This window comes from Tiliqua scincoides, chromosome 3 (assembly GCF_035046505.1).
Source record: "Tiliqua scincoides isolate rTilSci1 chromosome 3, rTilSci1.hap2, whole genome shotgun sequence".
Lineage (NCBI taxonomy): Eukaryota > Metazoa > Chordata > Lepidosauria > Squamata > Scincidae > Tiliqua > Tiliqua scincoides.
In genome coordinates, this window is record NC_089823.1 from 92,201,181 (window position 1) to 92,273,269 (window position 72,089).

Here is a 72,089-nt window from a genome sequence, read left to right on the forward strand (position 1 = left end):
GAAAACATTCTCATGACGAAATGTAAAGCTGATCTTTTTCTTTGTAGTCTTATAGTAGTGTATGGCTGTGGGCGTGTCATGAAGAACTTCTGCAATTCAAACCTGACCATTACACCGCTGTAATGGTGTATGCATGTATCTCTAGCCATATTTCTTTGCACTGTACCGTACTTCAGTGTATATAATATTTTCTTCAGCTGGTATAGAATCTTGTTGATTTCTAGAGACATAGGCAATAGAAGGGCATTGGAAAATGAAATGAGCAGAGCAAAAGCCACATCATTTGAGAAACGGAGATCGCAGCAATATGCAAGTATCAAAGCGCACATAAAGCAGCATACATTAGACCCCCCCCCCAAAGACAGAACCTTTAAGATCCTGAATTTATCAAATGACAACATTCATTTTGCACTATGTAGACGACAACAAGAAAGTCAGCAACTTGGTATGCTGACATTGCAGTAAAACATCATTTTAATTAGCTCACGTAGAGGACACATTGAAGAAAAAGTGACATTTCATTGAGGAATATACTATTAAATACAACCCTCCTTGACCTGCCATTTATCAGGGTGAAGATGGGGAAAAAAAGCACATGACTCGCTGTGTCTTTCTTATTGCCCTTTGAACTTTGAAGCGTAAGGTTCATTTGCAGAAACTCTGAGCGTCGTGCCTTGCAATGCTGCTTTCAGTTAGTTTTCTGTACAGTGACTGTGCATCTCTTCCGTGGCTATGCATTTCCCTCTCATCTGAGCAGATGATACAGAGAATTGCTTTATGTGATACTCTGAGCACTGCAAGGACTTCGGAGCTAGCAGTGTACCGTCTGAAGCTAACTTCCCCCTGTTGCAACACACCTGTTCTACAGCATAGAGTGCCCTAATCCATCTCCTCCTCTGGTACTGGGCCTCCACAGGCCTCAGCTGGGCTCCACAGACCTCTGGAAGCAACCAGAAGTCACTTTCCTGAACCCAGAAGTAAACTGGAAGTGACTTTCTGGCTGCTTCTGGAGACCTGCAGAGGCCTTCTATACCTGCAAGGCCCAGAATGGCCTCCAAGTGAGTCCAGAGGTCTCCAATATGGAGCCAACATGTCACAAGGGCAGGTGGGAGGACCCAACCCAGGACCCACTAGACATTGGGTTGTGACCCACCAAGTGAGCAGCAACCCACAGTTCAAGAAACCCTATTCTACTGTATTTTCACCATTGCACAGTTCACAATGCCCATTCCCATGGCAGAGTGAGAACAGCCCTTTGTGGAGGGCCTACCAATATTGCCCCACCTGAAATAACAAGTGCTCCCTCCAAACTCGCAAAACTAGCTGCATAGTTATATTCTGTCTACACGTCACACAAATTGGAAGGGAATGCAGGGACGATGGTCTTTGCCAGGGAAGGTCAGTGGGAGCTATCACTGGGGAAGGTATGTACTCTAGCGTATAGCCTCCTGAGAACCTTTTACACTTAATGAAGGAGGAAATAGTGGTGCATTAAAGGCAGCTATTGCTCTGAATGGCTTTTTCCTTTCTCATTCCTTCACAAAGCCGAGTTCTGAGGGGCAGCATGCATCAAAAAGTTCTGATCAGGTACAAATACCAGGCTTTCCCCTAAATGGAGAGGTGGAAGACAAAAGAAATTAGGCATGTGCGAGATACAAGTGTCAGCATGAGGCAACGTCTTTTAAATCACTTGTGCATGCATCGCTGTGCCTGGGTAAATACAAATGAAACACTCATAATAGGTGCTTTCTCCAGACTGTGTCCCTACCTGCATTGTCTTCTAAAGCAAACCATCTCAATATTGTAAGCAGCTATCAAATCTTAAATTTGTAATGGGCCACACTGAAGTGGTCATTCCAGGGATTAGTTAATTCATTGGATTAGGCTCTGGAAGAATGGTGTGTGTGTGTGTGTGTGTGTGTGTGTGTGTGTGTGTGTGTGTGAAGCAAGCCTTTCAGCTATGTAACCAGTGTGGACAGGTTGTAGTGAATGTGGCTCCCATGTGAGTGCTCTGGGAAAATGCAGCAGGGGCAGGGAATATGTATGTGTACATGCATCAGGAAGTATTAATTGCCATTCAGTAGGATTGGGTCATTAGTGCATGAACCAGCAGATAAAGCAAACTGATTACTATGAAACGTGTAAAATGTAAAAATGCCACTGGAATTCTACAAATTGCTGCCAGCTATGACTATGTATGACCTGATGGATACTGGTATTTCCCTGCAAAATCATACACATGCAAGGGGCCAAGGACAGTACAGAAAAGTCCCTCAAGACCAGTCCGAAGGTATTCCTAGGTTGAGGATCCATGGCTGAGGGGGAGAAAAACCACATTTCAAGCAGTGCAAGTCTAAGCATGTCTTCTCAGAAGTACATTTTCTTATGTTTGGTGATGCTCACTCATGTGTAAATATGCTTAGTACTGTGGCCAAGGGTGGGTTGCAAGGCAATGTCCTTGACTGCACTGTGTGTAGTGTCACATAATTGTCCCTCAGATCCATGCCGTACTAAAGAACCAAGAGTCTTATAGCCATTTTAGTGCCTTTCCAGTTTGTTTATCTGGAAAGTAAGTAAGGAAGGAAGGAAGGAAGGAAGGAAAGGAAGGAAGGAAGGGAACAAAGTCTTGCCTACTGTGTCCATTTTATCAGGAATAAGACACAAACTTTTTTTCTTTTTAACTTAAGAGATTGCATGCTTGGGTATTGGAACATATATTTAGTAGGTGGTAGAGAACACCTTGTTAATCCTGTTAGCCCTAACCCAAGTCTAGTTTACATAGAATGTAAATAAGCACTTGTTACTCCTTCTGACTTTTTTGTACTTATGCATTGAAAACTAATTTCTAAGGATGCTGACCACATAAGGGCTGGCCCTAAAATAGTGGTACAGAGGTCAGATTCTGGTAGGATTGCACTGAAGCATATATTTTATAACTGGAAATTAATAAAAATATGCAGCTATAATAAAGGGGGAAAAAAGGCTGACCAACACCAAAAAGTTTTCCCTTCATCCTGCAACAATGCACTGGTACACCAAACTAGTCTTTTCCTCTTTTTTCCTTCCTATGCTTGAATCCTAAAGGCTGCACATGGAAATAAGGCAGAATTCTCTGTGCGGTTACTCATGCACATATGAAATAACACAAATGTAGTATGTGCAGTGGTGGAGCTAGAGGGAGGGGCGGAGCTATAAGTCCCGTATGGCTCCGAAACGCGCTGTGTAAGCTGCCCCTCCCCCTCACTCTAGGGGCCATTCCCAGGAGTGAAAGCAACATGGGGGTGTCTCCTCCATGTTGCTTTTGCCCCGGGAGAGGCTCCATGAGCAAGAAGGAGGGGTAGTTTAAGCAGTGTGTTGTGCAAACACAAAGCCAAGTTAGGATTCCATTTCAAGAATCCTGTATTGTCCCTTCTATGTGCACAAGCCCCCCTTTTCAAGACAAAAGATGACTTAGGACCTGACCCTTAGTTTTTTGAATGCTTGCAAAACTGTCTTGCAGTAGAGTATGCCACTCTGGGTATTGTTAAGTGAAACAATGAACCAGTCTGTTTGTCCGAAGAAAGACAAGCCCTTCTTCTATTGCATAGAGATTGCAGAGTTGTTACTCTGGCCTGTGTCCAACTTTGTGTTACAACCAAACTGTGAACCAAAGTAGGATGGTGCAATCTATAATGCATTTATTTAGAGATTTCTATTTCTTCTTTGCTTCTTTAACGATATTCATTAAGATACTTCTATAGCAGTGTGGCTTCTGCTTCATCTCAGGCACAGACTCTTGTTTCCCCCATGGCACAAGTGGAAGACATAGTAGTGATCTATGTGCTGCTTTGGCAGAGCTGAGAATAAGTACTCTGGCAACAGCGTGAAAGTAGAGACATGGAGATGAGTGTTCCTGCACAAGCAATCGTGGTTGCTATAGTATTCAGTTAAGCCAGCAACCTAATCCCTCAGTACTTGGCAGCTAAATACCAGGCTAAATGGGCTTGACTAATTGGTGAAAGGGTACCACATCTTCCAAACTGCAGCAAACCAAGAGACTACACATGCATAGGGTGTCTAGGTGCCCCCTTATAGATTCCCAGCTCTGAATGTTCAATCAATCTACTGAGTTTGTTCAGCCAATGCAAGTGCATTGTCTTCATTTGTCATGAAACAAAAAAGAACAGGTGCAAGAGGCTAGGGACAAGATCTGATTTGCCCCATGCCCCAAAATCACATCCCTGAAGCTTTGATGTGCTCCAGAACTGTGTTTATCTCACTGGGAACCCCAGTAACTAAACACCATTCTACATTCCTTCCTATAACTAAAATCCCCCCATAATATCTCCCATCCTACATTATGAGACTTGCTGAAGAGGCAGCCATTTTCTCTGTCACATCTGCTGCTGTAAGAAATTTAGCACTTTTTAAGCATGAATTAAACATGCTTCCATCCTTTCAGATTCACAAAGGGAGGGTGCAGTCTTTGTCAACTTGTAGGACCCAACTGGTGATGATCTAATCAGTCTGAGGTAGTTGTACAATCCCCATATTTGGGCTGTGGTCATATGAACACAAGCTAATAGTGAATGTTAGGTTCTGTGTTATGGCCAATTCATGAGAGTGTATCATAATCTTTCTTTTTGGATGATCAGACTTTACAGATTGTCTCCATGTGTGGTGACATATGCCCTGAAAAAGTTTACAGGTCATCTCTATCCTGTGAAGAGAAAGATAGGGAGGAAAACAAGAGTGCAGGAGAATGTCTAATGGGGCAGGAGGAACATAGAAAATTCAGAAAGGATGGGTAGAAATGAAAAGCAAAATGATGAGTAATGTCAAGAAAATGGGACTATGTATAATAAAAGGAAGGAGAAACAAAAAAGGGAGATTTTGAGGGAATGGAAAAGGAGAGGAGAAGAAAGATGGATACATTGTAGAATGGTAAAAAGTGAAAATGGTTCATGAATTAAGGGTCAGAAGAGAATGCTATATATTTTTATAGATAATGTTTTCCTTACTATCTATGAATCACTGTTGTCCTTCCTAGTACATTTCAATACCGTGTGAGTACAGAATAAAGAACACTTTTTTACAAAATTTGTTCATAAAACTAAAAATTATCTACAAATATTTTGAAGAAAAAAATGTGACAAAGTGTCCTTAACATTCGCCAATGTCCATAAATTGACATGCCCCAAAACATACCATTGAGATATGATATACTCATCTTTAAAATTCTGTATGGAACAGGGGCTCTCAAATGGAGGGAACGAGATCTTTTCCTGACCCCTTATGAGAGCAGCCTTTTAAATTTGCTTCTCTGTGTAACAGTTGGACTGCACAGAAGCACTGGAGCTTAGCAAAGAAAAAAAAGTCTGTCATTTCAAACAAAAACTGTAATTATCACAGGGGAACAAATTATACAGGAAACCCTGCTGGAATGGTTTCCACATATTTAGAATGCACTAATATCAATAATGTATTACACACTAAGAAGATAATATTTTTGTAGATTTTACTTGTCAGATCAGAAGGGAAGCTGTATCGGATGAACATTCTTGCTAAGAATGTTCAGATTCTTTCATGTAGAAAATACAAGAGTTCATACAAAGACAGAGCAAATGAGCTGTTTTTACTGGTCATGTCCTAGTTTAAATCACATGCAGAAAGTTCCGTAACTCATTTTTTAAAAAAGTATTTTATTTCTTTTTCAGGACAATTCAGAAAATCAACTAATGATCAACAATCACTCTAATAAATACCTGAAAAATATCCTGAATTTGCTATCCGCACACAGAAAGGCAGGATATTTTTTGAGAAATATGTGAACTCTCTGCGGCTTGCCTCAGTTTCCACTAGATATTTGTGGTCTTTCCAGAGGCGTAGCTAGGTCATTTGATACCTGAGGCCCATAAAATTTTGTCACCCCATATGACGTAATTAATTAATTACGTCAGGAGGTACGTCAGGGCAGGAGGTCTGGTCTAGAGGGTAGAGCCTCTGTCTGCCTGAAGATAACATCCACAAGGTTGCCAGTTCGAGGCCACCGGCACCGTGCGACCTTGAAGCAGCTGACAAGCTGAAGCCGAGCAATTCCATCTGCTCTGAGCGTGGGAGGATGGAGGCCAGAATGTGAAACCAGATCAGAATGAAACACCTGAATGTAGTGGTTCTTGAAAGAAAGAACCTTCTTTCAATTGTAAAAATCCCTATTTAATAAGGGATTTAAATAAGCCTGCCTATGTAAACTGCCTTGAATAAAGTCTTGAATAAAGACCAAGAAAGGCGGTATATAAATACCTGTTATTATTATTTTTATATTATTATTAATTAATTCACATTTTTATACCACCCTTCCTCTAAGCAGCTCAGGGTGGTGTACATGGTTCCTCCCCTTATTTTGTCCTCACAACAACCCTGTGAGGTAGGTGAGACAGAGATAATAATAGTCATGACATGAAACGAATAATAATAATAATGGCCAGAAAATAAATGCAGTGAATATTTCGCCACAAGCAATGGATGAAATTCTGCATAAAATGGTATATAATATGATGGTATTATTCCTAAAAGCCACAATTTTCAGAATTTTGAACACTAGGAAGATTGTGGGAAATCCAGGCTTGGAGAGAGATTGTGGGATCCAGGCTTGGAGGAAAGATTGGGGGGATCGAGGCTTGGAGAGGGGAGAGAAAGGGAGATTGTGGGGGATCCAGGTTTGGAGGGGGGGAAGATTGTGGGGGATCCAGACTTGGAGGGGGGAAAGATTATGGGGGATCCGGGCTTGGAGGGGGGAGAGTGGACATAGTGGAAATGGAAAAGGTGAAACTCTTTGAAGGAAGGGCGGTATAAAAATGTATAAAATAAATAAATGGCCTTGCTGATGCTCTGAAGTACTTTGGCTATCTATGTCACCCTGCCAAGGCACAAGGATCACACATCATGAGCATATACTAAATTGGTTGTCTGGAAAAGTTCCAGAGCAAGAAAAGTTTCCTGAACACCAGAGTTCTGAATAGAGATTTTTTTTTTTTAATGTTAAGTTCAACTATTGTATTGAGGCTCAGAACAGCTCTGGGCACGACCAAAGCAAGGCTCCAGTTGTGTTCAGGGAAAAGATGGGCTCCAAAAACTGTGGATTTCATTTTCTGCAGTTTTTGGTATCTACCGGAGGTCCAAGAACGAAACCCCCAACAGATAAAGAGGCTCCGTCTTTATACACACACATACACATACTCACAGAGTTCAATAAAAGAAAATGTTCGCTGTTTGCACTTCTTCTCCGGCCATTATTATATTAATTTCATGTCATGACTCAAATGGCCTGGCTGATGCCCTGAAGTACTTTGGCTGTCATGGAGGTGTTGCCAAAAATTTATGGGCCCCGGCTGACAAATGACCTTGGTACACCACTGATTTTGAGCAACTCTAGTTGAAATTAGATTATCTCTTACATTAATTCTGATCCTACAATTCTGCTGGATAATACAGTCATATTGCCATATTATTACACATTGTGCATGTAACCAGTAATGACCTGGTTGACTGAGACCATACAGAGGACCATCCAGACAGCCAGGGTGTTATGGTGGTTTGGGAAGTGAACTTAGACCTGGAAGATCCAGATTTGAATTCCCCCTCAGCCATGAAGCTTCCTGGGTGACCTTGGGCCAGTCACTTTCTCTCAGCCTCACCTACCTCACAGGATTGTTGTGAGGACAAAAGGAGGCGAGCAGCTGTGCACACCAACCTGAGCTCTTTGAAGGAAGGGCGGTATAAAAATGTATAAAATAAATAAATGGCCTTGCTGATGCTCTGAAGTACTTTGGCTGTCTATGTCACCCTGCCAAGGCACAAGGATCACACATCATGAGCATATACTAAATTGGTTGTCTGGAAAAGTTCCAGAGCAAGAAAAGTTTCCTGAACACCAGAGTTCTGAATAGAGATTTTTTTTTTTTTAATGTTAAGTTCAACATTGATTAAATAAATGATTTCCTCCACCTTGTGAAGGAAGTAAAATTTGTTATTGGAAGGAGGATGCAACACAAGGGAGCTCAGTGTTTGGACTCTGCCCTCTTGGTGCAAGCGTTCTAAACAAAAACGCCACATTTCATGGCTGCAGTCAGATTTAACTAGGTATGTCAGACAAATGAAGCACTTCAGCTGTTTGGTTCCAAGCACTATTGTAAAGCATTTCTGGAATATCTAGCTGTGGAGAATTTGAGAGCAAACAATATACTTTTGCCAATATTTATCTGAGAGCGTCGATAATTTCAGCACAGGGATTTCCCTTAGACTACCTTTCAAGTCAGTGTCTGTCAATAGGAGAAGGAAGGGGCCTTGTTCACCTCAGGGCATAAGACGTTATTGTCACAGTGCGCACTGTGACAGGAATGGAAAGGTGTTGCTGAAAAAAATAAGTCCATTCCCATCACGAGTGCATTCAATTGTCATCCTTTCCATCTTTTTAGCATATGTCGCTCTTTGTCTTTTTGGGGGGCTTGTTGGAAAATGCTGGAGGAAGTTTTGTGGTAGTGCTTACCGCAGATGACAAAGAACAAACAGCTTTTGAGGCACAAATGGCCTGCGGCCACATCACCTTTAGCTGTGATCCTGACAGTTCTTACAAGCTTTGACCTGGATCAGTCTTTCAGTGGAATAACTCCAAAGAACAGCTACCTGAAAGAACATTGGAATTTCACAGCAAAAACAAAACACAGTCCTTTACTGATGTAAACTGACTTTTCTACCAAGGATTCCCTCAACATTTTGTTCAGCTGTATTTTTTTTTTAAGGAGCTTGGACACAGCTGAAGTCCTGGAGTCACTTTACAACTTATAACCCATTGAATCAAATGTAGTGTGCCAATAATGTATTGTGGCCTGCCAGGTCCTTGACAACCCTCGTTTTTGCAATCTCAGCTAGAAAGAGAAAAACAAGATGTCTTCCAAGATCCTGAAGGACCACCACGAATGCCTGGTGAATTGCATTTGGCTTCATGAGTTGCAGATTGCAAAGGATGACCATGAATTTCAATGACCTGAACACTGATATTGTTCTCATACGGACCCAATTACAGAAGTGCAATCAGAATCAGTGCCTTTCCCAGAAGATTCTCAATGTATATTTGGGAAATGTCGTGGGAGAAAAGGCACATGAAGACAAGTATATTTAGGAGCCATAGGTGGCACATGGAGCCAAATATATGACCACAATATGGTCATGAGAGAGAGTTATGACAGAAGAAGGTGTGTGAGGCTTGCAAGGACGGAGCATCTTCAGGTCTGAAACAGAAAAAGAATTGGTGTGGGGATGTTACTGTTATATGTAGAATTCATGTGGCAGGCATCTGCACAGTGGCGTCACTAGGGGTTGTGTCACCCAATGTAGGAGGCCAGCGCATAAACCCATGATGGACGTCCTCCCATGCAGTGGGAGGTGATGCACCATTGCCTCGCCCCACTGGTTTTTTGGCTATAACTTTTGATATAATAGAGACATTTCAATGTGGTTTGTTTCATTGCATTCCACACTAAATTGTGCATCAAATGATATATAACATGATGTATTCAAAAATATTAAAAATTTAAAAATTTTGGCCAATGGTAGTGTCATCCCTCTGTGCATGTCACCTGGGGTAGCCCGCAGCCCTGCAACCCTAGCAACTACACTGTATCTGCAGCACTATCATCAGCATCTTGTTCCTCTGGCCTTCAGCAACCTGTATTCCTCTGCTTGACAAAGCCAGTGTGGGCAGCTACAGAGGAATTGAGCAACTACGCACAAGCTGAAGTCCTACCTGCAGCAATGAGAACAGCATGCCAGGTAAAAACTCAACAACATGACATCTTTGGGTTTCATATGTGTGGGCTTCCAAGCTCAAGCATGCTCACCATGTGCACAACCTGCTGCAGGCTTTCCTTCAAAAAAAGTCTAACTTCACCCACCCATAACAATTTTGATAACCATGCCTGGCTTTTACCCAGTTCCCCTATGCCCCCCCCCCTTTGTCAACTACCTCATCAATCACATAACCCAGCCTGGTTTTTTGTTCTCCTATCAGTTGACAAGCCCCGGTACATAATTTTTTGAAGCTGCAGTTTACATAGTGCTCATGTAACCGACCTATCACCCAGAAATTTATCAAAACTGCTAAATTACATGACAAGGGACTGTGAAAAGCATGAGGACAGAGGCATAGGGAGAGAAGTTGCATGTGATCATGAAGGGACAGAATTACTTGATATAAGTCTTATCAACTGATGTTTGGAGGAAAACTGATGGAATATTGGAAGTAGGCACCAATAGTAAGTGCTAGCTTAGAGCACATTATCATGAATGTGAATATCACAGGCCCCAATTTGATACAAAGCCATGTGCTATTTAAATCCCAAGCAAGACAATTATAACTCGCTGATATTCAGAGAGCCCAATCCTATCTCCCACCCCACCTCACCACCGCGCTGGTGCAGCTGCTCTGAAAAGGTGCATGCTGTATTGGGGGGAGGGCAGATTGTGAGGCTTTGGAAGGGAATGTGGATTTAAATCCCCTTACTCCTTCATAAGCCTCCTGCTCTGCAATGAGTCTCCTCAGTCCTATACCAGGGGTTTTGTCCCCAGCATGTTTGACAAGTGAAAGGAGGCGGGAGGCTGTGAAAAGGAAGATAGGATTCAGTACACACCATCATCACCAGATCCACCCTTCCTGCAGGCTCACTGCTTGTTACCTCCTGCCCCCATTCCATACTCCCCCACCCTGTCTCTCCTACCCTGCTGCCTTTCTTGCCTCCCCACAATACTTCACGCACTGCCGGAAACACTTGTATTGCAGAGGTAAAGCAGGTAGTGCTTTATTTCATCCCAGCTATGAGCCCTTCAGATTCACCTATGAGCTTACTGTGTTTGGATTCTGGCAGTTCATTACTGTTTCCAGAAACAAAGAGTCTGGTTGCCACAGAAGCATCCTTGGGAGGTAGGTCAGAGGTAAACTTGCTGTTAGGATATATTTTTTTTTTATCATGCCCTTCCTCCAAAGTGCTCAAGGAGGTATATCTGGTTCCTTCCTCTTTTTATCCAAACAACAACCCTGTGAGGTTGGGCTGAGAGATAGTGACTAGCCTAAGATCACCCAGGATATTTAATGGCTGGACAGGGATTTGAACCTGGATCTTGCAGGTCTAAGTCCAACTCCTGAACCACTACTCCATCCTGGCTCTCAGAATTGAGAGAAAGAACTGCTGTATCAGACTTTATGAGTAATGTGCAGTCAGTCCTATTTGTATTTTGAGGCATCATAGAGCAATGTCCCTTCAGATTGAAGTAAAGTATTATATGTTGATGTTCAGGATAATGTGATATTTCTGAGGGCAGGCTAGCACAGGAGAGGATTTATTTTCTTTTTTGCATATAATATTTCTGTATTTAACAGAGGAACACGGCTGCTGACTTCAACATTTACATGCTTTAAAAATAAAAAAAATAGAAAAAGGTTCTGATAGTACAGTAGAACTTCAGCCTCTGTATTTGTGGAGAATCTGGACTTCGGGGAAGATTCACACATCACAGGCCTGCATGCCTTCAGCCCACCCAAATGTGATTCGCCAGCTGAATTCCAAATTATTTTTATTCTGTGTCAGCTTGCATTCCTTTTTTCCTACATTGCACCAAGACTTTTACTTCTCTTTGACAAATAACTGGAGTTTGATTCTGTCTCCTCTCTGAACTCATTAATTTGTTTGCGACAAATAAGAATAAAAAGCTTTAAAAATAATAAAAATGGAAATCATTAAAAAAAAATATTTAGCACAAGTAGAAAACCCCAAAGCTAAACTTAATGTTTCTGCTTGATCTTACTGCAGCAAAAGGAATATTAACAATAACACATCAGAACAGATTATCATATTTCATGGGATAATCCATCAGGAGCTCACACAGTTTCTGGTTTTTATACAAAGCATAAAATCTAAGTAGGGAGCTGGGTGCTGAAGAGGGAAGCATGCAAGAGGAAAAGGAAGATCATTTATGCTCATCTCATGTGTTGGCCAAAGAGTGCTTTTCTGCTAACCTTTGTCTGCTGCTAAAGAATTAATGGTACAATCCAATTGTGCCTCTGTGCTGGCTGAATGCATGTGCTTTTACAGCATATGCCGTAAAGTGCATTGTGACAGTGTAGACATTAGTGGCACTGGCAGGAAGACCTGCACCATCCTGCTGGGGCCAGATCCAGATGGACTGTGCACTAGAGCAGGTGTGGGGTGTTCCGAGCAGCACAGGAGCAGGGGAAGGGCAAGGAGGGGCTATAACAGGTGGAGGGCAGCAATGGGAGTGGGGGTTAGGCGGATCAGGCCCAGAAAGGGGGCGCAAGATCAGCTGCAGTGCTGCATGCTGTATCATATCTGCCTTCCTCAGCACCAACATGAGGCAATATAAACTTGCACCAGCTATTTAGCAGACACAGGTCCAAGCTTTCCTATTTTGGCAGCTGGGCCTGCCCCGGGGGGGGGGGGACAAAGCTCCCCTTACCCCAAGGAGACCTCCAGCATTGCAACGTCCCCCATAGGATGCAGCAGAGCCCGCACCGACACCACTGCATCGGCATGGGAGAGTTTGGATAGGATTGGATTGTGAGTCATTCTAAACAATTTTAGATGTATATACATGATATAAGAATGTGCAAACCACTCCTTCCAATAAACTCCTGGATGTTCTCCTGGATGATGACTTACCAGAAAATTTCTCCAATGTTGCACCTGAGAAAAATATAGCTTTGAATTTTGCTTTTGGTGAAATCCAGTGGCAACACTGAGTCCCTCCACAAGAGTAGCCACACTAGTCTGCGGATGCAAAAACAACATAGCCTGGCATTGTCAGAGTCTTGTGGCTACGGATGACAACCTTGAGATCTGTAACTGTTTGAACGTGATGAAAATGTTTGCTTCTTCAAAATTCAGTAGCAGCTGAGACCACAGTTAAATAGAGCAAAGCAGGGTAAAATCATGGACTGAACTAAACTATAGTTTCCTGAGTTTGGACATAACGTGGAATTGTGTTAGCTCAAAAGTGAAAGCTTTCACTCTTTTCCGCTTGTGCATGAAAGGGGGGGAGGGCCGTGTTATGTCTGAACGCTTCAGAGTGATAGCCCTATTGATATATTCTGAGTGTTGAGACGTTTTAGAGAAAATAGGAAAAAGTGCTGAAGTCTGTGCAAAAAGACTTCTTATTTTAAGGCTTATATGCTGTGAGCAGAAGGACTCATTAAGGGAAAATAAAAATGAAACTTCCTCTTCTTTGTATATGTTCTGTTTCTGCCTGTGATATAAGACTGTTTGTTCCTACCATCACTAACAAATGTTAATGGGGGAGGGGAATTGGAGCTCTCAATTAATTGGATTCATGTCTTTAGACTATTCACTGATAGCTTAAACTGTCTTTCGAAGAAGTTCTTCTCATAATGTAGGATTGACACTATAGACCAATCTATTTGATGACTAAGACTTTCCTGCCAGCATAAATCTGTCACTGGCATCTCTTTTTACTTTGTATTGATGGCGCTTTACATGTGTCTTTCAATGCCTTTTGGTTCCTCAGTATAGTTAGGATGAATTAAATTAACTGCACACAGTGTCCTTTCACAAGGGAAGTTATCTGGATGGGAATTGACCAAATCTTAATGTCTTAATATAGGACCAATGTCTTAATATAGGACATTCTAAATAGAGGCACTGTAACCATTTATGAATGCAAACTGCTGGATCCAAACAAAAAGAAGATCCAAAGTGAGCAGAGCATTTCTTTCCTTCGCCCCCCCTGCCCCACCCTGCCACTTAGCACATTGCTCTACTGCAAAGTGGATTATGCATTGTTTGGTAAGATTTCTACTGACCATCGTCCTTGTTGATACAGTCCTTGGAACAGACCCTTTAAAAAGTTCAACATAGTTTAAACACATTGAGAACATACTTAACAACACTGTGGAATATTTTCTTCAGTCGTGCCTTGGCATTCCATTCCCAGAACCCCTGCAAATGCCGAAAACTGCAGATAATTAAATCCATGGGCCTTGGCACTTCAGACCCTCTGAATGCAACCAGAGCTGTCAGAGCTTCAGACTTTCTGAATATGACGAGAGAGCAGCTACAGTGTTCAGAGGGTCTATATCCAGCCAAATCTGTGGGTTCGGAATGCAGCAGTTAGTTAAAACCACAAGTACTAAATCCGTGGATAGGGAAGCATGACCTGTGTTTCTAACAGAACTTTCTCAAAAGTTCCTATTTGTTTTCTGTTTGTCAGGTACTTTTGCTCCTCGTTAATGTTAATCGATTAATAAAAATTAATTACAGTTTAAATTCACTCCTCTGATACCAAATGCCTGATGAAATATAAGTGTCTTTACTTCCAAAATCCAAAACTCCCAGTGTTAGTGTCAGGTCACTGTACCCATCCCAATGGCCACCACTGCCACTGAATATTCAGCAGGATGGATTTAGGGGTCAGCAGGATAGGTATGGGTCCTTGGTCAGTACCCCATCTGGCTGCCCCAATGGCACCCTTGGTGGCCCCACACTATTTAGGATTTCAAAGCTAATAGCTTTTTGAACAGTACCTAAAACCTAATTTGCCACCAGTGCAACTGAGCAATAGTTTCTTTTGTTCTACTTTAGAGCAGGGCTACATTTGCAGGAGAATGAGATGGTCTTGCAGGGAGGTATTCTATATTATTATTCTATATGTGGGGTCACATTCTAAAATGCGACCCCCCCCTTCCAAGTTAAAGTGGAACATTCCATTGCACCACTTTGCCACACGGCCAGCTTATTACCACTCTGTTTTGCTGACAATTAAGACTAGGCTTTTGTCCTGAAACATATTCTGCATCTGCTGCAGCTTCTAACAGCACAATACTATCTTGTGCTGGAACAGGCAGGGCAGGAGGTCTGCACTGTATTCAGTGCAAGATTGGGGCCAGAATCGTCTCAGCCAGAGGCAAAGGGAAACTCTTCCCCTTACTCCTGCATAAGCCACCACAGCCCCCATGGGTCTCTTCGGACCTGTGCCACCTCAGGAAGTGGCACAAGTCTGAGGAGAATTGAGCGACTTCGAGCCACTTCGTGCTGCTCAGGGAATGGGGTTGGAATCCGGCATAATTGCCGGGTCCCAGCCCCACCTCCCATTCCCCACCCACCTGCCCCCTGGAACACCCTCCACCCACCCCGGAACACTTCCCTCCTGCCTCCTCCCCACTTCCTCCCCACCTTCCCCAGACCCCTGCATTGGCTGAGCTAGGCCGACGCAGCCTTCCCTCTCCGCATCGGCGCTGAGGCTGGATGTAGACTCCATGGGCCGGTGCGCATCCCTGCGCCAGCCCAGTCGACCCACAAGGAGATGCAAACATGCTTTATGCGCTTAGGATTGCGCCCTAAACCACTTACGAGGGCAGTAATATGTAAAATACCTTGCTATTAAAGCAGTCAAAATTCATTGCTTATTTTAAAGAGCTGCTGCTCTTTGTTCTGTATGGATCATGAATTGGCCCATATATCCCTGAATTGAAGTGCGCTGTCCCAGTCCAGCCACATAGCGTTAAGGTAACACATGGAGAAATTAAGTGCACGTTCTAAATGACAAATGGCTGGCCAAATCGTGATGCGTTTACTTTCCAGCCACGTGATCAAGCCGAGATGGCAATTAACAGATGATGATACGGCACAACAGTGAAGTTGCTTTGTGTGAAAAAAAGAATTAGTGCAGTTCATAATGTTGCTCCAAGTCTTGTGATGAGTTCTCTGCCACTTTGTTGATGCTCCAGGGTCTTTTCTCTAGTGCCTCTTCCGTATCAGAGCACCATCTGGCGCAGAGATTATGGACACTCCAGACACTCTCTATCTCTGTAGAGCTGAAAATTGCTTGTACAGAACAGTTGCTGAGAACTTGTGCAGGGAGAGGGTGTGACAGTGACTGAAGTGGTTCGGTTAGTTAGCAGGTTAAAATGGATGGGTCTTCAAATTAGTCATTGTTTTTAATGCTGGAGGGCGCATAACACTCCTTGAGTACCAGCAAGACATCCACACCATTCCTAGGCACACACTCATGTGAAGATAATATTTTGTCAGATGCTTTGAGCACTTGGAGATCTGATAAACGGACCTGATAAGCTAAGGGCCCAATCCTATACAACTTTCCAGCACCGATGCAGCTATGCCAACATGGGGTAAGCTGCATCCTGAAGTCATGGAGGCTCCTCAGAACGTTGCATAGGATTGAACCCTAAACGAACAAATTAAATAAATAGTATTCTTCAAGTGGCAGGTAGGCAGATGTTTGCTTGCAAACCAGAGTGGCGTGTGCCCCTCACGCCTCCTGAATCTCCCCAAATTCTGCCACTGTGTGCTCACACCCTGTGGATGAGGCAGGCAGTGCCAGGGTTAACAAGCAGGCATGCCCCCTTTCCCTTTACTTACAAAAAGCATGGCATGCAGCCTCCCTGCTCCACACTGGTTCCGTTTTTAATGAGCAGTTCTCAGCATCCTCTGCTCCTGCATTTCATACAGAAGCCATGTGGAGCAGGTCATATTCATCATATGTAAAGAGAAGACAGGCAGGCTCCAGATCACCTCTTCCTGCCTACTTCGTGCTTTGTAAGCACCAGGGAGGGAGAGGTGGTCTGGAGCTGCAGCAGCATCCCCCTCCCTTCTTGTTCCATCTGCACTGGAAGAAGAAGGGGGGAAGCTGTCAGGGCTCCAAATTGCTTTTCCCTTCATAGGTGGGGAGAAGTTATTTGGAGTCTCAGGAACTTCTCCCTTCTCCCTCCAGTGGCACTGGAGGGAGAACGGGACTGCTCTCAGCAAGTTGCTCTCAGCAAGTTGGAAGAGGATTGGAGCCCCCAGTAGACTGGAGGGAGCAGTGGTCAGATGGGATGGGCCTCATCCGGTCACTGCCCCTCCAAGGGTGCTGCTCAGGTGATCATTTCAAGCATGCATCATGAAAAGACCAGCCCTGACTGAGGATGCCGGGACTCTTCAGATTCACATAGAAAGTATTATGTGAACTAACCCTTACATGCAACTTTTTTTTTTCTTTGAGACAATAGACTGTAGGAACAGGGGTTGAAATCACAGAGAAAGCTGACTGGTCATCCTAATTGATCGTTCTTAGTGGGCTCATTCAATCAATACAATTGCTCCCCTACCAATGATGTGTGTGTAAGAGCACTTTGCTTTCACCCTCACCCAGAATGCCTGCCTAACACTGCCAGTTGTTCATGCAAGTGACTAACCATTATCTGTGTATAGTCTGATTTTCACGCAATGCCCACTTTCACATGCAACACAGAAACTAGCTAGTCGCTCATGGATCTTGGCTGCAGCTATGACCATGGACTCCAATGGTCCAAAAACCCACCATGGGATGATCACAGAGGGTTCTGAAGGGCAAATCGGTGACCCTACAACAAACACCATCATGGATGTGAAGGGTTCTTATGAGTAGAGCCTCCCCAAATATCTCCAAATATATTGTGTGAATGGACTCCTGGAGCTCCTTGTATGTAAACATAAAACACTTCATTTTCCTACACATGCCTATTGTGAAAACTGCTTTGCATCCTGGCTATGTCTGTGAGAGGGGAAAAAAAATGAAGTGAATAAATTCTTTTTCATTTGGTATACACTGGATATCACTATAGCTCAGATTTCAGAGAGCAGCCATCTGCATGCTGTGTAGTAGGTCACACTGGAAATTTTGGTGGTGTTTGTAAACAGATGATAAAGGCTTTGGTTATCTCCATGGTTATCAGGTTGTTCATGTGTGTAATTGCTTCATACAATGCTCTAATCCTCTATGGCCGGTGAAAATTGGGAATAATGTTGCACTGTTATCGGTTAAAAAAAAAAAAAAACCTGGATCCTTGGTCTGACAGTAGTAATCATTTACTTCCTAAATGTTTTCCCTCCCATGATTATGAGGAAACCGAAAGAGAGACAATAGTTGCAGCAAGAAAATTAGGATGGGTGAAGGGGGGGGGGGAGTGAAGCCTCCAGGAAATTAAGTGATACTGCTTCAAAGAGCAGATTCAATGAAACAGGAGCTAAGTAATGTCAAGTATCTTTCCTATGCATTCACCATCCTGGTCGGAAAATGGAGGAGGTCAGGGAAACTCACCCCCTGATGAGGAAAGCCATTAAAAAGTTTTTTTTGTTTTTTTTTTTAAAAAGGAGTCCATTTCATTTGCCATATTAAACAAACAAGACAAAGGTAGTGCCAGACTTAGTGCAGCTCCCTTGCAGCCCAATGAGAAAATGAAGACATTTGTAAAGCAGAGACGCTTCTGTGAAGGGGACTGCTTAGTTCAGGAGGCTCTGTCTGCTCGAAGGGCAGGCGCCATAATAGTATTGATTGACTCCAAGGCCATATTAGAGATGAAGACAGGCCTCCAGAGAGAGGCTGTTGTCACCTTGACCTTGGGTCAAAGCCAGACCACTGACCCCTGACATCCAGAACTTCGGCACCAAGCTCCACGATACCTTTCATGCCGACAGAGTGTGTCAGCGGGGAACATGTGTCGATGTGGCGGTTGCCAAACCAGAATTGACCGGCCTCCAGGAAGCTAGAGAGCAGTGGGAAATGTGGGTTAAAGTATGTCAATAATGTTTCACAAGAACAATTTCTCCCAAGAATTGTAGCTGTTGGAATGTTTTGACATTTATTCGGTAGAGAAAATGTAGCGTGTTTTGTCGAGGCACTTCAAGAGAGCTGCTGCTAACTGCTGTGGCGTATTGATCTCTCTGTTAAATTGCATGGGCACACTTGGGAGATCATTGAGATTCAGGCTACAGGACAGAAAGGATCGGCTGCACCCGATGGTCACTAATGGTAATTGGTTTCGATCCTTGCACTTGACGAAGCCATGATTTACTCGGTTCACAGATGAATTGTAGTCACTAAATATTTTGAAAAGGGAAAAAAAATACGTTGACTTCTTTTTCTTTCCTTGTCATTTTACAAATTATGGCCTCGACTTCTTGGTTCTAGGAAGGGGACTGAGCCATACCACTGGATATTTTAAGAAAAAGAACCACAGGGATGACACTGAATTTTAAGAACTGCTCCCTCCCTTGTGGCATTCTGGTGGCAACACAAATATTATTTGTTAGTGTGAAAATGTAAAGCAGTGAAACAGAAATGACAGGGTGCAGGATGCACAATCTGTTCGCTTCAGGGCTGTACATTACCCCAGAAGCTCATTAGCAGGTCAGTTTATACATTCCTCCAGTTCTTATTGCTTAACAATATAGCCTTTCTTCACCCGGAGCCAACTGCGGGGTATATATCTACAGAAGCCATTTTCTGGGTATGTTTTCCCAGCGTGATCAGGAACCATATGTCCCCCAAAAGGGCTTCGTACACAGGTACCTGTACTCCCTTGATCTAGCTGCTAGGACTGTGTGCACAAAGTCCAAGTAATAAAATCAACAATTACACCAATCAGCTGTTCATCATGGTCCTAAATGTGCTTACTCTGAAATAAGTTGCACTGATTTCAGCCAGACTCACAACACTATGCAAAAGGGATCAAATGTGTACACCTGTGGGCTTGGCAGAAACGGGTTGTTACCCTGCACATGCCTGATCTTGTCTGATCTTGGAAGCTAAGCAGGGTCAGGCCTGGTTAGTACCTGGATGGGAGGCCGCTTGGGAATACCGGGTGCTGTAGGCTTATACCATAGTCTTTCGAGACTGAAGGTTGCCAACCAGCAGCTGGAGTGCAAGTTGAAGCACACTTACTGTGACGTTAAGGCCTATTTAATTCAGTGGGGCTTACTTGTGAGCATAGATCAAACTGCTAAACACTCATCCAATCTATGTAAAGTTACTTGTGAGTCCCTCTGAAGAAACTCAGTGGAACCAACTTCTAAACACACTCCTACTGGATTGCATTACACCAAGTAGCAAAGCTAGAGGGGGCAAAATAGTATGTACTGCAGTTGCCGTGTAAGCAGTCCTTCCCACTCACCAGCAGAGCCACTCCAAGCAGCTACGGCAATACTCATCTCCTGCACATTGTTGTTGCTGCCCGGAATGAGTGAGTGGGAGGGGCCACTTACACGGCATGTTGAGACACCTGCAGTACGTTTTGCCCCCCAGCTGTGCTGCTAGTTACACCTTATATTGAAATAGCATATGTAGAAAATTGGAGTGACTCTGAGTCCCTAACAGATATTTATTCAAGAATAATATGGTTCCCAATATCCATTCTATAGAAAATGTTAGTAATAACATTTGGTGCCATTTTGCAATACTGTATTATGTACAGAATTTATTTTTAATAGACAGATTTGTAGAGTCAATAAGAATCTTTTCTTGTATACAGAAAACTGTGAGTGGGGGAAGCAGCACATTCAAAAACTTACATCCTCTAACTTGGAATAATCTTCTTTCTTAATTTTTTAAAAGCAAGATAAGAGAATGGTGGCAGTTGCCATTTATACATTTGTTGGGGCAAATATGTTCTTGAATCAAATCCATAGGCTTTCCTGACAAACAGCAAAGAATACCATTCATCATAATGTCTCCTAATGCTTATTTGTTTGCCAGATTCAGTTCCGCTGTTCTATTTAGAATGACTGTAAATAGACTGTGATTTCCAATTATAGTAAATCATGCATTATAGGATTTGAATCACTGAGGATGGTAATGGAGAAAATAATGGTGACTAAATACTGTCGCACCCAGGTATAATAGCTGTAGGTGGCTTTTGAAAATGATTACTTGCATGCCAAGTGTCTGAAATATTTACCAATGCTAGAAAACGGCAACCTCTAGAGAAAATCTAGAATACTGGAGGTGTACAGGAGATAGCCCGAGGCAATCAGCGATGAGGTCAGACCTCGACAGGATGTGTGATTTACACGGAAAAGCATTGTGCTAAAAATGTCCATACACGTGGTGCAGGGCTTTGGGATACAGCAGCAGGCAATGACTAAGGGAAGGGAAGGATTTATTTGCCAGGAGTCGGATCCACGAATTCAGTATTGCCGCCAACAAAATGGTTATCATCTGATTGCCCGTGAAATTTACCAAGGCGGTTTGACAACTCTCCTAGCAACAGATCCCCACCCTGAACAATTCAAAGCCATCTCTCCGATTAAAGTTCATGTGATCCCTTTAAAGAACTGCTGTATATTAATCGCTGCAGGCATTGTGTTGCTCCCTCACTTTACAGTATTCATCCGACTACAGAAAATATACATCTTTGGGTGTGTGTGTGTGTGTGTGCTGGGTGAAAAATGTCAGGTAGGATATAAGAGTGAGAGAAATTCAAGAGACCAAAGAAGTGACAATTTTGTATTCAGCGTTGATCTGTACTGGGAGTAGTTGAAAACTCTTGTCATGCATCTAAAGAATAAGGAGCTGATCCAGTTGTCCTCTGCCTCTTCCCCACACTATCCAGGGCACACACAGCTCCAACTTTTCTGCTGCCGGTGCCTTCTCCCTGCGTCTCACCAGCAGTGAGTGCCCAGTGGTGCGTGTAAGGAACTACATTGACTGGATTGGCTCAAGCCCTTACAATGCTTAGTTTAAAAAAAATAAAAATGATTGAATACATTTCCAAACACCCTTGTGGGCTTCCTAGAAACATTTGCTTAGCCACTGTGGGGAACAAGACGCTGGACTAGCTGAACTCCTGATCTGCTCCAACAGGGCTTTTCTCATGTTCTAAAATAATAGTTAGAATGAATTTATGAGGGGGAAAAAAATCTAAAATTCCCTAATGCTAATTCCCTAAAATTCCCTGCTTCCCATTAAATTTTTTATTGCAACTCTCTCCATGTTTCCATTTACTAATTTGGTTGGATTTAGCAAGACATTTTAATTATTTGTTTAAAAGATTTCTATACCGCATTTCCCATGTTCAAGGTGGCATACCAAAAATTAAAAAGCCCATAAAAACATATAAATAAAACTTTTAATTTAGAGCCCAATCTTATGACCTCTAGTGCCAATGGTACACCTGTACTACCAGCTCTGGGTGTCACAAACGTACTGTAAGTCATGTTTGTGGCACCCATCGAGTAAGTGGCACTGGTGGGGAGGCAAGAGCTGCCCTGCCAGTTGCATGGAGGAGGCTCTGGCTGCTGGCACAGCAAAAGTAAGTGCCAGGAGGCACAGGGGTGTGGGGAGGATGGTGAGAGGGCAAGGGAGGTATTTTTGGGGGTGGGAAAGGCAAAATGGGGGACAGACCAGCCCGGGAGGGGTGTGGGTCTAGTGAAATCCTTCTCCATTGGATTTGATCCTAATAACGATGCTGGGGAAGGATCAAGAGGGCAAGCAGCAGGTCTGGGTCAAACCCTTTCCAAACCAACCTTTCCTCCCCATTTTTCCTGGAGATGCCATCAGGGGTGTTGTTTCAAGTCTACTACCCTGGCAAGTCCAAATGGGAAAGGGGAAAGGATTGGCCTTCTGGGCACCAGAAGTGGGCCTAGTTCTTCTGAATACAAAACACAAATGAGAAAAGAGAAAAGGGGTAATCTGGTGAGAATAGATTTTTTTCCCCTCTGTATCTTCTCTCTGCCTGCCTTTTCCACATCCGACTGCAGAAGACTGAGGGCCCAATTCTGTCAAACTTTCCAGTGCTGATGCAGCTGCAGTGCAGCCCCAAGGAAAGGGAACAATTGAGGAGGCTCCTGGGATTGTCCCCCATTGCAGGATGCAGTGCATGCCCCATTGGCATGGCTGCATCAGCAGAGGAAGTTTGGATAGGATTGGGGCCTTACAGCCCAATCCTGAGCTGCCCAGAGTGTGGGGCTGCCGCTGCGCCAAAAATGGCTGCTGCAGCATACAATACACAACTGGGCAGCTGCTGATAGCTCCTCGGGTGAAGGGGACATTCATTCCCTTTCCCTGGATAAGGAAAGTAGCCCCAAGGTGGGGCTACGCGATTCTGTGACAACTGTTGAACTGGTGCAAAATCAAAGAGCTCTATGCTGGGCTGTGCAGCCTGACATGGAGCTCAGGATCTGGTAGAGCTGAGCTCCACCAGTCCTGCCCTCCATCCACCCCACTCCCTCCCTCCGCCACGCTTCCCCCCACCCTCCACCTGCCCTCTGCCCGCCTCCCCCTACCCCGGAACACCTCCTCCCTGTCTCCCCCCATGCCCCCACCTACATCTCCGCTGCCCAGCGGTTCTGATGACTGCCGAGTGGCGGACCACCGGCTATCCCCTGGCACTAGCCCAATGCCTACTGGTGCTGGGCTAACTCTGGTGTTTGGCCAGTGCTAAGCCCTGCAAACGTGCCTTATGGCACATTTGCAACAATGCACGCCGGAAGTGAGCTGGCACACACTGCATAAGAACATAAGAACAGTCCTGCTGGATCAGACCATAGGCCCATCTAGTCCAGCTTCCTGTATCTCACAGCGGTCCACCAAATGCCCCAGGGAACACACCAGATAACAAGAGACCTCATCCTGGTCCCCTCCCTTACATCTGGCATTCTGACAATGCCAGGATTGAACCCTAAGAAAGTTGCCAAGAAATATCAGGTAAAATCTTTAGTTCAATGAAGGTTTAACTCCATTTATTTTTTCATTAGCATTTTAAAGACATTTTTAAGACAGATTTTTATTTTTATTTTTTGGATAGTGAGAAGGACCTTGTAGGCTAAATACTCTGACCAGTGCTCTGTTAAGTTGCACTGATTTTTAGATTAAGTTCTCACCACAGACCCCCCCTAGTCTGAACCACTCCAGTCTTTTGAAGCTAAAAAGGTTCTGACTGTATATCTATCACACCATCTAACCTCACAGCACCACCTGTTTCAGCCTTCAAGAGCAATATGGAATAACAGTCTTTACTGGCAGAGATGCACCAGGAGGATACTAATGGCACTGGAAAATATCTTTTTTTAAAGAGGAACTGAGAGAAAAAATTGAGCTTGAAAGAGAATGCAGTTCAAAGGGGAGGACATGTTTGCTTTGATGTTTCCCTCAGGTGCACATCCATTCATAATGGTAGGCCTTCCTGAAGAGATTTTTTTTATAGTAATATTTAGACGGCAGCTATCACTCTTTTTCAGCAGAAACTGTTCCAAGTTCAAATCAGAGCCTGATACTACTTTTAAAACAGTGGGAATCTACAAACGGGCTTAGCCAAGTCATTTCCTTTATAACACCCTCTGGGTGAAATCCAGAGAGGACGTGTCAAAATGGTTCAAGGGAAACAGATGAAAAGCCTTCTCCATGCCAACTCACATGACAGAGTTTCTAGATGGGGTTGATTCCCTGGGTGATTCACATGACTGGGTAAGCATGAAAATGGGTTTTATGAGTGAGTCATACCAGCCGTTTGATCTTCTCAGATGATACTAGCCATGGAAGCTCAATGGCATGCACAGAATGTGATACATAGCAAGCTTGTAGGTAATCACAAGAAGTATAGGTAGGAAACAGATTTGAGAAGTCAGCTGTTGTCCTGTACTGTCCTGGAACGAAGGAGAACTGAGCACACTTCTTGCTTGTGCACCTGATTAGTAGACTCAGGTGCTAAAGCTTTTTCAGAAATGGACAAGGTCAGGAAGCAGGTTTGGCAGGTGCTGAGTTGGAGAGGGGGGAGTAGTGACCATGAATTAAAAATGTCTCTCTGCACATAGAATATGAACAAGCCAGAGAGCAGGGCTCATCCTAGGCTTCACTTAGCTCAATGATTTTCAACCATTGTGCTGTGGCACACTGCTGTGCCACAGATGGTCCACAGGTGTGCTGTGGGAATTTGGGGAGGGTCATTTATTAGTAGGACAATTGGGGAATTTGAGCCCCCTACCAGCATGGTGTGCCTTGCCAATGGTCAAAAAAACAGCTGAAGTGCTTTGACAATTTTAGTGCATTGTCAAGTGTGCCATGAGATGAAAAAGACTGAAAATTAATGACTTGGCTATTTTGCTAGCTAAGGTGAGCACGACACTTTTCTCTACACAGGGAGTTTTTTAATTGGGGCTTTTTTCCCTTAAAAGGAAGGGCAATAAAACATGCAACCCTGTTCTGCAGTCTTAAGTAGTACAGTCCAAGGAAAGCTAGACTGTACCACTTATGACTGAATTCTAACCTAAGGAAGCATCAGCGGAACGCTTGTTTTGCTGGTTCTGGTTGCTGAAAAAATGCCATCAAACACTTTACAGCAGTGTAGGGAACCAGCATGCTGACAGAAAGGCTAGAGCTTTTCTGTGAGCGCCTGCAGAGCAATGGAGGCCTGCCAGAGCAGGTAAGTCAGGTGCATGTGGCAGAGCAGGGAGGGGATTAAATGGTTCAGGGGGAGGGCAGAACAGGGAGGAGATGAGAGTAGGGGGTATTATGTAGGATTGGGCTGCCAATCCCCACCCAGTGACGCATCTGTGGGTGATTTTTGGCTTCTGGAGTGATAAGGGGACATTTGTCCTCTTGTCCTGGGTTAAGCCCCAGCAGCTGCAACAGGTCATCTCCTCGTGATCCCCCCGGCAGTGCTGGGCAGCATATCTGCATGGGTCTCGGCCTTGCAGGGGGAGATGCTGCCTTCGACAGGTGCTCCCCACGCGGGGGGCACTGCCCCACCTTAGAAGCGCGCTTGCACCTCTCAGACTGATATCCTGCAAGCGATTCTGGATAAGCTGACAGCCTTGGGGAGCAGCGATGCCATTGACAGGCTCAACTTTGGCACAGGAACCTCCAGAGGCTTCTTCGGACAACACCATGGCAGAGGCTCCGGTGGCATATGTTGACACACCAGAGCTCCCTGTAGGAGCCCGGGCGACCACGGGTGAGTACGGAAGGGGTGGCTTGGCTGGAGTGGCTGAGGTTTGGGGCAGTAATGGCATCCCGCTCACCCAGCAGGGACAGGGCAGGGATCCTTGAGCTTGGCGCATGGGGACAGGCAGGATCATTGCAACCCTTGCCTGGTGAAGTAGACGGGGAGATTCAACAGGCCCCTGGGCAGTCAGTTTCCCCATGGCTGCCCCCCCCGGTAGGGGGCAGTTCTTTGCCCAGCCAGTGGTCATGCAGGTTGATGGTGGCCACGCGGCCTCCCCACAGGGATGGGCCGCCCAGCATGCCTTACAGATGGCCACTTTACAGGGCAAGACTACGTCTCAGCAAGGGGGCATGACACAGGTGGCTCATCCCCCACAGGCGGCCGCAGCGCTGCATTCGGGCCCCTCTGGCTGGAGTGCAGACAGGCACGCAGCAGGCGAGCGTGAAGCTTGCTGCGGGCGTGACGAGGCTCGGAGAGCTCCCTGCTGCATAGAGGGATGGTTACTCAGCATCGCAGCAAACCGCTGCAGCCCCCGCCTGGCATGCGGGATTGCCCGCACAGGTTGAGCCTGGACCGGTGGCGGGCGCATGGCCCCTGTCATCACTGGCTTCCCAGGCAGTAGTGCAGGGGGCTCCCCCACTTTCCCCTATGCTGTATGGAGAAGAAGCTGTCCCACTTGGGGATCACCTAGCCCCTGCGGTTAAGGAAAAGATATGGAAAGGTGAGTATGTGGATCTCTTCAGCCTTCTCCACAGGGAGCCAGAGCCTGAGAGCAGGGCCAGGGAGTGCACTCGGGAACAGCAGACGGTGCGTAAGCCCAAGAATAATCGCAATTGGACCAATTGGTTGACAGGGTTTACCATCTACATGGGGGTGGTTCTACAAAAGGATTTGTCCAGAGACCCTATGCTAGCAAAGTATGAGGATTTGATCCACAGGGCTTTTAGAGGGTACTCAGGTTCAGGTTGGTTGGCCTATGATGAACAGTTCCGCATGCATGTGGAAACTAACCCGCACCTCTCCTGGGAAAGGAAAAACTCAGAGCTGTGGATTCAGCTTGTGATGCCCGGCGGTGCAACTGGGGGTGAGCGCTCTGACAGCGGGCATTTGATTGCCAGAAGCACAGGCTCTCACTCTGCAGGGCCGGCTCAGATGGGGGCACCGGGCCGGCTGGTTCAATCTCCGCAAGTTTGCTATGAGTATGTCTCCTCTGGGCATTGTTCCAGAGCGAGCTGTACGTTCCAGCACACTTGCGACCTGTGCGGCATGAGCCACCTGCTCACCTCTTGCCCGAGGGGTAAAGGGGGCAGGAGATGGAGGGGCCAAGGCTCAGGTCAAAGGAAGGGAGGAGGTGCAAGCGACGCCAATATTTCCAAAGGGACCAAGTCTGATTAAGGTAGCAGAGTTGGCCGGGCTGCTGAGCAAGTACCCTGATTGATCTGCGGCGGCATTCCTTTGGGAGGGATTCATGCAGGGTTTTCGCATTCACTCACCACACCCCAAGGGCCTGATTTTAGCTTGGAACCTGAGGTCAGTCACGGGCATGGAAGACATTGTTAAAAGGAAGATTGCCAAGGAAGTGGGGTTGGGGCGCATTTTGGGCCCCTTCCCTACTCTCCCTCTGCCCAACCTCAAGGTTTCCCTGCTGGGGGTAGTGCCCAAAAAGGCCCCAGGGGAATACTGCCTCATTCACCATTTGTCCTACCCTGCAGGGACATCGGTGAACAATGGCATTCCCGTCCAACTCTGCACGGTCCAGTACAACTCTTTTGACAAGGCAGTCCACATTTTGAGACACTGTGGGCCGGGAGCTCTTATGGCGAAATGCGACATTGAGTTCGCTTTCCGGTTGCTCTTGGTACACCCAAAGGATTTCTGCCTGTTGGGCTTTACCTTTGGAGGCCAGTTCTATTTGGACTGATTGCTACCGATGGGGTGTTCTCTGAGTTGTGCCACTTTTGAGCGTTTTAGTACGCTGCTAGAATGGGTGCTAAGGAGGCGGTGTGGGGTGCGCACTACAGCTCATTATCTTGATGATTTTCATTTTATGGGCCCAGCTGGCATGGGGCATTGCCAGAAGCTGCTAGACACTTTTGAGTCCTTGGCAAGCGATTTAGGGGTCCCGCTGGCTAAGGACAAGACTGAGGGCCCCTCCCCCCACATGACCTTCCTGGGCATCGAACTTGAGTCGGTGTCAGCCACAAGTAGGCTCCCAGCGAACAAGCTGTCGGCTCTGACAGCCTGCCTACAAGCAGTTATTTGTGCGCGGAAGGTCACGCTGCGTGAGTTGCAGGCTTTGGTGGGTCACCTGAACTTTGCCTGTAGGGTGGTCACGCCAGGGAGGGCTTTCCTGCTTTGGCTGTGCGCCACCATGGCTGAGTTGCACTCACCGCACCACAGGGTGCGGGTGACGATGGCCATGCGGGCGGATATGGCCATCTGGCTCAGATTCCTGGAAGAGTCCAACGGGATTTCATTTTGGCATTCAGAGCAGCTCCTGAGGTCGGACCTACAGGTGCATTTGGATGCAGCTGTGGGTCAGGGGTTTGGCATCTTTCGGGGTTGAAGCTGGGTGCGGGGCAGCATCATGGCTGACCTTACTTTCTTGGAGCTGTTCCTAATAGTGGTAGCTGTGCATATCTGGGCACGGGAGTTCCAGAATGCCATGGTGAGCTTTTGGTGTGACAACCAGGCGGTTGTGGCAGTAGTGAACTCCATGTCTTCCAGATCCCCCAGGGTCATGACACTTGTACGGCAGTTTGTCCAGTAGTGCCTACGCATCAACGCTTTGTTCGTAGCTCAGCACGTTCCTGGGGTTGAGAATTGCATCGCAGATGCCTTGTCTAGTTCTCAGGAGGAACGCTATTAGGAACTCGCTCATGGGGTGGCACCATCCCTGGACAGCATGCCTCCCCAGCTCTGGGACCTTGGCTTGCAGAAATAAACACCTCACTGCACCTCATATGCACCTCACTGGTGCCCAGCATGCAGCGGGGCTACTCCCGTAAGGTAACAGAGTTTGTAGAGTTTAAACAGGCGGCTGCCTTACCCAACCTCTGGCCAGCGCCAGCTGAGCACCTGCTGCTCTTCTTGCTCCACCTGCAGAGGTCTGGGAGGGCTGTTAGCTCCCTGCCGGGCTTCATTTCTGCTATAGCCTTTGTTTCCAAAGCAGCAGGATACCCCGACTCCACGCAGGATTTCCAGGTACGGAAGATGTTGGAGGGCTTCTCCAGAAGAACACCCCCTGTCCGGGACTGCAGGCGTTCTATTACCCCTGAGTTGCGCAAGGGTATTGCAAGGACCTTCATGGCCCTCTGTTCGTCACCGTGCGAGGTTCAGCTTTTCAGGGCGGCCCTGTTTACGGCCTTCTTTGGCGCTTTTCGACCCAGTGAGTTCTTAGCAAAAAGCAAGGCCGATAGATCTGCCCGGGCCCTGCAGAGATCGGACCTAGCTTGGGTGCCCGGAGGCGTTTCATTTACCCTCAGGAGGTCTAAGACTGATCAAAGGGGCCTAGGTTTTGCTGTAATCCTTAAGGAAGTAGTGGGGATGCCAATTCAGATTGGCCTGTTTGTGTCCCGTGCAGGCAGCTGGGTTGTATTGCATCCTGCAATAGGCTATTCGCTACCTTCCCTGTACAGGGGCAATGGTGTTCACTTGTCAGAGGAGGGAGCAGACATCTTTCTGAGGGACCTGCGGAACGGCCTTAAGATGCTTCTCCCCCTAGTTGAGAGCAGGGAGGTCAAGCGCTAGGCTGACCCCTCCTGGTGGCAGGTGGTGCAGGTTAGGAGGTGTGAAATGGACTTCAGGCATGCACCTTCAGGCGGCATAGGCAGGGCAGAACCCAATTACAGTCCTCAGAAGCTCAGTGGCTCGAGGTGGTAAAGCCCGTGGTCCGACCACCTTCCCCTTAAGGGACAGACCTGGATGAGCTGCGCCGCCTAACAACGGGGTGTGGCTTGGAGTCGGGTGCATGCCCGCCTGGGGGCAGATGTGTTTTGGTACCGCCCAGAGGTCCCGCCTCTGCACCACTGCAGGTCTTCGCTACCTCAGGTCTCAGAGGCTGCAGGTCTCAGCCTCTTCTTCTGTTGTAACCGCTAAATAAAGTGGCCCTTTCTCCCATATCTGTTGTCTCGAGTGTTCATTGGACGGTGCGAAAACAATCTGTAAATGGTGGAATTGCCACCTATTTCTCGTTATCTTTGACTCTGTTCTTGTTATCTGTGAAAGCTGAAAGTTGTCTGGATTGAGTCAGTTTTTCACATCAAATGGGCATTGGCATTGGCCCAATGGAGGATTGTCAGACACATTCGTGTCCACTTCCAGTTTTGCCCCACCAACCAGCAACCAGATTTGCACCATCTTGGGGACTCCAGCTGAATCTTCACAACTCTGGCAATGAGATGAGAGGCTACCCTGGCAATGCTGAAACTCTCTGGAAGGCTACCTGAGGGCTGCTCTGGGGCCGGAGCAAGCCCAGGGAAGGAGTCAAGAGACTGGTGAAGGAGGAGGATGGGTAGAGCAACCTCCTCCCCACTGCTTAACTCTGAGGCCTTGTTGGGCCAGCAACCCTCAATTAAGGTGACCAGAAGTCCTCTTTTTTAGCCTCATGTCCTGGAAAAAGAACTTAAATGTCCTCTTTTTCCCTGTGAGCGGGCCCCTACAGGCAGTGCATAGCCTTTTTTGTAATTATTAAATGCAATAAATTATATGTAATATAGTTTAAAATTTAATATTACGTAATACAGTGTTTAAATTAACCACATGAAATGTGCTTCATGAGTGTTTTTAACTTTGATTTTGTCTTGACCAACATTTTTCTTGGATATCCTACATTTTGGGGTGCCTTGTCCTCTTTTGTGGCTATGACATCTGGTCGCCCTACCCTCAATTTGTTGAGGGATAGCCAGGATGGAGAAATCGCCACCACCACAACCTTCAATGCATCAAAGGATATCTGGCATGGAGGAAGAAGCATCAGATGTTGGAGATGCTGATGAATCCTTGCTATCACCCAGCCCCATAGACTTCAAGTTAAGATTGAGGTTCATAGAGGGTATGGTGAAGAGGGTCCCCTGGAACCCCATTTTCCCCATAGGCTCAATGATTCAGTATCCACTAATTTGGTATCCACTAGGTTTTCTAGGAACCTAGCCCTAGCGGATAATGAGAACCGACTGTACAGTGCTAATGAAGAATGCCTCTGAGCAGAGTTTCAACTGGATAACAGAAACCCAGACTATGGACATTAGCAGAACAATGTTTGAAACATATTTTAGCTGGTACTGAGTCTCGTAGCCTCCTCAAAAACCCTATTGTTTTGCTTAAGCAAGAACCTGCAAATTCACCTCCAATTTACTTCAGGCAAAATTCCATGACAATTTTCCTTCTGAGTTCTTATCGTACCGCAATCAATCTGCTAAACCAGTTTAATTCAAGTTTGAAAGCTTAAGCAGCTTCTGCACTGCAGCCTGAGCTGGTGATTTTTAATGGCACAACTACTATGGAACATTACTCTAGCTGACATATGATCTATGGCTTAAACACTTACCCGAAATATTAATTTACCTGTACTGAAGTGAGGTTGCGGATGTCCAGGAATGGGGCTAGTACAAAACATGGCAATTAAAAAATGAATATTCTGTCATTGCTCTTGTATTCTTCTTTGTTCAGATTAACAGTAGAATTGGACTTCAGAGACTTACTCTAAATAACTGGATGTCTGATGTACTTCACCTTGTATAACATCAACAAAGATTTCATTAGCTAAAATGTAACACAATATTAGAGGATCTTTTTCTGCTATGCTCTTAGACAGTAAATGTGGCAAAAATATTTTAGCCAGTTAAAATCGGTATATAGAGCAGGAGACGGTATTGCAATCTCATTTTGGCTGTATAAAGTACATTCCAACTCTTTCATCAAACCATGTGAAGCACATTAGGCCAGTAGTGAACCTCCCCAGTCCCGTGCCCAGGGCAAAGGTCCGTGATGGTGCCCCCCATGGGCTGTCGCCTCCCCCCTCCCGCTCCGTGGGGTCCTAGCAGCTGGCACCTGGGGCTTCTGCCCCGTCTCAGTCTATGGTAGGTCTGCTGCTGAGTTAGGCAAACACAGGCCTGTATAACTTGTGACCCACCAAGCTAAACACTGACCTATGCAGGCTTTGACAAAACTCTTTTGCATCTTGCCTGGCACCAAAACAACAGGGTAGTGTCAAGCATTTGGCAGGCCACCATAGAGGACTGGTGGGTTGTGTTCACCTTCATGGGTCACAAGCATGCAGATTTGAGTTAAGACGGTGGTTCTCAAACTTTTTAGTACTGGGACCCACTTTTTAAAATGACACTCTTTTGGGACCCACCTAGCTTTATGAGACTAAAAAAAATGTTTCACCTTACCAGCTGCTCAGGCTTCTATTTTTATCCTTTTTACTATGATGGGGGGAGGGGACGACCACCACTTGTTGAGCTCCATGTTCATTGAATTGGGACCATTCTGGTGGCCTTGTATTCCCCTTCACCTGGCCTTTGATAACAGCTGAGGCATATTTGCTTACATGAGTATATGTGGCTCAGTTTCACTTCCCATAGGGATCAATATATTTTCTTTGGGGAGGGGGGACATCCTTCTTGAGTGTTTTTTTGGGCCTGCATTGATTGGTTTAGGTGGCATCGTGTTCTTCTCAGCCTGCCCTTCAAAGTAGACTAAGGCAGGTTTGCCTACTCATGGGTAAACACACACCTGCAGCTCACTTCCACTTTCCAATACATTTTCCTTACAGCTCTCAGCCTGTCAGTTTCACAACCCACCAACACTCAGGTTGTAACCCACAGTTTGATAAAGGCTAGGCTAAGATACAGTCACTTGCCCAAGGACTTGCTGAGTTTCATGACTCAACCATGCTTGACATGCTGGCCTTTCAAACCCCATAAAGATGGCACAGCATGTTTGTTTTGTGCCAATGGGACTTTAGCTCATTCTCCTCTGATCGCTGTCATGTATACACAGACCCATCATTAACACTAAAAAGCATCTGTGAGCTTTGCACAAGTTTCATTAAGTTAGCTATTTGGTTGCTGGAACTGGTAGATGCAGTGAAGTGATTGAAGGTCTGGGATGACCTACTTCTAGTTGTAAGATTCCTTGTTAGCGCTGAATGCAGGATGTCGTTGCTTGGTCCAGGTGAACGGAAAAACCGAGACGTTCTGCTGGATTTCGTCTCATTTCAAGGTCATTTTCAATTATTTCTCAAATACTTCTGCTGTTTATACTTTTGTCCCCCTTACGGTCAGTTTGATGAAAGGTTAAATTATTATTTTCAAGTACGGGGATGGAAGTTAGATGAACCTTGACGTAGTGCTTTGGGTATAATTCCGCTGCAAATTCATATCAGCCAAATTTAGAAACTAAACAGTTAACCTAATCATCTCTTTTTTATTGTTAATTTAGAAAAGCTTTCTTTCCCCTCCTAAGTACACTCGCACTTTGCTGAATTCGCTGCATGTGACCTCCACCTTTTGTCCACTACACCATTACCAACAGCTAATCCCTCTTATTTATTGATAATTGGACCAAACTGAACAACATGCCAACTCCTGAAAACCGAACACCACTAAGGGGTTCTATTCAGGTTTCTCCTTTTAAAAAAACCCACAAAAAACCACATTGGTTTCCAAGTTTTGTTCCATTGTGAAATATCAATGGAGGAAAGAGTTTGTGATTGTCTCATTGCTTAGGAATTCCATTAAATCCAGCCTGCTCATTGCATAACGTTTTGGAAACTGGGCGTGCAATGTATAGGGTCCCAGAATGCACTCTGGGCTTTAAAATGTAATTGCAATTTGGCATTTTCAAAGTAAGTGTTAAATGGGGGTGTGCGTGTGTTAGATTTGCCTTTCAAAAGACCACGTTTGTTTTAACGTTCTTTGCAAGGCGAATGCCACTGGAGTTGGTGGGGGGGCTGCAGAATTTGTATTCCAAGCTTTATCTGTATAGTTTTAATCAAATCACAGTTGTAGTTCAGAAGATGCATTGCTGGCATCGTACTCACTCGGTGAAATTAAATATCATGTCACATATGGTTATGCAGAACTGTTAATCACACCTAACTACGGATTACTGACGTAGATTACGATTAGAAGGAGTTTGTTCACCCAGGGTGCAACTACATTTCTCACTGAACCAGGGGTACTGCCAGAAATGACAATCCTGTGTTATCCTGCCTCACTCCATGGTATCTCCTTTCACTTGCTCCATGACCTTACGCTGTGATGAGGTGTCCTTCCCTGCCCCTCTCAGGGCAGTCAATTGTGTAATGTGAGGGTGGAGAAATGTACACAGTTGGCATCCTTCAGTCTCGGAAGACTATGGTATCGTGCTCTGAATGGTGGTTCTGGAACAGTGTCCTCTCCAGTGCAAGAAGCCTGGGTAAGGTAGATATGGAGGATAGACTGTTACCCATGCAGCAAATCCCCCCCTCCACGTTGCTGAAATGGTCCAATGGAAAGGCAGAGGCCAATATGGTTGGTTCCAGCGGCGTCGCAGGAGTCGCCAGAACGTGACTGTGTTCAGCCATGAACTGCCTCAGGGACTCCGGCTCCGGATTTTGCCTTGAGGTTGACTCCTGAAGCCTTTTCCATAACTGGATGTAGCTACAAGGCAGTGGAGGTTTGGGATCAGAGTTTTCCTTCTCTCAGATGAGCTGCCTTCCCAGGCTGACGAGTCTCATCTACCTGGTGGCTGTTTACTCGCCTCTTATGACAAGTACAGCCAAACTGAGGGCCTTTTCTTATCCCCAGCCCCCAGGGGAAAGAGAAATGTACATCATAATGAAATCCAGGAATGTCCTGGAGAGGTAGAGGTAGGCTTTCTGGAGAGGTAGAAGGAACTTGACACAGGGTTGCCAGGAGATGGATATGTGACTATGGGCCCAATCCTATCCAACTTTCCAGCACTGATGCAGCCAGTCCACGTTCCATTGGCACAGCTGCATTGATGCTGCAAAGTTGGATAGGATTGGGTCCTCAGTGACTCTAGTGATTCACTTGCTCCTCTTAGAATATTTTGATACCATATCCTGCTGCACATCAGGAATCTGGGGGAAGAGCTTCCGGTCACAGGATACACATTCTGGGTGGGATTGAGCCATCACACTGAACTTTTTACAAATTAAAAGGCTGCAATTATTGGCTGAACAGTGAACAACGGAGAAATTGAGTAATTGTGAATACCTTGGCCAACGGTTAGGGATCTTTTCTGCACTGATTTCTCCTTTGCTTTACAACTGCCTACTTGTGTGTGATTTGACACGCGTTTGGCACACCCTTGTGTGCTGTATCCAAGAGATAATCAGTGAATCTAAAATATGAAGCATATTAAAACACTATAATAAGTCAAGTTATTCGCCTTTTGATTTACGAGGCAAATCTTTCCATCACACAGTTCTTTGGACCCTAGAATGGAAAGGTAGGAAACCCTGAACAATATTCTCTTTGCCCAAGGCTTCATGTAGTTTTCTAGGAAATGTGAAAATATTCTAAAATGGCCCAGTATTTCTTTTTTTTTTTTTTTTTCAGTTTGGCTGTACAGGAAATAAGAGGCAGGAAAAAGCCCTCACTGTGAGTAAGTGAATGTATCTTTGAAATAAACTAAAAGGAGAAAAGAGAGCAGTCTCTGGAAATTTCAAGTGATTGTGGGACCAAGTTTAGTGGCATAGAAAGTTCTACAGCTTTCTGTGCTTTCAGGAAGACACACAACACACACATCAACAGAAAATTATGCAAGTTTCATGCAGACTGTTTCTGAGAGCAGAAGGGAAGTTACAAAAACAAGGGGTCTCATCACAAATTGCACCCTGGTGTTCAGTTCCCTTCATTTTCCCTACAGTGTGGAATTCTTTTGTTGTATATTACCCTGTCCCCGCTCCATAACATTGGCTGCTGCTAGATAGAAGAAAAAGTGCATATGAGGAAGAGCTAGGATGGTGTAAAGGTTCGTGAGTTAAGTTCAGGACTTTGACCTAGAAGATCCAGGTTCAAATTCTCACTCATCCACCAAGCTTCCTTGGTGATCTTGGGCCAGTCACTATCTTTCAGCCTCAACCAAACTCACAGGGCTGTTGTGAGGACAAAAGTAGGGAAGGAATCATGTACACCACCCTTAGCTCCTTGGAGGAAGGGCAGTATAAAAACGCAATAAATAAATATGATGTCACATCATATGTCTCGTTCCTTCACATTATAAAGAAGAGGAGGAAAGAGACACAGGGCTGCTCTTTTCAGCGATGGGCCTGCGTTTGGGTAACAGCAAATTCTGACCACACATTCATGTTGAACTCAAGCAGCACAGCCGCTCAGTCTTCCCAGGGGCAAAAGATGAAGCTTTCTACAAGAGGTGGGTGAAACCACATATTGTTTCTTACAAGGGACTGAAAGAGTTAAAGAAGTAAAACTGTTTAAACAGGGTTGCAGAACTCCTATTAAAATGGCAGTACTATAAATGTTCTAGTATTGTCAGGAATGTTCTGTTGGATGACACTAGACTGTGATTTGTACACACAGCAGACCAGAGCTGATGGGTGAATGAAATGATCCATAACCCTCACTGACACATTTAGAGCAGTTCAGCTGCACACAGAGAACAGTCCATCATTTGCACCCTTCTGTGAAAGCTGGCTTTACCAAGTGTTTCAATGAAATATGTGCAACTTCCCATTTAAATTAGTACCATATGAACCATGAAGAGCACCACAGGTATCTGTTGTAGTACCAGCCTAATGCAAAAGTGGCCTGTCTTGTAATGCTCTAACAGGAAAGACATACAACCATTCATCTGTAACATATTAAAACCAGAAGAAATAAATTACTCTATAGATGAAGAATTATGGCTCGTGGAGAGAAATGTGCAAAGGTAGTTCAAAAAGCAGCTTTTACTAAAAAATTATTGCAACAGCATTTGAATTCCTAATGCATATTAAACCTCATTTGCATAACCATAAATCATCATTTTAAAAAAATTATGAAAATGTGGCTCAAACTTTTTTAGAGGGTTGGCTGACTTTTGGAAACCAAGTTAGTACCAGTACTGAGGCAGAGACCAGTATCAATGAACTGAGGGGTGAAATACAGACGGTTTGGCAAGGAAACCACAAAGGACCATGTTGTTCAAACTCATCAGGCCAGTTGGGAGAAAAAAAAACCTCTTTTTCCCCCTGCTCTGATTATCTAGCAGAATAAAAGAATGGGAGGTTTTGCTGGCTGTTTTGGGTTCTCGTTCCCATAAAGGATTTAATTATTAATGATGCTAGCTAGAATATTCTCTGAATCAGCCGACTTCCAAACCAGGCATAGCAGCAACTATGGAGGAATTGCCACTCTTTTCATGTTTCAACTAGTAGATTCGAACAAGACTCTAATACCTTTCATTGCCTGATTAAAAATTTTTCTTCAGGTCAGCATGTGCTTCTTCCTGCTTTTCCTTCTTCTCCTTTTAAAATTTGCATTATAATCGTTGTCTTTCTCTTGCTCTTCTACCAATTTCCCTTCTATTTTCTCTTGAACTAGCTTCCCTTTCTGAGAAAAAAAAAAAAACTTTAGAAAGTTAAATTCGTTAGCATTATAAACAACCATCCATGACACTGCAGCATACCTCAGTATACAATAATACTATATTTCAGCAGAAGTTGATCATCTTTACAGTTCTGAGTGTCTTCTAACATTAGTATTAGGCATGATCCAGCCCAATGTTAACAAATTTAATATGCTGCTGTAGAACCTGCCACCTTCCCACGCCCAATCTGACCTCCTCCCTACCCCATCACTTCCCTCTTCCGCACACCCCACTCCATTCCACCCCTCCTGACCCCTGTGCGATCTTACCAGTAGCGATGGGAGTCCACTGCCCATCATCACGTGGACCTGGCTGCTCCCCACTTGCAGCAATGGCCAGGCCCTGCTTGCTAGCGCTGGTCATATTTGTGACAGCCATAAAGCTGTTTGCAACACTGGAGTGCTTGTTCCAGTGACATAAATGGACGCCAGTCTCAGTTACTTTCTCTAGGAGTAAGTGACGGGCAACCCAATTCTAACCTGCCCTGGACCAGACAGGCTGGCTTGCCTGTGCTGTATCTGGCGCAGGGTTGGAGGTGGATGGAGCACTAAGTAAGGGAACTTATGTCCCCTTATGCCACCATAATGGGGCTACTTGGATCTTCACTAGCGAAACCACTGGTGCAGATCCGAGCAGCCTGGTGTAAGGCTGAGATGTTCAGTAAGGGGGGTTAGGATTTGGCCTAAGTGCTGGGTCCTCCTGGACCCAATCCTCGATGCCTATACCCAACTACAGTACAGTCCCACAATGGCAGTGCCCTGACAGTGGGGTGGTGAGATCATAACTTTCCATATCCTGGAAATATGACTCATTCAGTTCTTTATTGAAGACACGCTTAGGATGTTTCTTCTGTGTGTTTTTTCTTCTTTTTTTAAATATGCAGAGTGGTACGTACACCATGTGAAATGTGCTGCCACTTGGAAGCAGATCTCATGATCAGGCATAAGGTTTGCCTTGGGTTTGCCATGTGAGCTCAGTTCTCTCAGACAGGAAATCTCCACACCAGCGACGTATGTTCCTGACAGCTTCTGGCATTATCTTCAGAGCAAGCAATGCTTTCTTTGTTTTTCCATCTCTTTGCTTTCTTGAATTTTTCAAACTTATTTTTAAAAAAATCCATATTGAGGGTGCATGTAGAAGTGCCAGAGACACCCCAGTGCCTGAATCGGAGCTCTTCTTTAGCTCTGTGACCAACACCGAAGTAATTGCAATAGCAGAAAATGACCCATTTCTTCCATGAACCTTGTTTCCAGCACCTGCAAAATTAATGCTTCTGTACATTAAAAAAATGAAAATCCCCTTGGATTTCTGTCTTTTCAAGCATCACATTATTTTAAATGATAACAAATGTTTGTATTGCTCCCTTTGGCCTGTGACCTCTGAGATCTTTTTGTTACTCAGTCATATTCACATTTTTATTTGAGCTTAAATTAGACGCAGAAAATTTTGTGCAGGCCAGATTCCAAGGTAAAACGTATTTTGCAATCACTGCTAAATGCTACTGGAGAAACAGGAATTAGATTTGAGAAAATTATTTAAGTGTATTCGTGCCTCTTTAAAAAGATTGTGGTGCAATATTTTAGGGGGGAAAAGAGAGGTGTTATTAATAATCTGTGTTTAATGTGTCATGGTGCTTAATAAAAATAAAGTTCTCTTTCCTAGTGCAAACAATGGCATTAGCCAACATTTTCCGCTGCCAACTAAATCCAGTTAATATTGCTAAGCAGTTAGGGCCGAGCTTCTTTTCTTAAACCTGCAGCTAATTTGTACGTTGTGCAGATTAACAGCCCAATCCTATTGGGAAGCCCTGCTGGTCGAACCAGTGTTCTGCCAGCGCTGGCTGCTGTAAGAATGCCAGCTATTTGGCTGGCACAAGTCCAAGGAGAGAAAAGGAGTGGGGCTGCCTGGGAAAGAGGGAATAGGGTCTGGTGAAAGTTACTGCTGCTAGATCCACCCTCCCTTCCCTGATATGGCCCTGGTTCCTCCCCAACATGCATTCAGTTCCTCCTCTCCCTACTGCCCCCTCCCCACACATGCACCCTTCCCCCAGTGTCAGTTTACCTGCTCTAGCAGGCCTCTAATGCCCCCAACACGTCATGGTGCTTGCTCAGAAATGACTGCGGATGGTGAGCACAGCTATTTACAATGGCGGGACTCCGTCCCTCCAGAATTAGACAGTCCATAGGATAGGGCTGCTAGCTTCTAAAACGGTGGTTCCTAAATTGTTATGAACCTATGAAGGTAACCTGAAGCAGGGCATTTCTCCTTAAGGGAAGTGGGATGGCAGTGACAACATTTTTCATGACCAAGGGGCTTTTTCACTTACTTCGGGGGCAGCACTGGCCTTTGGTTGGGTGCAGGGGAGCTCACAGCTCCCTCTGTGGGCATTCCTACTGCTCTCAACATCGCTTAGCTCCAATCAAAACCCACTCTGGGTTTTCAATCAAAAATAAGCGCACTGTTCAGAGATAAGCACATTGTTTAGAGTAGCGGGGAGGTCCACAGAGGGGGCTGTGAGGTCTCCGCATCCTGATGAAGGCCAATTCTATCCCCCAGTTAAGTGAAAAAGACTCTTGGTCATGCAGCACCATGATCACTGTGGAGCAATCACTGGCCCCTGCCCACCCTTGCAAAGACTTATCTGGTTCCCAGCTCCCCTGTAGGAGTTTGGGAACCGCTATTCTAAAATGTTCAGGATAGGATCCAAAGAACCATGCTACTTTACCTGCCTAGTCAAAGGCAGCTTGTAGCAGGACTTCCTCCTCCTGCCACAAACTCATTTTGAAGCAGAGGGCATGTGTGACAATGCATGTGGACCTGCTTTTCCAAAGGAAACAATGCAAACAGTTCCACTTGCCATGCTCAAGTCTTTGGAATACCTAATGTAACTCTTTGGATTCTGGCCAAAGACATGGTGGCAGGGCTGATTTTAATTTGTCTATAAGGATTGTTTATCTAGATTTTCAGGTCCATGGTCCTTGATAAGTACAGGAAATCAAAAAGTGGCATAGCAAATAAACTGCTTCTGCTTTAGGCCATCTAGTAAAATTCCCTATAGAATTGGCAGTGACATTTCAAAAAAGTAAAATCTGCAGTGAATTTCACGAGTTCTTTCAAGACAAAAGGAATGAGTTTCTAGTAGAAATTTGAAATTACTTGGGGGCAGGGGCTCCTTACAGTTGGTACTGAAATTTTACACCACATGGAATTCAAAGGGAATTATAGGGTTGCATCCAAGGTGAAACACTGGAGAATTTTCAAAAGAAGGCAAATGAATTTTTATAAGTGCAATACCATTTCTCAGGGGTTTTTACACATCCTGGGGAGTTTTGAAAATATGTTAGTTGCCACCAAATTCCAACCAAAATAAAATGTAGAGTGAATATGAAGGGGACTGCTCTGGCCCAATATCTGTGAGAGTTTCAACAGATGCCCAAAGAAATAAATGATTAGATTAGTAAAATTATTCCGTGGGTTTTGCACGCCTCTTGATCCAATGATACTGCTTGTATTCCCTATTGCTTTTCAGCTCACATAGTCTCATTATAATAACCAGCATCCTGTTATTTTTTTGTTCATTTTTACTCAGAAGAGCCGAACCTATTGAATATGCATTGACTTGGGGTATGAGACCCATCTCATTACATTATCCAAGGACCTTTATAGAAATCTCTCTGGCATCATTGTTAGAAAAGGATTAAGCATTTTTCTCTTGGCCAGATCAGAGCGCATTGTCATACCAATGAAATCTGCTTGGGAGGCATGTTGCCATAAAGATAATTTGCCACAAACAAAACAAACACGATGTGAGATTGGAGATCAAATATTGGCAGCAAAGTGGCAAGTTTGCTGAAGACAAGTGAGCTTTCCCAGGGCTCTTCAGAGCATATGCATGCCAAAACAAACAGCAATATGCCCACTTGATACATAAGCAGGCTTGGGACAGGGCATCTATTTTCACAGTAAGGTTAAAATAAGGTGAGCATAAAGACGGGATAATAAATAAGATCAGTGTGTTCAGAGTGTTAAGTACGTTCATGTAGATAAAATCATTGACTGATTGGCACACAGCTGAATTTTTATGCATATTTTGGGCATGTTTTACCTGCCCTTTGTTTTGAAAAAGCTCCAATACACATGTAGAACAACATTCCCTTCAATGGAGATCACAGATAATAGTGATATTTAGTGCTTCCTGAATATGCTAAGTGCTTCACATATATTCTCTTGATCTTTGCCTTTCAAACAACTGTTAAGTTAGGTCAGCATCCTTATTCCCCTATTGCTGCAGTTCCCAAACTCCCTGCCACAATTTACCCTGGTTCCCAAACTCCTTGGGAGGAGGAGGGCTCTCCAAGCTTCTGTATGTCTAAAAAAAGTGATTGGAAACCATTTCTGTTTTTCTATCATGACCCAGGAGTGGTTTCTGATCACTCTTTTTAGACATGCAGAGGCTTGGGGAGCCCTGCGGAGGCCTCACCTCCTGGACCCTAGTGCTAGCTCCCCAGCAGCCCCAGCAGCAAGATCCAGAGGGGTTGCATTGTGTCTTCCCCCTTCCCCTACTCCTTAAGGGACCAGAGGCAGGGCTTCTCAGGCTGGGGCATCGCAACATCCCAGTTTGAGAACTTCAGCCCTATTGCAGTTGAGGAGAGATGGAGAAGTTTGCCTAAAGCCACCTAATGAGCTCATAGCAAAGGCACAGTATGAACTGGGGAAATTCTTATTTGTAGATCAGTCTTTTACAGCCCAATTCTAACTAGTGCTTGCCAGCAACATGCAGCAACAGGTTCTACTGCATCCTGCGGGAGGGCAGGGGCCATGTTGAGGCAGAGAGGTAAATAACATTTCACTTCTATCTTACTCCACCATACCATGGTCCCCTGTGGGTCTGTGTGGATCTGTGCAGTTCTTTGGCTGTTGCAAATCTGAGTAGAGCTAAGGGGATGTGTTGAGGCCAGGCAGGAGCAGAGGTTTTCAGCAGAGCTGTTGCCACCAATATCTGTCCTCTGGCTGCACTGCCACTCTCCTCAGAGGCCCTGATCTCAGCCCTTTTCCTCCCAGTTCTGCTGCTGGCTTATCTTCAGTGGCAGAGGTAGCTGGTTCTGGCAGCAAGCCTCCAGCACTATCACCATTTGTAGTGGCATTTCAAATATGGCCCATGGTGGCACACAGAGCGCCCTGCCTTATGGGCATTTATGACAGTAGAACTGTGTTCCTGGTGAGGATCGGGCTGCTAGCCACAATGCTACAAGTAAATGGAGTACCTGCTTTAGCAGTAGCTCTCTGTGCATGTCATAGTGCCTGAAGGCTGCAGATGGGGCTTATCACCTCCCAGGTACCAAAAGGTAGCATGGTACAATCTAGTTTCATCTCCTTTGTTCTAAGAATAGCAAGCCTAATGTAATTCTAGACATAAGTGATATATTTTGTTTCTGATATGACTACCCATGCCTTCTGAAAAGTATGCAAGTATCATCCACTGTTGGCTCCTCCTCCCCCCCTCTCCAGGGGCTCCTGAGAGACAGTCTGTTTCCCCCCCCCCCCCAAAAAAAAAAACAAAACTGAGGTCATCAATCTGCAGGAAACCTAATCATCAGGACAGTATTGGGGGAGGTGCAGTGTCTGCAGTTAAGCTGCTGGCTCTGTGCTAAGATACCATATGGAAGAAAAAGCATGAAGCATAAAGTTCAAGTTGGCAATTTAAGATAAGAATATTGTCCCCGGCTTTGATTGACTGATTTGGCTAAAAGCCTTGGATACACTGAAGGCGTTAATGAGAAACTCTTTAAGGATGTTGAAAGTGCTCTTTATCTTTGTAGTGGAATAAATCGGTTGTGGATTATAACTATAAATGTAATTTGGTGTGTGGACTAAAATTCAGAATTACTTGGGGACATAATTTTCATTAGACTTGAAAGAGTTTTGTCTTCTTGAGATGGTTTCTTTCGTTTTGTTTTTCTCCATTAACCACACTGTTATCTGTAAGAAAAATTTGAAGAATGCCTGACTGAAAAAAAATATATATATTTCGTGGAAGTAAGGAGAATAATACGCTGTGGACATCTTGTGGATGAGAGAGAAATTGCAAGATGGAGCCTGTGCCAGATATTTGGACTCAAATGATCCTCAAAAATTTGGAAAAATTGCACACAATGAGAAGACAGCAGTTGAGTTGGTCCTGGCAGATTCAGGTCAGTTTAAAGACTCTCTCTCAACAGATAGATGTGTGCAAGGAGCAATTGGAAGATGTGAAGAAGCAAGCAGAAGATAAACAGAAGAAGAAAGCAGAAAAGATGATGGTAAGGGATGAAATCATCATCAGAAGAGTGAATACAGAAATTAGAAGAGTGGAAAATCAACAGGATCTAGAGGGAATGCTGATGGAGATTGAAATAGAGAAGATGGACAGAATAACATGGGTGCACAAAATACAAAATTTGTTGGAACAAGAAGAAGAAAACATATTCCAGTTAATTGGAAGAATAAACATACCTTATACAAGAAAGTGTGGGCTTATTGAATTCTGTTATGGAGATAAATTATTAAAAGATATTACAGGAGAAAAAATGGAAAGAAAGAAAGAAAGAAAGAAAGAAAGAAAGAAAGAAAGAAAGAAAGAAAGAAAGAAAGAAAGAAAGAAAAAGAGACCTGAGGGTTAACTTGAAGGTTAAAGAAAATTGGAGGATTTATTTAGTTTAAACTGGTTTAAATTTACTTAACAAACAAATATATACGAAACTGATATATATGAATTAGAATGAATTAGAAAAAATAGCTGGAAATGTTAACGTGTGGATGAATTGTTTGATAGGTGGTTATTATGTTAAAGAAAAAAAATGTAATCAGATTGGAGAATTAGATTGGAGAATGGTAAAGAACATATTATAAGAGATCATTAGTTTTATTATAATTTGGAAATTAGACTATTATTATTTGATATTAATGAGTAATTGAACTAGTTGAGATGATAAAAAGTGAATATTTAGAAAATATATTATAGGGAATTAGGAAAATCTATTATATTTGATATAAGAAATATATAAATGAGTAGAAGAGTTAGAAGTAGAAGGAAGAATTGTTTTATATGTTGTTATATTTTGGTAATTAGATTATCTTGTTTTAATATTAATGAGTAATTGAAGTAAGTTATATTTGACAGAAAGTGAAAATTTAGAAAATATAGTACAGGGTATTAGGGAAAATATATAGTATATATTATATAAATAAATGGATAAGCTAATAAGAGGCAGAAGTAGATGAGTAGTAGATTAAGAGATATAGTATGATTAATGAGTAATGGTATGTGGTATTTAGCACTCCTAAATGTATGTTATATGTTTGTATGTCTGTCTGTGTTAATTAAAAATAAATAAATAAAAATGAAAAAATGAAAAGTATCCCAGTATGAAAGCTTGCAACACTAAATGCAAATATTTTGTCCATTCACCTCACATTTTGTGAGGTATACAGAGCTACTAACCATAAGATCCAGTGAGTAAACTGTATGAATGTGCTTTCACAATATTCAGTACAGTGACCACTATCAGTCCTTGGGCAATTGGACCATTTATATAATTTGTGTACTACAACAATTGCTTGGGGTGATTGAATTCAGCAAAATCTTTGCCCCAAAATATCAATATTAGGCACAAGACTAAGATAATCTATCCATAGCTTAAGGGGGAAAACCAGTCCCGATGTGATCAAGAACAGATAATGCTGATGTTAAGACTAATGGAAGTGATTGAGGAAACAGGAATGACCCAATATATAGTCAGCTTGCTGGTAGTGGAACAGGAAAAGAGGAAAAAGTAGTTTGAAAAAAACAACAACTAATAATTCTTGTCAGGCACTGAAGACCTATTGACTTTCAATGGGAACTAAATGAGCAAATCCCTCAGGTGCTTTTAAAAAATCCCCACCAGATCCATTCAGTAAAGAGAAGTGCAGAAAAGCTCTGAAGGTTGTTGAGAATTTAAATAAAAGATGAGGATGAAAGGAGACTAGTAGTCCTTGTAAGAAATGTTTGAAGATATATGGGATGGAATTACTGGTTCAAAGAGGCCTGGAGGTATAGGAACATCTAGAAAATGAAATGCATAAGGAAGCCGGGTGGAAAAAAGAAACACTGAAAGATACTGAACCCCATAACCAGGTTAGGAACGGACCTTTTCTCCATTCTCTTGGTATCTTTAACTGGCTAACACACTGTGATGATTCAAGAAAGCAGTGTTGGAATGAACATATGAAGCTGCCTTATGTTGACTCGAACCTTTGGTCGATTTCATTCAGCACTGTGTTCTCTGACTGGCTCTTCAAGCTTTCAGGTAGGGGTTATTCCCAAATTTACCAGGAGATGTCAGGAATTCACTTAGGACCTTGGGCATGCAAAGCTGGTGCTCTACTACTGAGCTGAGGTCCTTCCCCTAAGGGCATAGAGTAAAGAACCATGGAGAATATGGTAGGCTCCAAAATAATGAAAATGGAATGTACTATAGACATGAAACTGAGAGGGAAACAAAGGTCTCAATTCAAATCATATTAGCCATGGCCTCATTCGGTGCCTTTTGGTAAATCACTATCACCCAGTCTCAGTAATGTTGTAAAAATGTGTAATTAACTAGCTTGGAATATGAATTTGCGCAGCTCATAATGTTTGACTGTATCTTATTGCAGGGGTGTCAAACATAAGGCCTGCGGGCTGAATGTGGCCCCCAGAAGCAATTTCTCTGGCCCCCATTATGATTGGGCTCTTCCAACTTAATAATTGGGCTCCCTCATATCTTGAAAATATAAACAAAAGTTTCTCTTCTGTCATTTGCAGCGAATGAATGCTTATTTCTGCTTAATGATGTCACTTCTGGCCCTCAGCAGGCACCATGAATGCTAACTTTGGCCCTCTGTATGAAGTGGGTTTGACATCCCTGTCTTATTGAGTAACACTTCCTTCAAAAGATGTTTTCTAGCTCAGGATCTGCACATGTGCAGGCAGCAGACAAGGTGCTCAAAGTCAGCTGTTTTATAGGCACATGTGCAGAATTTCTTTGTTCTTAAATCCTTTAGAGTTAAATCCTTTTCTTTCATCAAAATTCTCATTGATTGCTTCAAAACAACATGATTTGCAGAACCAGAAGCTTTCTTAGATGTAAAGTATGTGCAAGGCAACAGTTCAATGTTAAACCTTTACTCTGGCTGAAACTATTGCTGATTGCTGTGAGCAGACATCCCTCCCCAAACAAGAAGCCTTTAATTTACTGAGCATGTGGTCTACTGGGATCTAATTGCTTGATGGAGAGCCGAATCCCAACCCATACTGGAACCAGCAGCTGGCCTTCCCTGTATCCAGTGCGGGGTTGGAGCTTGCTGCTGCACAACTCAGAGTAAGGGGAATTCATTCCCCTTACCCCATGTCATGGGGCAACCGCCCCCATGGGGCTACTCGGATCTGCACCACCTAAAGAGGTGGTGCAGATCCAAGTGGCCCGATGTAAGGTTGGGCTGTCTGGGAGGGGGCTTTGGGTCTGGCCTAAGTGCCAGATACTGGCACCAACCCCTCCTAGGCATAACCCACCCACTGTCATGCCTGTCGCCCACCCTCCCCCCATGTTAAACCACCCCAGATCCACCCTCCCACGTGCTCCACAGAACCCCACACCAGGGCCCGCCATCAGCATGAACTCACCTGTCCTGGGGCTTACTCCAACATGGGGAGGCCAGTGTGTCTCCTTGCACTGACCTCCTCGACCCTGGAGTCATTGTAGATGTGTTTTACGGCACATTTGCAACACCCCTGGACCAGCGCAAAAGACTTGTTGTGGCCAAAGTGTGACCCAGGATTGCGCCCTTATTTTTGCAAATATTTTACAAGGTTGTTGTGTTTCTCTCTACCTCCCACTGCATTTGGATCTAAAGCGTTCTCTTGTTCCTAGGTATGTTTGATATTTTTTTTTTATTTTGCAGGGACACAAGGAAGTTGAGCAACTGTCCTTCAGAGCTGGTGCTGGGAATTACAATTTCCTAAGGACAATCATGTGATAAGGCGCATACGTGTGGCACCGTCATCATGCAAATGCCAACATTTGCACACACACACACACACACACACACACACACGGCACTTGCGTGCAAAATGTTGTATGCATCTAAGGGCCCAATTCTAACTAAATCCCCCCCCCCCCACTGATGCACATGCACCAAGGAAATGGGAACTTTATTTCATGGTGGGGGGAAGCCTTGAAGATTTCCTCAAGGTAAGGGAACAAAAGTAGGGAAAGCTTCTGTTCCCCCATAGGTCACTTTGATTCTACATCAGCTATTTTGCTGGTGATGAACCAAGGAGGATAACGGTGGTGGAAAGAGACAGGGATAGAATTCAGTACATTTGAGTGCTCTAATCCCACCCCACCCCCTCCCCACCTGGAAACTCCCCCACCTTTCCTTTGTGCTGCCTGCACTGCTGCCTTGCCTGTTGCCAGTGGACAGTGTCTCCACTAGCGGCAAGCGTGCACAGCCAACAGTGACTGCACTGGTGGCCTCGTTGCGCTTGCTGGCAGCATTGATGAGCATGACAACGTCACATACCAGGTTCCAAGCACCTCTGCCTGGTTCCTGCTGACCTGCTGGTGGAATGCACACTCTTTCAATAGGATTGGGCTGCCCATTAACATCCATGTGGGGAATAGTGCAAAATATTCTCCACCTTGGACAAGGTCAGCTCCTGACAATGAAAACAAGACCTGTTTTTGTGCCTTGATAGTGTTTCTAATTTTTCTGTCTCATTCAGTATTTGACTTCCAGTTGTGATCATCTTTAATGTCTAAGGGCCCAATCCTATGGGCCTTACCACCTGTGGTACAGGCCGACCAGACTGCTCTAGGTGTCGCAGATATGCTGTAAAGCAAGTTCACGACACCCAGAGAACAGGGCTCTCAGCAAGCTGGGCCTCAGTGCCAGGAGGACATTGGCATGGAGCAACCAGTGGTAAATATTGCCGCCGGCCAGCAGAGTGGCTTTTCAGGGCAGGGGAGAAAGTGGGGGGGAAGACAGAACTGGGTGGGGGTAGGGGAGCCTCAGGCCCAGGAGATAGGTAGCCTCTGCCGCCATATCCTGTGCTCCCTCCCTGCCTGGAATGCCTGAGGTGGGCCTCTTCAATTCTGCACTCACTCAATAGCAGGCACAGATCCAAGGAGACCCAAGGAGCTGCCTGTGTTCCACCTAGAGCAAGGGATTAAATGCTCACTTACCCTGAGGAGACTCCAGCGGCTACCTCAGCACCCATAGGTTACAGCAGAAGCCATTTTGGTGCCACTGTTCATCTGGGCACTGGGAAGGAGAAGATTGGGCTTCCCTAGGCTGTAAGAAATGATTAAGCGTTTTAGGAATTTCAAAAAATATGGCAGACATAGTTAGAGACCCATAGTTATGTGCAGTTACAATGGCAGGAGTAAGATGTGTGAGGGAACCCTGTCATCTCACACAACTGCAGTTCTCTAAGTTCCTTGCTAGGACGTCATTACATTTTCCAAGGATTGAAACTGGGGTGCACTTTTTCTTACTATTTATGCGCACTCTGTTCCCACATAGCAGGACAGCTTTAGAGCTTGACTCTAGAACATCTATGATTCAAGCATAATTTTTTCTTCTCCCCACTTTTAATTGATTATTCTGTTCTTTTTGTACTAAAGGAAAATAAACATTAAATAATGTTTGTAGAGAATATTCACATGAAATTACACCATAACAAGCAAAGCACAGGAGCTGTGAAATAGCTCATGGTAATAAATCTATTTCACATTTGTTATGAATTTCTAAAAGTGTACCATGTCTTCATTGATACATGGAAGCAGCTGGAAGATTATTATTTATTACTATTTTTGAAAGGGTTTTTTTCCTTATGTAAATCTTATGCAAATGCTGAGCTTCTTTCAAAATATTAACTAGCTGGAAAATAATTCATATACATTTTGTGATGTTTAATAAATATAAAACAAAACACATCAAGCCATTTTATGTCTTCTTCAAAGCCTCTTCTAATTCAATAATGAAAGCAACATTATAGCAATATTCATTAAACACTTACAGGTTATTGACCTCCATAGTTGAACAGAGCTGAGGCAGACAGCCTTAAAGGACAAATATATCTTAATTTTTGTCATGGTTGGATTAATGGCTTGCCTTTATATGATAACATTTTCTATTCAGCTGTACTGGAGATGTACAAAGCAGAGCACAAGAAAAGGGATTTGAAAATAAAGCCGTAACAGGACTGGACACAACATCTATTTCTATTCGGTTTTCCAGAACGTATTGTCTATCTCACACTCCTTTCAATATTGTTACTTGGTGATGCTGAAGAGTCAGAGTAGCACATGCATTGGCAACATTATGAATCCCAGGCAGTGTGGATATTTCTCCAAAATGTGAACTGAATTAGAAACCTCAGTTTAATATAAACAACCTATGGAATATGATCTGGATGGTGTCAGATGTTGGTGAGTATCTGTCGAATAGCAGAGAAGGAGCGAAACCACTGTCAGTTTTCCATGAACATATTTGGCAGTGCTGAAAAGCCCTTTCTTTTCATGATTTCCTTGGAAAACATTTACTTTCATTTTTCCCTCTGTGATACAATCACATAATCAGATCTGATCAGTCATACCATTACCCCAGTGTTTCTCAAACTGTGGGTCGGGAACCACTAGGTGGGTTGCGAGCCAATTTCAGGTGGCTCCCCATTCATTTCAATATTCCTTATGGATTCTCATTCTAAAATGTGGGACCAGATGTGAAATGTGTGAGAAGCACTGATTTACCCCATTCACTAGGGGGATTGGAGTCATGTTCACTTGTAATCTCTGGCCTTACACCCACTCCATATGTGCATTCAGATGAATGTGTGAAAGAGCTTACACGGTTGCAAACTGTACACAGTACACAAGTGTTGCCTCTGCACAATTGAGACAGTTCCTGACTGGCAGCACAATCCTCCACCAACGTAACTGCTGCTGCGACAGCCTACAGTGTTTCAAACATCCCATAAAGCACATCTGCAACAACTCTACAGTAAGCAGTGCCCTGGCAGCAGTAGGCTGCATCTGAGCCCCTGGTCACAGGTGGAGACAAGAAAAGCTCTGAGCAGTGCAGGAACTTGGGGAGGGCAGTACAGAGGCAGGGAGGGGTGGTTTGGGGTGGAGGTGCGTGGGGAGGGGATGTTTCAGGCCCAGGTGGGGGCAGTATTGGTGGCCTTTTGTACCCTTTCTCCCAGGCCTGAATGCCCTACACAGGGCTGCTTGGACTTTGAGCCAGTGAATTAGCTGGCACAGTTCTGAGTAATCCCATTAGGCAGGCTGAAGTAATACTCAGATTAAGGGGGGAAATGATCACCTTACTCAAGGAGACCTCCAGCCTGCTCCTTACCTACACTGGATACACTGTGACCCACTCAAATCAGCTGCGCCAGTATGGGTTAGGATTGGGCTGCCCGTGGCTGAAGCCTATATGTGTACAACATGGATACGCAGAGGCTCCTTCATGCCTCCCAACAAAATCGCGTACAGTAAAGGGCAAGCAGTGAAGCCAGTGTCTTCAAAAGGGCATGCTCTTGCTCCTGTATGCACATTTAGGGCACGGTCCTGTCCAACTTTCCAGCACTAATGTAGTCGTCATGCAGTCCTGAGGTAAGGGAACAAAAATTTCCTTAACTCTGTGACTGCCCCCCACTTGCAGGACGCAGTTCACAACCTATTGGCATGGCTGCATTGGCGCTGGAAAGTTGTATAGAATTGGGCCCTCGATGTAATATATGAATGGGCAACCCATGACTAATTCAGGAAGGAGGAAGAACTAGCATCTACGGAGGGGTGTGGCACCAAAGCAACAACCACCAGGCGAAGTAACAGTGATAAACAGAATTTTTAAAAAAAGTTAACTTCACACAATCTAAATACTTTGTGCTAAAATTTCTTGCCCTCCAAAATGACTCACTTTCTACTGAAAATCAAAACTGAGGAATATTTGACATAGCTGTAGTATTTAGCGCACTGATTAGACCACAGAGACATGGATCCAAATCCCCACTCGGCCGTGAAGCTCACTGGGTGGTCTTGGGCCTATGTGCTCTCTCTCTCTCAGCTTAATTGACCTCACAGGGCTTTCGTGAGCTTCTTCTGTCACAGGATGCGATGATGCTCATCAGCTTAAGTGTTTTTAAGTGGGGCAATTGGAGCAATTAATGAAATAAGAGGTCTGTCAACAGGTATATGAAACCTCCTGGTTCAGGAGAAATATGTTGGGACTTTTGCCTTTGTGCTTTGATTGTGGGTTTCCCAGAAGCATCTGATGGGTCCCTTTGAAAAATGGGTTGCTGGATTAAAGATGGGACTGATGTGGAAGGTGGGTGGGTGGGTGGGAATAGAATCTTCCATGTAACCTCAGCTCCTTGGATAAAAAGCAGGATATAAATATTTGTCATTTTTAATATTCTTAAATATTAAATATTCTTAAATATTTTTAATTCTTATTAAATTAATATTTAATATTGCCTCCTTGTCAGAGTAATTCTTTGATTGGGGATCCAAAAGCACTTGGTACCAGATATGTTTGGATTTTGGAATTTTCAATATTTCAGAATACTTGTATATACATAATGAGACATCTTGGGATGGGGTCCAAGTCTAAATACAAAATTCATTTATGTTTCGTATATCCCTTATACACATAGCCTGAAAATCATTTTATATGATATTTTAAATCATTTTTGTGCATGAAACAAGGTTTCTGCATGAAACACAGTTTGTAATGTTCTTTAGGTAAAAAATTAAAAAAGGGGAAAAAAAGTAATGTTGGCACTCAAAAAAGTTCTGTATTTAGAAATATTCTGTAATTTGGAATTCCTGCTAGTACTCAACTTGTACAGTCCTATTTGCTGATGTCCACAGGAGTCTGTCTGTGAATTGATGGTGGCACCACATGAGTGAAACTCAGGTTCAGTAGACAACTGGGGAAAAATATATATACACTTCATTGATAAGAGATGTGGGTTGCGTGCTGTATTTTAATACTTTTAAAACAGGCATTTTGAACACCCTGTTCTAGAAGTGTGACTGTGTCCCTGTCCACATAGTCTTCTCTGGCATGAGTCCTACAGCAGTGCCATTATGATGTTCTGATGCATGCTTTAAATCACAATGGAATGCTTTGACATTTTGCCTGAAATAATGCTGGTTGAACAAATTTGAATGTCCTTGATTTGAAATGCAAGGTCGAACTCTTAAATTTACTTCAGCCTAGTTCCCTGTGTATGAAATTTCCTTCCCTGGACCTGACCTGTGCAAGTTCACCCAAAATTGCTTATATTTTTTACTTGATGATAGACATTTATGGCTCCTTTGGTGCATGAGCTTTTAAATATATACAGTATTTAGGCATTTTGAAAATGAACCAAGATAGGAACTGTCAATTTTTTATGCACCTGTGTATTTAGGAGCACTTTCCAAAGGAGCTCTTTGACTTGATACAACTTAATAGCTCTGTTGGAGGCTGGGAAGATGATAAAAACTCTTGGAGCTTTTAGGGCCTGCAAAGTCAGTGAAAGCCATACATAGAGGAGGGACTCTCTGAAAGGATTATTACTATGATAACCTTTAATAGCCTTGAAGGTTTTACTGCTAGGGAAAAAGTTCGGTCCTGATTCCGCACCCATTAAAATTAATGGAAAGAATCCCATTTCATTTGATTGGAGTTGAATAGGACCCTCCCTTAATACACATGAAGTATAAAATGTTTTTCAGAAGAAAAAAAAATAAAATATGAGGTTTGGATTTCAGTTTTAACTAGCTTGTTTGTTGGAAAGAAAAATGTGGTCCCACCGTCTTTGCTACTCTTGCTCAGTTTTTTATATTTCTGGATTTGAAATGCATGTAACATGTCATGACCAGAAGTGGCATCATCAGGCAGGAAACTTTTTAACAATTTTTAACAGTCCCATTTAGGCTATACACCTACCCACACTTACCCAGGAGTAAGTTCCATTTACTATCATTGTTAAAAGCATATACGTTATTGCCTTTTAGTACAGATCTGTAACATTTCCCCAAAAGCAGTCACATACCATGGTAGCATCAAGTCTATTATTTGAAAATGAAATGAATGGGGACCCAACTAAAATTGGCTCGTGACCCATCTAGTGGGTCCTGACCCATAGTTTGAGAAATACTGTTATACACATTTTTTAAAGCCACTTTGGATGTTTGACATGGCACAGGAAAGGTGGTGTAAAAAATTTGTAAATTAAAATAAAATAACATCTAATTAGGCCCTGAGAGTGACTTCCTACCTTAGTTTTAAGACACAGTAGCCTGAACATGCATGTATATCATCATACGCATTGACCTCTGCTTATATAGCAATAAAAACTGTACAAGAGGGATAGTGATGCAAACCTTAATGTAACTGCACAAGTCATTGTAACTAATCTTGAATTATAGGAGCACTAAAAGCATCTAACTGAATTGGCATTTTTCTTTTCATTTTCTGTTGTCTTTTATTTCCCTTGCTTTTATAAACAGATGGACTATTATCTGCAAATATGCAGAGGTGAATTTACGAACCCTTGAAAGCAATATTTTGTAATAGCCAGCTGTTTTATCTGGCCAACCGATTGCCCATGCCAATCAATAGCTCTTGAAATACATGGAATTAAAATGTTATTGCACAGAGTTTCTGATACAAAGGTCATTTATAACCAATGTCAGTGAAGGGAGAAGTTAGCAGTCAGTAGTCTTCTATTAGTGCAAATCAGATTGCAGAGTTTCTTAATGCGGATGAACCCTGTCCTTGGTTTGGAGCAATCAATAAACACTGCCCCTGTCTGCAACGCTTCACGCTCCCTTTGTACTTTCTAGGAAAGGAAATAACAATTATAATGTTTACATGCTTAACGTTTATATGGAAACCAGTTTTTTCCCCCACTTGTTTTCAGGCGTGCATGCTGATTATAAGGGCCAAACAAACTGTCTTGTTGCTCTTAACAAAATAAATTGAATCACATGATGCAGAAATCATTACAAATAAGGTGTGCACAAATAAGGCAGTCTGCAATCACTGAGTTTATTTTTCTAAAATGAAATTAGTCTCGCTAAAAGTAATAATGTGGCTAAATCTTTGATTCAACATCTTCTACAACTAATATAGTCCTTTCCCTTAAATCAATAGAAGTGTCCTGATATCATTTAGTCAAGTCAAAGACCAGCATTTGTATATTTCGCATTAAGATTGTCCTGGTCCCTGTTTTCCTGTTACGGAACTTGTTTTTTGCTACATATTTCTGATGCAGTGGTATGTTCATTTATGCATTCTGGAATCTTCTTAGGCTAGCTTGTTCCAAAGGCTCCAGGCAGGTGAATGTACTGCAGAGGTGGACTTCTACAAACACTTGAATATGTGCTAAAGATAGAGTGCAGTGCCAGTGATCGGCCCACATAAGACATTAAGCAGGTAGTGGCAGGTTTACAGTCACATCTCCCTCCACTCCATAGCACGCAGCTGCACCAACAGAAGGCATGCTGAAAGTTATTGGGGGGGGGGGGGTAACAAAGAGACAGTTCGCAAAAGGTAAGTAAAATCTTTACTTGTGTACCTCCCAGTAGGCAGCTGATCCCCTATTGGTTCCCTCAGACCCACACCAACTGTTTGCTTGAGTAAGCCTGAAGGGGGTAGGGTGAATTGGAAAATAGGGAATAGGATCCAACATGTGCCTTTGCCACCAAGATCCACCACCTCCAACCTGCTCCCCCCTCCTGCCCTCACCTGAACCGCTTGCAAACTGCCCCCTTTGCCACCTTATCTGTACTGGCAGAGCATCCGGGTGATTCTGGCACACACCAGATTTCCACCAGTGACTCCATCTCGTGGATTAGTGGTGCAATATTTGCACCATCACATCCATAGATCCATAGCGGTAAATGGCCCATAGGACTGGGCCATTAGTGTTGTAGAAGAACAGCATGGAATCTTGTCCTTTTCTGCCATCTGGAAGGCTGTATATCTGGCTAACCAATTCCCTAAAGAGAGAAAGATTGTGCATATGGCAACCACATATATAGACCTTCATGCAGAGTGCCAGTGGCATACACACTGGCGTAGCTAGAGGGGGGGCAACACACTAAGCTTTGCAGGGGGCCTCCTTGCAGCGTGCAAGCAGCTCCTCCCCTCCCCTTTGGAGCCATGTGGGCAGGGGGGATGGAAATGGAGGCGAATGGCTCCCAAGGGGAGGGGGAAGAGCTGCTTGCACGCTGCAAGGAGGCCCCCTGCAAAACTTAGTGTGCCGCTCCCCCTCTAGCTACGCCAGTGGGCATTCAATACAGTAGATGTGTGATGGAGGGGACAAGCCGAACAAGGAGTGACAATCCATCAGGGAGCGAAGTCATGGAGGTCTTCTTCAAGGAAAGGAAAACGTGTTCCCTTACCCAGGTTACCCCAATAGATCAACTTGGATCTATGCCAGTTACTTTGCTGGCACACTCTGAGGTGAGTAAGGGGAAAGAAATGGGAGAAAAATGGGATAAGGACACTAGCACAAGTTGCTGCTGCCAATATCTGGCCCGCCATTCCACCCCTCCCCTCCTGGATACTCCCCCATTCCTCCTCCTCCTTGCACTCCTCCCCGCCCTCAGGAAGCTGGCTGTGGCAGCACCCCCAAAATTGTTGTCAGTGGGACACAAACCCCACCACTGGAATCCATTTTATGACAGCGGAATAGTGTCTGCTATTGTAAAGGACTGTGTAGCCCTAGTTAGGATCAAACTGTTTGTATATAACTCTAAGCATGACTTCACAGTTCTAACTTAACAAGACATCAAATGAATAAAATGCACATTTAGCATAACTTAATGGCCCAGAATGTAAGGAGAACAGGAACCTGAATACATTTTAAAGAGTTTTAATTGGTATTAAGGGCTAACTTATGAAATTATTTCTAATGGCTACTCACATTGCTGCAACCTACTATCTGTCAGTAATCCTTATTTCTAAATGACCAAAACTGATGGTCATTTCTGATGGTCATAGTCTAATTTCTTAGGGTCAAACCAAATGTGACACCTAAGGAGTCATTTGGCCTTGCATTCTTAACAAAAATAGCAACTTGGAGGGGAGGGGAGGGAACAGGACCAGTACTGTATCACAGTACAGAGGGGGTAATTATCCCTTAACATTTTCAGTGGCGGGCTGTGATGTGATGGCCAAGATTTTAATGCCCCCCCGCAACATATCTAAGGGCCCTCCGTGACTACTACTTTGTAGACCTTTCGTTTCTGTGTTGAAAGTTTCCTCACTCTAATAGCACTGAAAACAACAAAGAAGTCTTTTATTGAAAAGCTAGTGTATCTTTCATCATGGTAATGAGCACAAAACATAATTTAAATGCTCCTTGAAAGCAAATTAAAGCATTAATATTGCAACAATTATCATATGTATTTTAAGCTCATCTTTTATGTTCTTTCTGTTCTTACAGGGCATTCATAAGGTCTATTTGCATATGTGTAAAGTGTCCCCCAACCTGTTTTTGCTCCCAAAAGTATTACCATGCCCCTTGTGAAGGCTGTATACCAGGGGTGTCCAAAGTTTTTGGCAGGAGGGCCACATCATCTCTCTGACACTGTGTCGGGGGCCGGGAAAAAAGAATTAATTTACATTTCTAATTTGAATAAATTTACATATGCTTACATAAATGAATATATTAAAGATGAACTTATATGAATGCATGAAGGTCTTGCAATAGCTCAAGGCCTATAAAAGGCCTTGCACAAAGCAAAGCTGGCCTTTCCTTTGCTGCCGCTACTGCATCACAGATGTGAAACAACAAGCAGTGGAGGCAGCCCTCATCCCACAGCTCACGCGAGAGATCAAACAGTTGCCCTCACACTGAGAGCAGTTGCATCAGGCCAGTGTGGGCTCCAACAAATCACCAGAGGGCCAGAGGCTCATTGGAGACTGGGAGCTCCCTGAGGGCTGCATTGAGAGGCCTTGAGGGCCGCAAGTGGCCCCAGGGCCAGGGTTTGGGCACCCCTGCTCTATACCAATCACTTAGAAACAGGTTGAGGAATCTGCTTGGGGTGTAGAGGGGAAGGAAAGAGAGGATTTGTTGAACATATGAAGTTGCCTTCATCCAGGGCTTTTCTAACTGGGGCGTCGCAACGCCTCGGCCTGTGAGTCCTGGCCACTTTCCCCTTAAGGGCAGGGGCCAAGGGGAGGCAGCAACGCGATCCCCAGGATTGTGTTGCTAAGGGGGCTGCAGGGACTAGGATACACTCACCAGTCCCTGCAGCAGCCTGCCAGGAGTGCAGGGAACCCTGCACAAGTGTCTGCAGGGCTTCCCACAGCTTAAAAAAGTGAAAGCAGCACGATTGCGCTCTGCTTCTGGTTTTGCAGAAGTGGAGCGCAATCACTCCACTTTCACTTTTGAAGCCCCGGGGAGCCCTGCAGAAGGTCGTGCAAGGCTCCCTGCACCCTGACAGGCTGCTGCAGGGACTGGTGAGTGCATCTCAGTCCCTGCAGCCTCCTTAGCAATGCAATCCTGGAGATCGCATCACTGCCTTCCCCCGACCCTGCAAGAACTTACTGCAGCTCAAACTCTCCTTGTGAGTTTGAAAACCGCTACCTTAATCTGTCTGACCATTGGCCTATTTAGCTCAGTATTGTCTAGACTCTAGAGAGCCATACAGTGGCTGTATGGTGGTACAGTGGTGTACAGTGGTGCTATGGATACCACCAGTGGTACTTGTGGTGGTATTTGGTGGTACTTGCTGGACCCCGGTCACACCTGCCGCTTGGCAGTGAGACCAGGAACATGACACTACAAATGGTGGTAAGAGGCTTGGCTCAGCAGACAGAGCTCCAAAGCATGCTCTTCCATATTCGGAAAAGCCCTCCTGTCCAACCCTAGCCTAATACTGGTGTTGGTCACATTGCATCTGGTCTTCCAACTCAGAGGTAACTGTTGATGATGTCATCGCCAATTACTTCCTTTGGTACTTTGAATAGGTGGACCATGTAAAGTGGTCCAGCAGAGGACAAATGTTGAGAAACACTGGTCTAGAGCAGGGGTGTCAAACTCATTTCAGACGGAGGGCCGCATAGCATTCATGATGCCTGCTGAGGGCCAGAAGTGATGTCATTAGGCTAGAAGTGATGTCATTAAACAGGTCATAACCAAAAATAAACACATTTTTCTCACTTAGGAATCATTAGCTGCAAATAACAAAAGAGAAGCTATACGAATCTTGATCATTTCGCAATATGGGAGAGCCCAATTTTCATGTGGGCTCCCCTTTCAGCAGTGACACCTCAGCACTACTCAGCAGCTGAAAGCCTGAGGGCCGTATGAAAAGCTTCCGCAGGCCACATCCGGCCCCCAGGCCTTATGTTTGACACCCCTGGTAGAGTTTTAAGGCAGGGATCTTTCCTGAACTGCACCCCAAGCTTTGCAATGCAAGTCAAAGAGATTACCAGTCAACTTCCCTTACTAGACATCATCTAGAGATTGATACTAGTCTCTTCTCTGTCCCCGCTTACCTCAGGGTGCACACCAAAATCCCTATTCTGAGTCTCTGGCCAGATGTGATCAACCTGGCTAAGGAAAGAACCTAACCCAAGAAACAGTCTGGGGTAGGCAAAAGAACAGCCCAGAAGAGCCAAGGCAGAAGGCAGCAAAATATTCCTACTCAGTTCCAAAAGGCAACCAGTTAGTTTCAGGCTGTGGGTTGGTGGGGGCAAAATACCTGAGGCACACTGTGAGGATGAGTGGCAAACAACAATCAAGCCATGCTCCCTCCCCTGCTTTTGAACACGAATGCTAGTACTAACCTGTTCTTGCCTCATGTAATGGTGGGGCAGGGCAGAGCAAGACAAGACTGTCCCCACCCACAATGGGCAGTGGTTTGTGGCAAAATGTGTGGGGCTAGCTGGTATGATCAGCTACTGTCCCTCAGTGTTTCGACTGAATATGGGTATGTGTGTAGGGAAAACAAGTGAAGAGGGTTCCTGATATCATCCCCAAAGTCTTGGCAACAGGCCCAATAGGAAACAATTTTTCACGATCTTTATAGTCCTTGTAGATTGTCATCCTGCCCTCTGTACCCAGTTCTCTGGCCCATTTGTATGCTAATAAAGCGAAAGAACTCACCCCTTCTCACAGCAAAATGGCATGCAGTACTCGGGCTTTGCATTTAGTTTATAGACTGTGTGATCACTGCTCCCTTTACTCTCTTGCAACGCCATTCTACACTACATTGCCTGCTACATTGCTTGTCACACTATCCCTAATCCATGCCTGTCTCTGACTAGAAATGAATGATGGCGCTCATAGGCCACCAGTACTCCACAAAATAGCTGCCACTGACATATACTCCTTTTGTCAGGTAGTGCTTCTTTCTTTTGTCTGTCTTAAATATCTCAGCATTAGAGGCCACTCAGTGATTAAATGCTAAACAAACGAGCTGGGAATAGCTGATAATGATGATCGCTACTGAAGTGTCAGAGGAACTAATGGATTGGTGAAAAGGAGGCGGAAGTGATGCTGCATGAAGCAAAGTAAGCCAAATAAATTTGGAAACAAGTATTCGGACCCAATGTTTTGCCACTTCCAAGAATGGCTCTCATAAAGATGCACATGTGAAAATTGATTGTTCAGAATCTACATAAATTTTGTTCATCTGTTGTCAAGCCCTTTATCAGAGGCATCGCTAGGGGGTGCAGACCACATGGGGTGTGTGAGTGACACCACTACTGGCCAAAAATTTAAAAAAAATCTTGTTTTTTTTTAATAATACCATCATGTTATATATCAAGCGATGTGTGATTTCATGCGGAATGCAATGAAAAAACCATGTGGCAACACCAAAAGTTATAGCAAAAAATCCAGTGGGGGCTTCACAATGGTGCATCACCACGCTCAGTACCTCCCCACTGCATGGGAGGAGGTCCATCATGGGGGCGACACCCTGGCTTCCCAGACTGGGGGATAGTGATGGTGGATAGTGATTCCCTAGTGATGCCACTGTCCTTTATTGCCCTCTTTCCCCAACATTGTTTGCATTATCCCATGAATCCTGATGGTATAAATAGGATCACCATGTGCCCAGATGGACAATATGCCTATCAATACTTAAGTGAGATAAGTGGTTCCTTGTGTGAACAGCATGTTTTCAGGAATCCATGCTCATATAGGGAGGGGATAATCATGCTTGATTTTATTTATTACATTTCTATTCTGCTCTGGGTGTCCACTCTGGGTTTTCAAAGTATATCCACCCAGACAGACTCCCAGTCCTTGAGATTCCACAGCAGAAATGACACCATGGCTTTCTCTTTGTCTTTTTGCCCCAATACAAAAAGAATCATCCAAGCTAAGAGGGATGGTGATTATTCTGTGAATGCCACAGACTGAAGTACTGTGCATAAGCTGCAGATAATTTATTATTCAAAAAAAGTCTAACGACTTTTGGCAGGCTCAACCAGCGCTAAAAACCCAAGTTCTCTTTCAGTTTCAGTTTCTTATTGCATTTGACTTGTCTTCCTTGATCCAATTTTGAATCACATTTCACTACAGTGATGATCAGTGGGAAGTCTGTGCACTGTTGGCCCCTGTCCACATCATTCAGGCTTCCAAATATTGTCACATTGGTGTGGATTGGGAAAAAAAATTTCCCATGGGAAATAAACTCTGCCACTGTAGTACCACATGAAAGCTCCATCTCCCAGACAAATATATAGTTATGGGGAAGGGCCTAAAAACTGGAGTCGAGGCAGATGTAAATGCATACTTCCAAACAGTTCCATGTAGAATTAGGATCAGATATTTCTGGATCCCAAATGAATTCATTTTGGCTTGCTCTCCTCACCGCCAGGGTTTACTTGGCCACATCCAGCTTTCCCCCCAAATTTCCCTCAGTGACTGGGAAGTAAAAAAAAACACTCCCAAGAAAGTAAGGTTGCAGGATTTAGAACCTGAAAGTTGCCATGAGCATCAGTGGTGGCATTCAGGACTACCCAGAAATATGGGGATGCTGCCATGCATACTTTTTGACAGCTATTTAGAACAAATGAAGGCGCCTTCTGGGTACTCCAGCCAGTGCTATGATCAAGTAACAGCCCAATCCTATTCCCCACTATCTTACACTGTGTAGCTACGCTGATAGAACATGTGCTGCATGCTATGGTGGAAGGGTGGTGGTGGTTGACCAGAAGGCCTGGTCTGGTTCAGACCTCTGTGAAGGCCACCTGGGTCTTCTTGGACCTGTGTCAACTACTTTGCTGGTGTAAGTCTGAGGAGAGGCAGGGGGTGTGTCAGGCTGGGACAACGGGGATAGGATCCTGGCATGCACTGCTGCTGCTGAGATTCCCTTCCTGCCTTGACCTTCCCTTCCTGCCCTGATCCTCCCCTTCCTGACTCCTGACCTTCCCTTCCTTCCCTGATCCTCCTACTGCTGGCACATTACCTGCTCTAATATGTTCTGGGTTAGTCTCCAGTAAGTGCATGGAGCTTCCAGCCATTTGCACCAGTGAAAGTGGTGTGAAATTTATGGCACCGTAAGAGGACTTATGGCATCAGATTGAGAGATCCACTCCTGTAGACCCTCTGTAGGATTGGGCCATAAGTAAGAGTTAAAAAAAGGATGGAGAGGGTGTGCATGTGCTGAAACAGGGAAAAAAAACCTACACCAAAAACACAGGGGAAAAAAAACCTACACCAAAAAGATCTACACCAAAAAAAGCAGCAACTCTTATCCTGCACATGCCCAATCTCATCTGATCTCGGAAGCTAAGCAGGGTCAGGCCTGGTTAGTACTCGGATGGGAGACTGCCTGGGAATACTGGGTGCTGTAGGCTTATACCATAGTCTTTCGAGACTGAAGGTTGCCAACCAAAACCAGTTAGTTCTTCAGATGTTCACAATACAGTGTGGGTTTCCCCAAACAATTTCTAATGCAAACTGGATGTGGGAGTGTGCATGCATGCATGCATCACCCATCGCTATACATGTTAGGGAGCTGAAATCTATAAAGAGATTATTCTGGCCAAGAAACCCAGAGGTGAACTTTGTGAAGGGGTCAAGAAAAGATGGTAAGCTAGTGAAGTAAGGCAAATTAATTTACATGTTAATTTTATCTGAAGAGATGCACCTGGGGTATTGTTTCTGCAAATAAATGTCACGGGGGAGTGCTAAATAAAATTGTGTTGGGTCAAAATCTCTCTGTAAAGAGACAACTGGAACATCGGAGTACAAGCAACAAAAATACTGGCACGATCCTTTACAATCCAAGGATAAAAGAATCCATACAATATTTTTCCTTTCCTGGCCACAGTCACACAGTCTGAGTGGAGCTGCCAAAGGTTAATAACCTTCTCCTATGACAGCCGCTATTCCTGTTTTCACACGGATTCCGGGAGCTGCTCTTACAATTCACATTACATAGAGGGCTGTGCGTTGCTCTTTCCCCTGTATGCCACTCCTGGCTCTGGAAACTCTGCCAACAGGAAAACGCTCTGCCAACTTCAGTCACTCTTCATCTGGGCAACACACTAACCAGTTAGAAGAGAAATCCTCAGGCATTCATGGAAAGCTGCATCCTGTCTAAAACAGAGTGACTGAAAAGTAGGATTGCTTCAATACCATTGCTCATATTAAGAATAATAATTAAAGGAATACTGCTGCTGCTGCTGCTGCTGCTAATAGAATTTCACTCATTGTTCTAAATCTCTATCATAGTCTCCACTTCGCAACATTCTGTTTGTCATTCTTTCATCTGTTACACTGGGGGCCAAACCGGATATGACGGTACACTCACTCACAGGCCTGTCCCATTCACATATGAAGCAGGGGTGGATGTCCAGAGTTGCAGGGGGAAAGACAGTGAAATTTAAGCCATCACCCCCACTTTATGTCACAGCACTCCATACTTTGTACTTGTCTTTTGGAGTGTGAACACTAGAAGGTCTTGTGCTCATTCCCACGCACAGTGCAGGCTGTAAGTTCTCTTCTCTGTTCTGTGGTGTGTACCTGCTGAAAAATGTCCAAGAGACCTGCAGGCACCCATATGGATGTTAGTGGAAAGAGCAAGAGAAAGCATTTCTCATTATATTTATGCAATTATTCCCAAATCCAAACAAATCCAAAATCCAGAACACCTTCTTGTCCCAAGCACTTTGGATAAAGGATACTCAACCTGAAATGGAGACCAGCAATGTAAGACGGGGGAAAAAGCAGTGGGTTTTATTCCCTCCCCACCATGATTTTGTCACCTTTGTTTTATATGTGAACAGGCTGGGTGCATGGATAAAATACATGCAACTGCACCATTACACATAGTCTTGCCTTCAAAGAAGGCGGCAGCAATTTGAGTGGGTAAAGGAAATGTAGGAACAATTTCCTCCCACCTGTAACAAGGGATTTAAGGGCAGGGCATGCAGGGGGAATGATGCATGCTGGATCCTTCAGTATCCCTAGGAACTGCTCTTCCTTTCCAGAGCTACTTCCTGAGTTGGGGTAGGGGGATGAAGCTCTAGAAATATATAGCTACTCCCAAATTTAGGAACTGGCCTTAAGATAGATAGAGATAATGGTACAAAGTTTTCATTTCATAGTAATATATTTTACCTGAATTACAATTTAGAGCATATGGGGTACATAAATTACAGGTCCAGCCTTGTTATACACTGATTTTTTGTAGATGGATTTGACTCAACACGAATGGCCCCCTGCAAATGAGAAGGAATGTGCTGATCCCTGGAGAAGAGAAAAAATGCACCCCTTTAAAATCACAGTTTAAAAAACTGCTTTTTACTGTTGCAGAGAGACAGTCAGTCATACAAGTGATTACAAGTATAACCTAAGTATCCACAGATTTTTCTATCTCAAAGCTGATGAGAAGGGCCCTTTAAATTAAAGGAAAACAGTCATTTTATATTATTATAATGCCAGAGAAGGCAGCCTGCTGACAATCCATTAATCATTCTCTCTGCAGGCTTCACTCCTCCCTTCCCCCTGAGCACATGAAAGAAGGCTAAATGGCAGTGATTATCACCTTCTCCATTCTTCCCCCCTTGCTGGGGCTCCTGGTGAAGGGAGGGATTGCTGCCTTCTAGTGAACTCTTAGCTCCTGGAGAGAGACTGATGGCTTCTGTGTGCATTACAAAAGTCATCAAGGCTGTTTTTAAATCACCAGAGCAAAGAAACTTTGTTTTTTAAATTGATTTGCTATAGTGCATTTTTTGCCATCCACGTGAGTTCTGGGAACGGAACCCTTGTGAATAATGAGACTCAACCTGTACTGCTAACATGATATAAAGTACAAATCCTGTTATTTATAACAAAGCTGTTGGAACATAGGGATTTGTCATGTAGCTCCATGTCAAGAGAAAAACCTTAAGGTGGCAATCCTGGCTGCTGAGAGCTCACCGAGATCAATAGACCTTAGCCAGCCAAACTGTGTGCAGGACGGCAGTCTCTTTAAATAGCACTTCTGTTTGCATGGATTTCTGGCTATCACAATGCCAGAAGCTTAAGAGTCTCTTAAGCAATTTGGATAATGAGATTGGTTGGTAATGAGCTCCTTGTACCAAACCTCCATTGCTGTCATGTACAAATTATTTGATTCTCTACAAACAAAATCATTGCTCTTCCACCCCCCCCCCTTTATGGAATGCACCTACTACAGTAACTTACCTAACCACGCTGGAGACTATGAAGGCCCTTTTAAAAGTACTTGCTAACTGGGCAAAGAGGCACATTTTTCAGCAGCTTGTAGCTTTCATATAAAAGCAGGGGAAGAATGACTGTCCCTAAATTCATCTCAATCTGTCATATCCAATGGCCTTTTGCCGGCAGCTCCCTTGTGTTGTGTTTCTTCTTGGTTGTGAATGCCTTTGTTGAAAAGTGGTACATAAATATTCTAGATGAAATAAATAATGATCATGCAGTCCCGATCCAAAAGCACCCCCCTCCAGTGAAACAGAGACACGCATTCAGCTTCGCATAACTTTGCGTGACCAGTACAGTTTTCCATTTTTCTCTGAAGTATAACGTAAGCCATTTATGCCCAATGTTGCATATACGCAACAGGGATCAAATGTGTACACCTGTGGGCTGGGCAGAAATGGGTTAATAAAGCAAGTGAAGCTGAAGATCTTCCAGCAAATGTCCCAGAAGAAGGAGTACAGGAGTTCCGTCATGGTAGCAGATCATGAGAAAACACATGGCTTCCAGTAGCATAGCTGGGGGGGCAAAACAGTAAGAACTTCAGGCGCTGCAATGCACCATGTAGGCAGCCCTGTCAGAGCAATTCCAGGCAGCAACGAAAATGTGCAGGTGCTCGCCAAACCAAATGGAATCTCCTGTGTGCTGCTGTTACTGCCCAGAATGGCTCCGATGGTGAGTGGGAGGGCCCACTTACATGGCATGTTTGTGGTGTTGGCATTACTAACCATTTTACCTCCTTCTAGGTACCCTACTGATAGCTTCCTCTGCCTTTTCACAGGCCTTGTTTTCCGTCAAATCTCTTACTGATGCCGCCTGATGCCACTCAGTCGCTCCTCCTCCTCCTCCATTTTTTCTTGATGCCACTCTTTTCTGGGAGTTTCTGGTGTGTACAGAGGCAACAGATAATCCACACCTGTGCAGCACCACCATAAATTGATACAATCAGCTTGCTTTGGCTCTACAGCGCAATTATTCATTTTTGCCTTTCTGCACATTGCAAACATCTTTGCTTGACTTTCATCCCTTGTTTTCTTGGCCCTCAGTACACCCAGACTGTATTGATGACATTATGGGAGGACATCCAAATCTTGAAGTAGGGGGGAAAATGTACTGAAAAAAAATGAAGTTTTCTTCTCCAAAGTTTATGTGTCATCAATGGCTCAGACGCCAAGATCTTTGTGCAATGAACACTACTGGCAGAGAACAGTGGGATGGCTCCCAAAAGCAGATGGAAATGTCAAAGAAATGATGGAGGAAATCTGGTAAATAACTGAACAACTCCAACACTCATTCATTGGCCTAGTAACAAGAAATTTTCTTCTGAGAGATAACTAGCAGATGACGCAAGGACTATGAAAGAATTCTTTAAAGGCATGCTTAAAGAAAAATGGAAAAATATTCTGGAAACCAGGTAAGTAGCCCACAATCTACAAAGCTCAAATACAGGGTAACCTTAATTTCTTGTACCCTGACAAAGTACAGTGGTGCCTCACAAGACGAAATTAATTCGTTCCGTGAGTCGTTTCGTTTTGCGAAATTTTCGTCTTGTGAAGTGTGATTTAAAACAAACCAAAAAAAAAAAAAAGGAAAAAAATTCGTCTTGCGAAGCACAGCCATAGAAAAATTCGCCTTGCGAGTCACCAAAAAAATCGCAAAACGCTTTTGTCTTGCGAGTTTTTCGTTGCGCAAGGCATTCGTCTTTTGAGGCACCACTGTATTCCCACGTATGTCTCAGAAAGTTTCCTTGTGACATTTAACAAATAATGTAAAGCTTAGTATGACCCACAGCCATGATTTTTATTAATTTAGGTAAGATTAGATCAAATCAAGCCTCTGTGTTCAGCTTGTCCAATTAGACTTTGACTGCTGCATTAGATTATAGGAGCTGGTTGATAATGAGTTCATACACAAGCAAAACTAAGGGCATGGTCAAATCAAGATAAGCACTTTTAGGTGCCATTGATTTCAGTCTGAAACAGGAGCCACTTCAGACAAGCTCCTCTGTATGTATATCTGCTGTATGTGCTTCATGAGTGCATAAGAACCTCTTACTTCCTGGATTGAGGAGGATCTTTAGCTTTATCACATGGATGGACAGTTAGTCTGTACACTATTATGTACTGACTGTACATAATACTATATGTCTGTACACTATTAACCTCTAAGGTTCATGGTTTGGGTTCAGGCTATTTGAGAGACTACCTTCTTCCATACATTTAGCCCGCTCTCTTAGGTCATCTGATAGGGGCTCTTCTACAAGTTCGGCCTTTGTACCCAGTGAGAGGGGCGGTGGCTCAGGGGCAAGCCTCCTCTCTAGTGGCGCCACAACTATGGAATTCCCTTCCAGAGGAATTGAGAACTACTTCCTCCCTTAAGGCTTTTCGGAGAGGACTCGAAACAAATGTGTGTTGTCTGGCATTTGGTTTGATGGATAGATAGTTGTCCTCTGTGCCTCTGCTATACTACTATGGCTTGACTGGTTCCCTGGACTAAGTTGTTTGCCCAAATGGCTCAATGACATGTGTCAAGTTTTGCTTTGCTTTAACATTTTTAATGTTTTAGTGTTTAATGTTAGAAGTAAGGTTTTAATGCTGTGTTTGCCATTTTTCTTTTTACTTGTTATGATACACTGTACATTTATTAAGGAGCTTTGTACGCTGCCTTGGGCATTTGTTTCAGCATGGGAAAGGTGGGATATAAATTTTTCAAATAAAAATAAATAAATTATAATCTTCCTTCTCAGGGAGGTAGAAAGCACATGCGTTTCAGAGCATACTTTTTAACCTTGTTGCCCCAGAAGTAAAATATTATTTGCCTTCTTATTGCATATTGAAATGGCATCACTGACGGGAAACAGTCAATGACTTGCACAATTCAAAGAGCATGATTTTCTTCTTTCTTGGCAATCTGGCTTTCCAGCAGGGAAATGTCACCCTGAAATATCATCAGAGAAACAGTCAAATGCCCTAGGGATCTGTACCCCTGTTGTAGCTCTGAGATAGATCCCTGACATATGACCGATCCAACTGTCTGCTTAGCAGTCTGCAGAATAATCAAGTAATCTAATCTAAATGCTCCTGTGTAGTCTCACTGGGTATGAACTACCACACAAAACATATCTCTTTCCCACCTCACCCTATGTCAATGTAGAATCAGGAAGAAAAAGAAATCTCAGAATCTGTAAGGAAACTTTTACTGAACTCAAGGAGATCAGGATTGTACTGTATGTGCCTCTAAGTGCTAAGACAAAATAAACACATGTATAGAATTGTTAGGACTATAGATTACAAAAAGAACAGTGATCTGCTAAAAAGAATACAGGCAAAGAAAAAAGAAAAAAGGCAAAATTCACATTTTGGAGGATTTTCCAGTTCTTCAGAAAAACCTAATACGAAAACCCTACATTTTTCTATCTAAATTCATTAATTTGCTACAGGTTGCTCTCTGCCTAATAGGATCTAATTCAAAAGAAGATGTCCAAGAAACACTGCCCAATTCCAAAATATTAGCAGGAAGTTTTGCTGTCAATACAAGCGGGAGTGCTGAATCAAGTTGATGGCTGACTCAGATCAGTGGTTCGGAATGCGGCAGTGATTCCTGGCTCATCTCCAGATTTCATAATAGAGTCTGCCAACTTTGCAGGCTGGGGAGATCACAGTGGCAATTTTTCAAATGGGGAGAAATGGTCCAAGGAGGAGCTGTAACTCTATATAAACTGTCTAGAACTGATGACAGGAGCCTCTGCTTCAAAGGGTCTGGCCAAGAACACAACGAACTGTTGTGTCTTCCAAAGATGGACAGACTGTTCATACAATGTCAAGTATCTAGGGACACATGGCTTCAGAGCCCCTGCCAAATCAATAGTGGAATTGCAAGCTTCAATGTGATTCAACATTGCATTTTAATTTATTGTATATTCTATTAGACATAAGGGACTGGAACCCCTAAAGGGATTTTTTTTTTCTTGCTTCTTTCATAAATATGTGTAACAAACAAGCCTATCTATATGTTTAAATAAGGTCAGAGTGATGTGATTCTGTGGTTCATGTAATTCTTCTATATGTGTAGATCAGTGGTTCCCAAACTTTTTCAGCTGGCAGCTCCCTTGACCTGTTGGGCCATTGGCCGCAGCTCCCCACTAGGGGTACATTCTTATACATTAGACAGCGTGGCAGGTATTTTGCAAGGATTACACAGCTCCCCTGGCTGGCCGACCTCTCTATCTCCCTATCACAGGCTGTAGCGCACGCCTCATTGGCATGGCTGCACTGGAAAACTGGGTAGGATTGGGCCCTAAAATACCTGTCTAAACTGCTAGAGAGGCCTTACTAGTCAGCATTTGCAATACTGAATGAGATGAACCAATGGTCTGACTCAATATAAGGCGGTTTCCTAGAATTGGTTTTACATGCGTGCACCCCTCATACCTAATGCAATGCACATGCTTTTTTGTGCAATATATTTCTGAAGGTGATAGAGAAAAACACTGCACTGACTATAGATAGTGAACATTTTTGTCAGACATCCCATTTGGTTTTTACTAAATCATCCTTTTCCCCCCAGAAAGCCAGACAAATGTATACAGACAGGTGGATGCTAAATGTTTAATATGTAAATAACATATATTTCTGCTAATTTGGCTTTTATTTTTGTGCACGATTCCAAGTTGAATCCATGAATCTGTCATTTTAAATAATCGCAATTTCAAGATGCAATTTAGACTGAACTGATTTTAATTCACGGCAATATAGTATTGCAGTGTGGAAATAAGTGTTAATGCCTTAAACGTGATTAATTGCTTTTCGTTCATCAAGGCTATGAAAACATCCTGGTAAATACCACACCAAGGATGAGCTGCAAACTCTGGTTCTGTTCAAAGCCTTTCAACAATGGTTGATACTAGTTAACCTGGCACCACCTAGATTTCAGCCAATTGACAGCACAGTCCTATGCATATCAACTCTGAAGTAAGTCCCATTGTGTCCAATGGGGCTTACTCCCAGGAGAGTGTGTATAGAATTGCAGCTTTAGATAAGTTAGGGCCCAATCCTAGTCTTTGTGCAGCGCACACTGTCGCAAACATGTCGGGAGAGGGCAGGAAGGAGGCATGCCAGGAGAGGGAGCAGGGCTTCGCTCCACCAGATCCAGAGCCCCCGTGTCAGGCTAGCTGCCTGACATGAAGGCTCTGAATTCTATGCTGACGTTTGGGTCGTTGTAGAATCAAGTAGCCCCATTGCGAAGCTACACGGTTCACCCGGGGGAAAGAGATGAAAGTTCCCTTTGCCTAAGGAGGGGGTGGTGGCTATCTGGAGCATGTAGCTCTGGAGGCTGGGAGGGAGGCATTCACCCATATCTGTGATTTCACGTTACCATGCGGGGTGCGTGTGTGTGTGTTCTAGAATGGAACCCCCCATGGATATGGGGCACGCCTGTATATAAACACAATAACTATGTATATACCTTTAAACTAATCCCACAAATTATAATGTCTCTATCATCAGTGTTCAAGATACTACAATAAATGAGGTGGAATTAGGTACTGTATGTGATGATAACCATCCATGAGATCTACTGTGAGCTCATCAGAAGAAAGCTGGGGTATAAATGTGTAGAATGTATGAATGAAGATGGAAACACACAAAAAGCAACAGAAAGGCAAATAAGAATTGAATTTGGAATTCAACCGAAGCATCCTCAATTCCGTTAGCATTCACACTTGTTCATATATGTGCATGTGTGCAAACCCACAGGCGGCCCAATCCTGAGCAGCCCAGCACTCTGGGCTGCTGTGGCGCCAAAATGGCTGCTGTGGCATCCTGAGCGCGCCAGGCAGTCGCCAATGGCTCCTTGGGGAAAGGGGACATTTGTCCCTTTCCCCTGCATAAGGAGAGTAGCCCTGCAATGGGGCTACTTGACTCTGCATCGGCTATTTAGTTGGTGCAGAGTAACACAGTTCTGTGTCAAGCTGAGAGGCTCGATGCGGGGCTCCAGATCTGCCAGCCCCGACCCCTCCTTGGCCGCTCCCTTCCCCTGCCAAGCCTCAACCAATGCCCCCACTTTCCTCTCTACTGCCCAGCAGCTCCCACTGAGCTGGTGTGTAAAGATCAGGATCGGGCCCTAAGGCTGCAATCCTACTCACACCTGTGAGTAAGTACACTGATTACAGTGGGACCTACTTTTGAGTAATCATGAATACAATTATACTGTAAATCAATTGAACTATACTACTAGGCTTTGCTCAGCCAGGGATTACACTATGCCTAAAAAATACGAGACTAGCATTGCAGTGTATGTAAATAATCTGTATGAACACAGAATTTCTACTCTAGTGCCATTTGTGAAAATATATTTTTCCACAACTCCAGTTGGTGATTATAAAACCCTACCTCAATTTGATACAATTTGGAGAATGAAGTTTGCCAAACACTTATACATAAACTTCATATCTATGCAAAATTTTCATAGTAACCCAGAATTCTAGAAAAGATAAATTCCAAAAATAAATCCTAGCTTAGCAAACACAAAAATGTGCTAAGGAAACACGAGTCCAGACACTTGCAAATACAGAAGATAAAAATGGATATTCCATAAAAAAAAAATACTTAGAAGACTTTTTTTGTATGATGCATAAAGATATGGTGCTCATGTAGGTTTTGCTGGACAAAGAGTATGGATCATGATGGAAGTGACTATCTCACCTTTTGATTAATTGGTTCATTCACTGACTTGGACATGATCCAGCTAGTGCACTGGTTCCCAACCTGTGGTCTGCAGACCACAGATCTGCAGTCCACAGGTGGTCCTCAGACCCTAAGAAGTGGTCCACAAGGTCTCAAGGGAAAAAAAGATAGCCTTCGATCACTTCTAGTGTCTCATGCACTTCCCCACAGACCACCAGACAGGGCAGAGACTGGACCGCCTGCAGCCAACATAAAAGCAGCAGCCAACAAATCTTCTCTATAAATAATAAAC